Here is a 72,089-nt window from a genome sequence, read left to right on the forward strand (position 1 = left end):
GGGTGGGGGTCGGAGGGCAGAAGGGGGGGATTTCTGTGGGCTCACTCCTTAGAATCTGCCCTTCTGCTTTTCTCTGGGAAAAGTGGTGGATGTCCTGCCCTAAGCCTGCCAAAGTGGGCATGATGCTCATCCTGCCTCAAAGCGGAAGCGAGTGGGTGTTTCTCCTCGCAGGAAGAAATCATCAAAAAATGAAGTTTTCCTGTCATTAATAACGCTTAGAAATGGCGCCGACCACTCAGTGTCGTGCGAATTTGGCTGCAGAGTTGGTTGCTTTGGGCCCTCCAATCAACTACAAGTCTTGGCAGTTTTGTCTCCCAGAAGCCTCTGCTTTCTGGGAGACAGCAACCCACTTAGTACCGATCTTTCTTTCCACCTTCTTACACTTAGTCACCTACTAGATTTTTCTACCTGGATGGTCATTTCATCTCCCATCTTCCCCACTTAAAAATAAATAAGTACATTTTTGAACCATTAAATTCCACAAATTTCAAATATATAAGGACAAACCCCCTCCTTCCCATGCTCCCTTTTCATATCTTATTATTTTTATAATTTAAAAAATGTCAGCATTATCTTCACAAGAAATAAAATCACCCTATTTGTGTCCTTTTCTAAATTTTCATATAATTATGTGTACAATTTATATGTATGTATATTTATATTTACATTAATATATGTAAGTATATATATATATATACATAAGTATATGTATGTATATATATTTATATACATTCAGACATGTGTATAACTATTTTTACTTGGTAGGCATTCCTGAACCAGTGTTTTATAATCTTGAAATAATTAAGCACTAGTCTTTGTTTTTAACTCATTTTATGGCAATTATATACACAAATGTTTTAATATATTTATACAAGAAATTAGAAATTTAATCCAATCTCATTATTACTAATGTCCATTCAAAAGATGAGGTTTTGAAATTAGGACATTTGAAAAATGGGGAAACTCTGGATTTCCCCAAATCATTGGTTATTAATAATCATTTCCCTCAATAATATATATTTTTGATAACATACATGTATAATGTAACATAGTATATGTTTTTTTTATTTAGTGTCACATAGTTTTGATAATTCCTGCTATAATTTCTGATATTACAGCCAGTGATCAATGATTCAGTCCATAAGCACCTACTGTGTGCTGAGTCCTGGAGATAGAAATAGAAGATGAAACAATGCTCTCAAAGTTGTTCAGTGTGCATGGGGTGGGTTTGATGCCAGCTTCTTAAAACTGGGATGTTACCCCGTCTTATAATGTAATGTGGGAGTTGTGATTATGATTTATTATTTAAAAATGTTTGATTTGTACACCTATTTTATATACCTATACACCAGGGGTCACCTAAAAATTTCTTGGGCAAAGAGGAGTCACTGGTGAAAAAAGTTTAAGAAGCTCTGGGCTGGATAGGACATGATGCTGGCTCCTGGACTTGACTTTGGAGGTCGTTGATTGTAATAAGCAGGTAGATCTGGGCAGGATTGTGCCGGAGCCAGTACCCTTATAAGTAGATTCACAATAAATATAAAGAGCATAAATGCAAATACAAAATCACTGTGTCCAATGGTCATGGATGAAAGTGAAACATTGACAGTAGGAATCAAGAAAGCCTTGTGGTGGTGTTTGTGCTGTACAACCAGGGTGGAGAGGATGGAGAAGGGATCTGTTGAGGAGCTGAGAGGTGATCAGTTTGATCAGAGTGAGGGAAGAGAGTATTGTATATGAGGCTAGAAAGGCTAGAAATTGTGTGGAGCTCTAAAATCTAAACAGAGGGTTTATAAATTTTCCTAGAGGCATTTGGGAGCCTGGAGTTGATTGAGTAGGGAAGTGACATGGACAGATTTGTTCCTAAGGAGTAATTGCTTTGGAAACTACATGGAGCATGGAATGGAGTGGTGAGAGATTTATTGAATAGGGGAGAGACCAATTAGAAGGCTATTGGAATAATTTAAGTGGGGGTAATGAGGGCCTAAACAAACAGGATAGCTGTGAATGGAGAAAAGGGATTGGATTTGAGAGATTTGGGGAAGGCAGAAGGAGCAGATTTGGTGACTGATGTGGGATGAGGGAGACTAAGTCCTGAGGTCAGAACTTGGACATTGCAAGGATGATGGTGTCCTCTGCTGTAATAGGGAGATCTGGGGCAGAGATGTGCTGTTCTTATATCTTGGAAAAGTCAGAATTAGTTTATGGCTTTGCTTTATTGATTTTCTAGTCTTAAAAAAGAAATGGAGAATGTTAAAATTGCACATTAAATTTAAAAGTTTGTCATACACAGCTTCCTCCCTCCTCCCAAGAACCAGTAACTAAGCATATTTACCAGCACGCTGATGTATTTTTTGTTTGGAGGAGGGGATGAGAAGGAGTTGTAGCTTAGACATGTTGAGTTTGAGGTGTCCTCAGTAGTTTAAATGTGAAATGTAATTCAGACAATTGGTGGTGAATTACTGGAGCTCAGGAAATATCCTAGGGCTGGCTATTATTATTATTGGAGTTGATAGTTAAACCCATGGATATTGATGAAGTCACCAAGAGAAAGATTTTAGAGAGGGAAGGGCCAGGATTGAGCATTAGGAGAACACCTATAGTTAGGGAACAGGACAGTGATAAGCCATTAAGAGAGAGGGGGAATGGAATAGTGAAGTGTCAGGAGAACCCAGGGTGGAGGCAGGAACAGGAAGAGAGTTTGATCCATTGTGTCAAATAGAGCAGTGAGGCTGAGAAACATGAACACTGAGAAAAGACCATCACATGGGGCAATTGAGAGATCACTGATAACTTGTTTCCTTCGCTCTATTTTTATCATCTCTCCAGCTAGGTTCTGTAGTACATAGAGCTCTGTATTTAAAGACAGAAAGAGCTAAATTCAAATCCAGCCTGAAGTATTTGCTAGCTATGTGAACCTGGGCAAATCACTTAACCTCTGTTTACCTCAGTTCCCTCATCTGTAAAGTGGGATAGTAATAATATTTTCAAGGGTTATTATGAGGATCAAATCAGATACTAATTTTAAAGCATTTAGCATAGTGCCTGTCATGTAGTAAGCACTAATAAATATTATCATTATTAGCATCAGTTTCCTCAATTATAAAATTAAAGAGATAGTAGCATCTACCTCTCAGGGTTGTTGTGATGATCAAATGAGATAATATTTGTAAAGCACTTGGCACATAGTAGGTCCTTATTACATGTTTATTAAACTTTTTGGTCTTTTTTTTTAATTAAACATCAACATAACTAATTTAAATTGCTTAGTAATATACATTTTAACTTAGGAAGTAACATCACTTTTCAGTCATTTCCTCTAAGTCTTCATCAGAATTTATTACTTATTCCTTCTCATTTACTTCCTGTCTTAAATGGCCACAGTTAGGATGTGCACTCTTTCTGGTTCAAGGGATGTTCTTGGATTTCTGAGAAGGGATATAGTTAAAACTGAAGGTGGTATAAAAACAAATGAAAGAAAGAGTTATAGAAATAAAAATATGAGTGGTTACAACAATAATAATAATATTACTATTATTTCATTTCCCAAATGTGGCTGACATTGGGAGAGCCTGAGTGGACCCCAGGAGCTCTGTGTTAGTGATTGGAGCCAGGACCAGAAGTTCAGAAGAATGAATAGACACTGGAATTGCTGGTGCTGGCTTGATTTGTAATTTTACCTCAACAAGATGATCAGGACCTGAGAAGAGGAGGCCAGGGGTGAGCTCCTCTTTCCTGAGGTGAGTTTTATAGCAAACTGGAGACTATAAGAAGGTGATGAAGGTAATATCCCAAAAGATCTGGCTTCAAATTCTACCTCTTACTACTTCTGTGACTTTGGGAGAGACTCCATTTGTTTTGGACCGGCCTCCACATCCTCTCAGAATTTCAATTTCTTCTTCTACAAGACAGAGGACTTAGGTTAGATTTACATTAATGCCCTTCAGCCCTTCATCTCATGACTTTGCTAAAGTGGCTGGTAGGGTAAAGCCCAGCTTCTTAAGGTATGGGTTGGGACCTCATCTAGGGTCTGTTACTGAATTGAGGGATCATGAAATTAGGATCTATTATCAGAAAACGTTTGATTAGCGTGCCTCTTTTGGATATCCACTATATGCCTGGGGTTACATATAAAATTTTTGGGTAGAAAAAGTTTAAAAAGCCCTGGGGCAAAGAATAGGAAGCAAAAGGAGGTAATTTCACAGCTTCTGGCTGTGATTCTAGAAGAAACATAGAATTTTTATTTAGGGATAGAGAATTGGCTACAGAGACAGGTTCAGGACTGGCCAAACACATACATACTGGTTGGGTAACCCGGGGCAAATGATGTAACCTTTCAATACTAAAGGCAACTGTCTATAAGATTGTTAGAGAGAAAGTGATACATGGAGTTTCCTCAGTGGGGAGAGCTCTACAAAATCCACTCATTATCACTCTTCCTATCTGGCTTCCTCTCTAGCATAGAAATGGGATTGTTTTACCTAGAGCTGACAAGACTTAGAGGGGACATGATCATTAGGTGATAAAGTACAAAGAATAATGGTTCTGGAGTCAGAGGACCTGGATTTAAATTCTGTGTTTTATCTAAAATTTGACACTATTTCAGTGGGTCTCAGTTTAGTCATCAGTAAAATGAGAGAGAGGAACCAGGTGATCTCTAAAGGGCCTGTCAGCCTTAAACCTACAATTCTGTGTATTAGGCAGAAATGTGAAAGAGAGAGAGACTGATGACACTTATTCTTCTTGGCCCCCAGCAGAGCCAGTCCCTGAAAGTTCCAGGGCCCCTTTCTAGCTCTGCGTGAGAATTTAGCAATCAGATCTCTCTAATAGACTATGAGAAATAGGAGATGCTGAGATCCCATCCCAGGAAGTTGCGGGATGCCTACTGATGGATTCTTGGATTCTGTGACTGGAGCTGAGTAGACAGGGAGAAGCCCTCAGGTGGGACCAAGTGATATCCGGGCCTTTTCCAGCTCTGAGATTTAATGAAGTTTAAGGTAGGAAAAAAGACAAAATCCTGGTAATTACTGATTGGACAGTACGCCACCTGGTGTCAGCTTCTTGTCATTGCAGCTGAAGCTCGGCTCCCAGATCCCTTGACTTTATTTAGAACATGTTAATTCCACTGGACAGCATTAGCTTCCATCTTTGCTTTTGTCTTTGTACCAGCTTGTTTAGCCAAATGCTTGGCAGATAGTAAGTATTTAATATGAGACTTCATTCAACTGACTTAAGTCCCTCCCTTCTAGGGCAGGAGTTCTGAATTTGGACTGCAAGGACTATACATATACATATAAATATATCATATAGATGTATATATATATATGTATATACACATATATATTTGGGGATGCATGCTACATACACAACAAACACAATTCACATATTGTTTTGTATTTACATATATTTTTAAACTATATAAATACATATATTGATAACTATTTCATTATAATTGGTTTCCTTTGCAGTCATATATATTTTATATAATTTATGCACTTAAAAACATTCTTCTAAGGCGTAGTCTACAGGTTTCAGCAGTCTGATTTTCCAAGGGGTCGAGGTCATCTAAAAAAAGTGAAGAACTCAGGTTCTTTAATGATGGGGGGGCATCATGGATGCTTGGAGTCTTTCTCCAAACTTTGGGGATCTGGGGATACAGGTAGCAGGAAGATGAAGGTCAGCCTATCAGAGATGGCAAACACACTTCCTACTTGGATGCCAGGGTTTATCAATCACCAGCCAAAATTAAGTGCCTCATCTCTGTCAAGAGCTGTACTGAATTTCCAGTCTTTCTGTTACTGTTTGCTTGCATTTTTGTTTTCCCTCTCAGGTTTCTTTTTACTTTCTTTCTAGATCTAATTTTTCTTGTGCATCAAGATAACTGTATAAATATGTATACATATATTGTATTTAACATATGCTTTAACATATTTAACATGTATTGGACTACCTGCCATCTGGGGGAGGGGGAGGAGGGAAGGAGGGAAAAAGTTGGAACAGAAGGCTTTGCAAGGGTCAATGTTGAAAAATTACCCATGCATATGTTTTGTAAATAAAAACCTATTTAAAAAGAGCTGTGCTGAGTTTTTCAGTCATGTCTAACTTTTTATGACTCCATTTAGGGTTTTCTTGGCAGACATACTGGAGTATTCCATTGCCATTTCCTTCTCTAGCTCATTTTACAGATAAGGAAACTGAGGCAAATAGGGTTAAGTGACTTGTCCAGGGTCCCACAGCTAATAAATGTTTGGGCTTCACTCTAGGTCTAGTGCTCCATCCATAGCACCTCCTAGCTGCCCTATATACCCATGTTCAAAGTAGTTAAGGTTATGGTCATTTGGGAGGGAGGATATTAGCAGTTGGAGGACATCAGGAAAGACTTCATGCTAGAAGACAGAATTTGAGTGCTTCTTAAAGGAAGAGAGGGATCATAGAAGGGGAAAGTTAGTAAGTATAAATGTAAAGTTCTCGATCCGAACTCAAAAAATCAATCATACAAGCACCAGATGGAGAACTTAGCTAGATGAATGATATAAGAAGATTCTGTGCTTTTTCGTGGACTATTCCCTTAAAATGAGTCAAAAATATGATGTGACAATCAGAAATGGTTACAAGGTATTTTTAAAACCAAGCCAACAAGCAAACTCATGACCAGTTATTTGAATGAAGGTTAATTTGGAGTAGGAAGCTCCTTTGGGAATCATTTAAAATGACCTCATTACCTCTGATTCCTCCATTCACTCATCTTGTTCTCCGTCTTCAAACTCTGTTGCATTAATTTTGAATTTATTTTGCTCACCCTTATTTATGCTCATGTTGTCTCCTGTATTAGAATGTAAGCTCTTTGAGGGCAGGAACTGGTTCACTTTTGTCTTTTCATCTTCTTTACTTTTCATTTCTTGTACTTTTTTTTTTTTTTAGTTCTTGGGGGGGAAGGAAATTAGGTCTAAGTGAGTTGTATGGGGTCACAAACTAGTAAATATCTGAGCCTGTATTTGAAATCATGTCCTTCTGACTCCAGGGCCCATCATTGATCTATCCATTCTACCTCCCCCCTCCATTGCTTTTATAGTGCCAGGAACATGACATACCTACTTCAGAAATTAGATAATTAGCATGTTGCTTATAAACTAGAAATCACTTTTTAAACAGTAGTGGGAGGTATAACTTGTTGGAAAAGATGGGAGCCAGGATTCTTATTGGTTTTTTTTTTTTTTTTTTGGCTTTTGGATCCTTTTGTCAGTCTGGTCAAACCTAAACCTTTTTCTCAGAAGAATGTTTTCAGGTGCATAAAATAAAGAACATAATATTATAAAGGAAACTAATTATTTTGACTTATTGTAATCAAAATATTTTTAAATGACAATATTACACATGCTTCTTTATTGATGCATTAAATAACAAGTGAGTAAATTTAAAATCTAAATAGGGTAAAATGAAATTTAATTTCTCAAAGACATCGGTTTGCTGGACATGGCTCTTTTCAACAATGAGATGATTTAGGCCATTTCCAATGACAAAATTATAGAAATCTTTCTGAGTGAGTGGCTGAATATGAACAGTAATTATTTACTTGAAGAATATCTTCTAGGTCCCTAAGAGAAAGCCTGAGGATAGGTTTTCCTTTAAATCTTTTTATTTTGATTTTTTCAAGTTGACCTTGTTGTAGTAGCTTCATTCTACAAGGATAAACTAGACTGAAGTTAAGGCAATCTTTTCAGACAGCCTCTGGCTTAGTTTGAGGATAAAGTAAATCCTGACTAATCAACAGACTAAATCTAAACCTAAGAGTAAATTGAAATTTATGGTGGAGCATTTTTATTGCCAATTTGCATGGTTGATCCAGGATCAACTATAAGATTCTTAATATTGTGTCTGTCATATATGGCTTGGGAATACTCTATGGCTAATTTCATTTCATAGCAATAAAAAGAAGTAGTGTTATTTGAATTGGATCAATTGACCTATTTATAGAAATTTTTAAATGAGGATATCCAACCACAATGATGGATTTTTAAATGAATTTCCACACTATTTAGTTCTTTCACTAGATCACCCAATTTATTGTTTGTTAAGTTTGTTAAGTTTGTTAAGTTATCTATTGAATCACTGTGAGAATTTTCTCTGAGGTGTTTGAACATCCTCAATATAAATAGGTCTTCAATTGTTGGGTTTGTGAACTGGCACAGAAAGGAGGAAATAACCATATACCAACTTTTTTTTTGTTAATTAAGCACCTTGAATTGAAGAAAAGTTTTTTGATTTAAACAGAGTTTTCAGGTCAGCTCTCTTCACTTTGGTTCTCATTCACTAATTTCTGTCTATAGAGGATTTATTAAGCTGTTTGTGACATTGTTTTGATGTTGTTTTTTTCTCCACATCTCATACCAATAAGCATTAACTACTTTTTCCTGACAATCAGGAATACATACCACAAAGTACAAATCATCTTTTACCGTTACCCTCAGAAAAAAATGTAGTAACTAGAAGATTTCTGTATTTTATGTATATAACTGCTCTTCTTAATCTCTTAAATTTTGAATAGAGGAAAGGGAGAGAAACCACTGGCGTTGATTGGGCTTATATTAAATATTCTTCCTCAGACTCATTAACTTCACTTACACTCAATTACTGCCTCTATAAATTCATATGTTTGGCCACTCAGTGCTTTCAGGGTGAAATGCCAATTCATGAGAATACATAAAATTACACCAAGTAGAAAATTATAGGGGGAGTATGTGGCTATGATTTATTTTATTTATTTCATTTAAAAATTTTATTTTACTTCTTTTCATTTTGTTTTTGAAACCCCAGCAGCTAGAACTTTACCCTTGTAAGCTGTTAGTAGACATGCATTGAATTAAATTAAATAGAAACAAATTGCCCATACAATGATCAGAAGTTATAATGTATGTCAGAATGATTATTGAAATACTGAAACATCAGAGAAGTAGTTGAATTGAATTATTCCTCCTGCTATACAGTATCTGAGGAGTCAAGACTCTTCAATGACAATGAATAGCTATTACTGATATTGATAAGATTCTTTTAGATATTTGATTTCTGCAATATTTGATAGCTTGATTTGTTCACTTCTTGAAGAAATGATCCAAATCATCTTTTTGGCTTAAAAAGGGGAACTACTTCATTATTTGAGGTTCAGAAAGTAAAATTTTCCATATGGAAATTCACAAATGAGACTTTCCAGATGTTTTTGTTTTTTTTCTGTCATGAACTAAATAAAAGGAAGAATCTACAAGGAATAAATAATATGTATTTGTCAATCAGATGCCTATCATGAAAAATAATCTGTACATTCTCATAGGGTAGAAGTGAGACAAGTAGAGCCGAGAGATGGGAATAAAATTTGAAATATAGGGCCACTTAGTAAGTACTGATTGATTGAGGAATAAATACATTAGAGAAATTTTAGTCTACATAAAAGAAATCTTTCCTAACAATTCTAGATAAAGAACAATGGACTATCTGAAAAGTTAACCTCTTCCTTTTGACTGGAGATCAAATAAAGTTAACCAAAAATTATTATACCAGGTATATTGTAGAGGATATTATTTTTCAGATTTGGAATGGGTTAGATGGTTTCTTGAGTTTCCTTCCAATTTTGAGTGATCGAAAGGAATCCCAATAGACTTTGGACAGAAAATGCCATCTGCAAACAGAGAAAAAACTAAGGAAACTGAATGTAAGTCAACATATACTATGTTCACTTTTTTTCTGTTTTTTTTCTCTCTCCCATGGGTTTTCCCATTTGCTCTGATTTTTCTCTCCCAACATAATTCATAAAACAATGTGTATTAAAATGGATAAACTAAAAAAATTAAAAGATAGATTTGCACGTCTCATAGAAATGAGAAAACTTAGCAAACTTAGACAATTGTGAAATGTAATCCCAAAATAATACAAGGTGATCAACAACATTAACTTACAGTCTTCTTGAATCCCAGTAATTCATTCCTAAGGTCCATGTAATCAGCACATTTCATCTTTGATTTTAGATGTTCCACTTTATTGACTGGTTGTCTGTTAGTAATTCTCTTGTATATTCTGGAATTTGTCTCATCCTCAGGATAACTCCAAAGGGTGCACTTGTTCCTCAGGATTGTTTTTCTTGTTTCACTTCTTTTATAGATGACTAGAAGTTCTTGCTACAGTCTTTCATAAAACACATCTCAGTACCATTTAATAACCCTCTTACAATTTTCTTTTGCAATAGTTAAAAATCAGTAAAATATTATATTTCTGATAGTATCTATAACAGAGCTATAAGGATATCATTAATTTAGAAACTAATAGTTTATTTGAACTTTCAAAGAATTTAAGTTCTTAAATACTCCCTTGCAGTTTCTTTTTCCAAATAATGTAGTTTATTAAAAATAATTCTAAAAAAGAAAAAAAATTTAAAAACCTTAAAAATCTGAAGTGTAACATGTCCTTCTTGTTCAAAATTTAATATTTACCAAAGTTTTCCCAGTTATATGTAAGACAACATTTCTTTTTGGTTATACATATACATCCATTTTTTAAACATTTTCATATCAAACTGGTGTTCTCTTCTTTAAAATATAATGGTTCTCTTTGGGAGCAGGTTTCTTGGGGAGGTTTTCTGGAGGCAGCCTTAGTTTCTGTTCCAAGTAATAATCACTTCAAATACAGCCAGTTGATAAAATCCAAATGTTTATTTCTCCAAGAGCTCTTGCAGCTTTGTCCTTTGCTTCTGCCTCTGCTTTCTTCAGCCTCCAGCCAGCACAAAGATGGAAGATGGAATGAATCTGACTTCACCTCCGAGAGTGGGCTTGTGGGCTTCCTCCCAGAGTCCTCTGCCAGCTTCAGCTTCTCTTCTTCCAAATATCTCCAGCCAGCACCAAGGTGAAAGTTGGAATGAATATGTCTTGCCTCTGAGACAGGGCTTCTGGCTCTCCCAGAGTGCCTCTGTGTCTGTCCCAGAGTGCCCTTTGGCCCTGAGAGCTTCTTGCTTATATGAGCTCTCTGAAGGTATGAACACAAGCATTGTGTCTATCAGTTCCACTTAGCACCTTGTTCCAAGTTCTGGCCCATAACATCTCTTTGTAAGATCAGATCAATCATACTGAACCATGCTAAATTAGATAATTATTGTCTCTATCAATTCTAATGACTTAACAGCTTGTAAGGATTCTAACATGAAACGTGGGAAAGAAAGATTGGAACAAAAAGGAAAAACCTAGAGAGAAGAAAAAGAAGAAAACTGTGAATATAGCATATGTTGATTTACATTCATTCTCTGGATGTGGATGGTGTAGATGCTATATACTGCTGAAAAAAGACATATTTCTTTCAATCTGCACTCAATTTTCTCCAAAGGTCTAAAATTTCTTTTTTAAAATTCCATTCACTTCCTTAAAGCCTTTCTTGTTTATTTTGTTGTCAGAATTATCTAGATCTGAAAGAGGGAGGTTGAAATCTCCTACTAGTATAGTTTTGCTTTTTATTTTTCTTACAACTCCTCTAAGAATTTGAATGCTGTACCACTGGGTGTGTAAATGTGTATTTATTTATTTTTAATGCTTAATTGATATTCAGACAGTCTTTTCCTTCTATATGCATGTCTAGGATTTTTTTTTTTATCATAAGTCCTTTGCAAAAGTTGTGGATCATTGTGTTGCTAAAAATAGCGAAGTCATTCATAGCTGATGATCTAACAACATTGTTATTACTTTGTGTTAAGGACCATGCCTAGGTGAAGGGGCAGGTCAATTCTTTGAGAGCCTCCACAGCTGTGAATCATAGCATCTGAAGGAGTTGCAAAGCAGCCTTTACTGACACAGGTGTTGCTTGTGGACTGGGAATGAGATAAATTGGAGGCAGAGGAAAGAGGAGAGATGTCAGACAACGCAACTGTCTCCCAGTCTCCTTGAATCATCATCATCCTCTCACATGAAGACTCCATTCTACTGCTCTGAGTTAGATCTCCAGTAGCCACTGGCAGGGGACTCCTGTATCACAACATCTGTACATTTCACTTTCCCTCCATTGTAAAAGTGTTTTTCTAGTCTCTCACCCCTTAATTTCATTTTTTTGAGATAGTCCTTTCATATTCAACTCACACCTGTGCTCTGTGTATATATATATATATATATATATATATATATATATATATAATCTTGATATATCTATATGTATATATATATACAGTTAAAGCACAGGTGTGAGTATATATACATATACATATATATATGTATATATATGCTCCTGCTAACTGTCATAATAATGAGAAAGTTCTAATGATATAAATACCATCCTCCCATCTAGAAATGTAAACATATAAACCTTATTAAATCCCTTATGATTTCACTTTCCTGCCTCTTCAGGCTTCTCCTGAGTTCTGTATTTGAAAATCAAATTTTCTATTCAGCTCTATTCTCTTTTTTATTTTTTTATTAATTTACTTAACATTTCCCCAGTTGCATTTAAAATAACTTTTTACATTTTTTTTTAACTTTTGAGTTCCAGATTCTCTCCCTTAACATTACCAATACTCTCATTAAGAAAGCACATGTGAAGTTTTGCAAAACATTTTCACAAAAGTCATATTGTAAAAGAATTTTTTCCCCCGTTAAAAATACTCGAGAGAGAGAGGAAATAGACACACACAGAGACAGTATGCTTCAATGTGTATTCAGACACAATCTGTTCCTTTTCTGTAAATGATATCTGTATCTGTATGGATAGGATTTTTCATCATAAGTCCTTCAGAGTAGATGGAGATGCTGCTGCTGAGAATAGCAAAGTCATTCATAGCTGACCATCCCAGAATATTGCTATTACTTTATACACAATGTATTTCACTTTGAGTTCATGGAGGATTTTATACATTTTTCTCAGAACATTTTACTCATCCTTTCCCATTGTACAATAATATTTCTTCATAATGACATGCCACAGTTTATTCAGCCATTCCCTAATATCATTTTCCTCATTATTTCCTTATGTTTCTCCTGAGTTCTGCATTTGAAAATCAAATTTTACATTCATTTCTGGTCTTTTCGTCATGGATTCTTGAAAATCCTCTATTTCACTGAATGGCTACCTTTTCCCCAAAAAGGGAATAATACTCTGTTTTGTTGGGTAGGTGATTCTTGGTTGTAATCCTAGCTCTACTGCTATCTGAAACTGCTATCTGAAATCTGCTATCTATTTTAAAGCCTCTGGTCTTTTAATGTAGAAGTTGTTAAATCTTATGTTATCTTGAATGTGGATCCACTCTACTTGAATTGTTTCTTTCTGCATATTTTCAATATTTTTCTCCGTGATTTGAGAGCTCTGGAATTTGGCTCTAAACATTTCTGGGAGATTTTATTTTGGAATCTCTATCCAGAGATAATTGCTGGATTTTTCAGTTTATGTTTTCTCCTCTTGATCTAGAATATCAAGATAGTTTTCCTTGATGATTTCTTGAGAGATGCTATCCAGGCTCTTTTTTTGATCATGACTTTCAGGTAGACAAATAATTTTAAATTTATCTCTTAGATTTATTTCCAAGGTCAGATATTTTTCCAATGAGAAATTTCACAATTTTTTTATATTTTTTTCATGTTTTTGGTTTTGCTTTATTGTGTCTTGTGTCATAAAGTTATTAACTTCCATTAGCTCAATTCTAACTTTTAAGTAATCATTTTCCTCAGGGAGCCTTTGTACCTCCTTTCCCATTTGGCCAATTTTGCTTTTAAAGCATTCTTCTCTTCATTAGTTTTTTTTTTAATTTCCTTTTACATCACTCTCAATTCTCTTCCTAATTTTTCCTCTGTTCTCTTACTTGATTTTCAAAATTTGTTTTGAGCTCTTTCATAATCTGAGACGAATTTTGATTTTTTTTGGAGGCTTTAGATGTAGGAGCTTTAATTTTGTTATCTTCTGAGTGTGTATTTTGATCTTTCTTGCCACTATAGTAACTTTTTGTGGCCAAAGTCTCTTTCTGTGTTTGTTCATTTTGGTAAACTTTCAAATCCCTCTCTCCTTGGGAATCTGAAAAAGTTTCTCTCTCAAGCTGCACCCAGCTGTACTTTTTAATTTATTTTTTGACCTTATTTATTATTAATGACTTAACTGTTGGTAGTTGTGTGATTATTAATAAAATAGTTGATAATTATTTACACCTGAGAAAAAGTCCAAATTTTCAGTGACACTTCTGAAATCCCATGAAGTCAATGCTCCTTTATCTCAACAGCTGACAAGATAATCACGTCTCTGGAGGCAGCAGTTACTTTGAGTCTATAAGTAACTTTTGTCTGCCTCTTTGCATATTCTTGCTTTGAGTGATAGAACCAGCCTGGTGACTGGGTTCCTACATATGATACTTACTTAGTGACCTAGAGGAAGAGCAATACATTTTCTCTTGTAGACAAATGGGAAGGCAGAATGGGATCCAAGACCTGTATTTGCTGCCAATAGAGAAAGCACTCCGAAGAAGGCTCTGGTATTTTCCTTCAGAATCCTAGTAAGACATTTTCTTTGTGGAGGTCTTCTCTCCTAGTCCAAGTCTCTATTGCAGCCATTTAGACTGCTGCAGTGTGCTCCTGATTAATCTTCTTGATTTGAATTCTGTTTGTAGCCCCTTGTACTCATTCTGTCAAGTGTATTTTTAATCCTCAACCCATTTTCTTCATATCTATGCCCTTTTATTTCATAGATTCATGGATCATTGGCTCAGCAAGGAATGTTTCATTCTATTTCTACTTCTTGTTTATTGATAGATATACAGTGGGAAGTGAACTATTGGGTCATCCAATTCATTCCCCAGAAGGAGAATTAAAAATATGTGCCATCTATTCCTGCAGTAAAATGGAATGGAAAATCCTTTCTATGTTGTCATTTTTGAATTAACTGCATATGTAACAGTCATAAAACTTTCTAAAAGTTCATCTTCCTTTTTTGTTTCTTGAGCAAAAATCATATTAGTTCCCAGTGTTATTTATTTTGCTTTCTGAATACCAAATATCTGTCTAAAGTTTCTCTTTTCCTCCTTTTTCTTTCCTCCTCCTTTGAAAAGTATTATTATTTAACTACAACCTTGGCAGATTAGTGCTTATTGACTCAGTCCTTTCCAGAAAGGAGTGAGTATGAGGACCCAAAGTTTACTTAAAGAAAGACAAATCACTTTCCTGTGAATAATATCCTTGGGTGAGTTCAAATAAATTTGTCTCCTTTTCAGTTTGTCTTTGAAATGATTCACTTCCAGTTAACTGATCAGTTTATCAGATGAGATTCCCTTATGTTTCTCCTGGAACCAAAGTTAAAATTTCCTCAACTGCTTAGAAATGGGATGACTGCAACTTCTTTGAGGCCACAGAGTGATGGAAATGAAACCAGCTCATCAGAGGTGGACTACTTAGGTAAGGTTTCTAATTCCTTCTAAACTTCCTGTTAAGTTCAACCTTTTTTGTCCTCTGGAGTAATAAACAACATTTTATTTAAAAAAAACTTTTTTGCTTGAATGATACTATTTTAAAATTTTGAAGCCAAAATTATATCCAAACCGATTAAGACAACTTATAAAAATCTGTCTGAAGTGAAGGGCTGAGTATGCACAGTGATGTACTGGAAGAATGTCTTCCAGGCTCGTGGGTGAAATTCTGGAGAGAAAGTTTTCTTTTGGAATTTATTATTTTGATCCTTTCAAGGTAGCCTTGTTATAGCAGCTTCAGTCTACATCCAGAGTAGACTAGACTAAAGTGAAGATGGCCTCAGAGATTCTGGTTTAATCTGAGCTTATAAGAAACCATGAACAAACAACAGAATAAGGCAAGTCTTAAGTACATTAAAATTCAGGGTGAAACATTTTATGTCTAGCCTCCATGGGTAATCAGAATTACCTATAAAATTCTTAATCTTTTGTTATAAGAATAATTTGAATAATTTAATTTAGCAAAAAGAAAGTTACAGAGCCTTTGAACTGGATAAATTTACCTATTAACAGGATTTTCAAATGAAAAGGCCATAGAAAAAGATGGATTGTTCATTTGGAGAGGTCACTTAATTTAAACTGTCTCTCTATTTACTGTTAGCTTCTTTGTTCTGTTTTTCTTTTGGTTTTGTCTAAATTCTTATGATACTGCTGGATGTGGGAATTCAGGACCACAAGAAAAATTTTTCTACCTTGAACTTTTAAAGAGAATAAAAATATCAAAGCTACATTTCTTTTTCATTTCTGTGTGAGAAAATATATGTTATTAGTTCTGGTTTTTTTTTTTTTTTTTTGTACTGTGGATTGCCAATTTTGGCAGACATCCTTTTATATGCACTCTGATCATCCAAAGTCAAAGGATAGAAAAAAAATGAGAACATTTCAGATGAAATGTTGAACAGTTCAAAAGATATAACTGTATCTTTATTCCTGATTCTGTCTAGAGGTGAAGGCTGAAAAACAGAGATGGTGAGACAGAAACAAGATAGACAGACACAGAAAGACAGAGACAGAGACTGGTAGAAACAGAGACAGAGCTTCATTACCTTTCTGTAGAAATCTATGACATTATAAACTAAAGTGGCTCTATTATGACTTCAGTAATATATATTCAATCTCCAAAGACAATTCAGAGTGTCTTCTGTTTTTCATAAACTGAAATTTCTTAGTTTATTTTTTTAATTCAGAAGTTTTTTCCTAGGAGTGCTAAAAAAAAAAAAACAAGACAATGGTATCTGCATACAAATATTTTTCTGGTATTGCTACTTTCAGGGCAGGATTGTGTCAAACCAGACCGCTGATAGAAGGTCAAATATTAAGCACCTAATCTGTACAGAATATCTAAGACTAATTTCATGTGTGTTTTGCCTTCCATAAAAAGTAATCTCTAAATTTTCCCTATTTTTCCAAGAAATACATCCAGATATCTTTCTCTCCATCTTTTCCTTACCTTCTCTTTCTTGTTACCTCTATCTTCTACTTTGATAGTTCACATATATTATTTTATATAAGTATGAGCATATTTAGACACATAACTTTATAAAATTAAATCTTTTGTATTCTGTATCCAAAGTTAAAATATTTGATTAGTAAAAAAATTTCCCCCTCTGAAATTGAGGGATATTTTATATTAATTATTTAATATAAATATGAATATTTTTGAGCAAGTAGAGCATGTTTTAGGTATGATGGACAGATTAAAATCTGTTATGTTTTAAGCTCTAAGATATCCCATTTTCTCCACCACATATAATTTAATAGCAGTTTTAAGAATTATAGTCACTTTCCAACAATGAGATTATTGATGCCAGTACCGATGATCTTGTGATGAAGACAGTCATCTATACCTAGAGAAAAGATTGTAGGAACTGAATGTGGATCTACAATATAGCATTCTCATTCTTTTTGTTATTGTTCACTTGCATTTTGTTTTCTTACTCATTTACTTTCTTCTTTTTGATCTGATTTCTCTTGTGCAGTAAGAGAATTGTATAAATATGTTTATACATGTTTTAGCATACATATTGAACTGCTTGTCATCTGGGGAGTGGGTGGAGGGAAGGAGGAGAAAATCTGAAACACAAGGCTATGGAAGGGTCAATGTTGTCAAATTATCCATGCATATGTTTTGAAAATATAAAGCTTTTAAAAAAAAAAAAAAAGAATTATAGTCACATGGTTAACTAATGAAACTAACTAAACTAACCAAAAACATGGTTACTTCTTTCCTTGATGGGTTATAAAGAATCCACTGAAATCTCCTGGTTTCACTCATTCTTGTAAGTGGAGCTTGGCAAGCTTATTTCTAGACATTATGTAGCTCTGAGGGCTGTGCAAGTAGTTTAAAAAAGTATGCTATTTGATTAAGGAATAAACAGGTTTAATAATTATAAGTCAAAACAGTGTTTACATAAAACAGTGATATCCTTTCTTAGAAGTGAGTGAAGTAGCTTGGTTGGGAATTAGTGAATGAGAATATTGAGCAACTACCCTTTTCCCACTGAGTCAGCAGATGCTCTATAAGTACATATTACTTTTATTTCTCTTCTGTTTACTCTTTACTGAACTTCAGTGAATACAGGTCCAAGAAAGCAATAATCAGCTGACTGGAAAAGCTATCAGAGAAAAGCTATCAGGATTCCACCTCCAACTACAGTCAATGGCAGAGTTATTGGGAGAAATGGTATCTCTAGAAAATCACTAGTATTATAAAGATTCTTTTTTTGTTGCATCTTCTTAGAAAATATCTTTTCCAAATGATTATTGTGTTATGTCAACAGGCCTTTATAGAAGACATAGCAGAGACTCATGAATAACTCCAGTCCTTTAGAGTTATCCTTAGGTAACTGAAGAGACAATATTCTCTGGGGAGCTAATCTTAAGTGTCAATGGGAGATGGGACAATGATTGACCATGATAAAAAGTCAGAACCATTGTCTACTTTAAGTAAATTAAAACAACTTTCAGTGAGGAGCTTGCTTTCCAAATACAGAACCATACCTTTTCTGCTTTTGAGTCTGAGAGGTATATGACATGATGAAAGCGTGTATTCTTGCCACGGGTCACAAAACCACTCTGTCAGAGATTACTCTTAAATGAATGTGTTTCTGTTACTTAGGGGAAAAAAAAATCTTTATCTGTATAATACTACAGGGCTCCATGGATTGTTTAAATATATTCTGGCATAATATACTTTTGCAAGCTTGATAAAGCAAATGCTGCCTCTCAACTTTTGTTTCCCCTGTGTTTTCCAGGTTCTTTTGTCAACTATGTTTGTAGGACTTTTGATATGACTTTTTTTATTCTGTCAAGTAGCCTTATACTTTTTGAATCTTGTGGCTTTTAATTTAGAAATTAGTCTGGGGAATTCTACTAGAATAGACTAGCTCTATGATCAGCCTAGTTATGCCATCTACTTTTTTGCTAAGTATATTTTGGTGTTTTAAATATCTCAAATTAGCAGACTTATTTAACTATCAGTTTTCACAGAATATTTTTTGAATAGCTTTCATTTAGCCATATTTTAACATCTTTTTTCTCCCTTTAAACCTTGGTCGAGTTTCCCCTATTTTAAAAAGTAAACTATTTCAGAATTACTTCTCATTTCAATTTCTCTTCTAAATACTTATTTTAATTTAAAATTTTTTTATTATATTTGTCTATCTTTTATGTTGCCTTGGCTACTGTTGTCCTATCTTCAGTCAGTACACATTTTTTAATATTTAACCACATACTCATAATTAAATTTCTTATTCTCACAGATTTTTCAGTATCATAAATTTTGATCAATTTTTCATATTAACAGCATCCTAGAGATTTTTATATGTTATATGTGTTGCTGGTGTCTGATGTAATGTTATTATTTTTAATTAATCTTTTATTGTGATAGTATAGTATATTAAAAGATTTCAATATGAATTGTTTTGTTATCTTTATAATGATTATTTATTAGACAACAATATTATCTTAAGTATAACAGCGGATTCTTCCATTTCCAAATATATTTACATACTTTTGTCCCATCACATGAATAATGCATAGTTTTCTTCCATATTTACTTACATTATGCATTTTCCTTCAATTGATCTTCATATAGGTATTAGATCTGTTTTTTTTTTAATAGTCTATTGAGCTCTATCATTATACATTAATGTTGAATTTTTGCCTATTTCAGTAGTGGATTGTTCTAACTTTCTTTCATTCTGGACATTTGGATTTAAATTGAGCATTTTCATAGCTTTTTTGATTACTCAGTGACTGAAAAAGAAAATTCTTCTGATGGCCTGGTGAAATGATGGTGCTTCCCCAATATTACCTTCTACATTTCAGAATCTGCACTCTGTTTACTTTCAGATATTCAGTAAATACAAATCAGGTTGAGTGTCACAAATCTGATTCATTCTCAATAATAGTCTTTAAGAATGTTGGAAAATTCCTTCTTGCCCTTTCTCCCTTCATCTCCACTCTTCTCCCCCATTTCTCCTCCTTTATTTGTTCCTTCATTCTCTCCCTTCCTTCCTTCCTTCCTTCCTTCCTTGCTTCCTTCCTTGCTTCTTTCCTTCCTTTTTTTCTTCTGTATTGGAAAACAGTCCTACTTCAGTCAGTGATAGAAGTATTCTTTTTACTTAGTTCTAGGTATCATCTTCCTCATCCAGACAGGAGCTGGTATACTGGGAAATTTCTTTATCTTTTGCCACTGTGCCTTTGCTTTCCTCACTGGAAGAAAACTGAGGCCCATAGACTCCATTTTGTTCCACTTGGTCTTGGCCAACTCCATAGGACTTGTTTCCAAGGGAATCCCTCAGACAATGGTTGGTTTAGGGCTGAAAAATTTCCTGGATCTTGTCAGCTGTCGATTTATTGTTTTCCTCCACCGAGTGGCCCGTGGTCTTTCTGTCACTATCACTTGCCTTCTGAGTGGTTTTCAGATTATTACCATCAGTCCCTTTACCTGTTCCATACTGTCAGAAGTTAAAACCCATACTTCAAAGTGTATTTTCCCTTCCTGTCTTTTCTGCTGGATCCTACATATACTGGCAAATATATTCATGCTTGGGAATGTGCAGAACTTTAGAGGAAACAGTAACATCACAAGGATATGGAATTTGGGATTCTGTTCAGATTCTACTCTAAATTCATTTGATGCCTCATTATTATTAATTATATACTCTATTCCTGATTTTCTGTGTGTGAGTTTTATGATCATTACTAGTGGGTACTTAGTGCTTCTCTTGCAAAGACATCATCAACAAGTCCAGCATATTCGCAGCCCTAACCTGTTGTCAAGAAGGTCCCCTGAGACTAGAGCTACCTACACCATCTTAGTGTTGATGAGCACCTATGTCTCCTTCTACTCAATCAATTCAATTTTTTCATTTTATCATGTTCATTTTGATAAATATTCTCAATGGTTGCTTTCCATATCAGCACTCTTGGATTCATGTTTTCCAGCAATAAGTCCATTTGTGCTTATCAGTTGTGATTCCAAAATTCTCCTTTTCTTTTGCTCATTCTGGAAAAAGAAAAGATTCCAAGATTCTTTTTTCCCCTAGGTGTACCACTGTTAAGTATCTGATTTCAACTCGTAAGTAGGTATCTTTAAGTACAAATGGAAGCAGGTCAGCACATAAAATGATAAAACAATTCTTGGTTTTAGAAATTAAAAAGGATGTTTATAATAACTATAATCTTCATTATTTCAACATATATAGAGAGCTTCAAAGATTGAAAACACTTTTTATACACTTCACATGTAGACTATTCAGATGTCCTTTTATTATGAATCTTTTTGTTTCTTTTCCTTAATGTATTTTGAGTTCTCATTTCTGAAATTAAATGTTTTCATTCTACTTTAGAAATTGTGTTTTTCATAGATTCTAATGGGTTATTAAGCAAAGCAGTTTGTACCGATAATGGAGGGACTGTTGAGAAATATCTATCAATTGCTTCTACCTATGAAGTAAGGGGGAAATTTTATATTTTACCAGTGATCTACAAAAAGAGAGAAGCGAGATTTGGAGAAACATAGAAGTTTTGTAAAATTGGCCCCTCACTGAGACTGGTATAAGGAGTATATTATATCAGAAGTTAAATTAAACAAAAGGAGAAACTGAGGCAATTCTTTGCAAAAGATAACTTTTATTCAAAGAAGCTTACTGTCTTCCAATAAATGGTTCAATAAATTGCCTCCATTTATGGCAAGGACCAAAAGCAAAAGGATAGTTTACCTTTTGTAGTTTTGAGGGGTGTAGAACAAAGAACAGAATAAGGGAAGTGATATCATATAGTTGAGGGCAACTGAAATGGTATAGTGCTAAAGCACAAAAACTAACAAGTTTGAGGCTAGCAACAAACTCTTCTTTCTGTCCACAGAGTCCAAAGGCAAGATAATCGACCAAATATCCATGAACGATAACTTGAAGGCATAAAGTTATAAGGCCTTCCTCCCTTGAGTTTACATGCATCTCCCAAGATCGTCTAAATTCCTTGAGGCAAGGAGAAATCAGAAATTAGCAGGAGGGCTGGGTTTATGCAATTTCATATTTACAGGCCAGTTGAATTCTGAATTAAATTTCAACCTTAACTTATGGTTCTTTAACTTAACTTTATTCTTTAACTTAAACTTATTAAACCTTAACTAAGGTGTAATAAATCAAAAGCAGTTGGAGGAAAAAATTAATTACTTGCAAATAAGATCAAAAGGAAAATGACACAGAACTTATACTGATCATTTCATTTTCCTCTTTTATCCATGAGAGATACCTATGTCTTATAGATCACTTATCTATAATATAATTCTGTGAGATATTTAATATCATCGTTATCAACAGTTTGGTGTATAAAATAAATTTTTTTTTTGGCAAAAGTTAAAATTAGGCTTTAACACAATAAATAATGAAAAGTTGAAAAAGAATAAGATAGCTAATTACCCGTAGCATAAGCCATAATAAAAATACCTAAAACCATTAGACTCAATTCAAAAGGGAGATCTGCATGTTTCAAGGCACCAGAGAAAACTTGGTCGGCATAAATGCTTGAAAAGCAAAAGCCCATGAAGTAAAATAATCACCAAGAACACCAATTTTTTTTTTTATTTAATAGCCTTTTATTTACAGGATATATACATGGGTAACTTTACAGCATTAACAATTGCCAAACCTCTTGTTCCAATTTTTCACCTCTTACCCCCCCACCCCCTCCCCTAAATGGCAGGATGACCAGTAGATGTTAAATATATTAAAATATAACTTAGATACACAATAAGTATACATGACCAAAGTATTATTTTGCTGTACAAAAAGAATCAGACTCTGAATTATTGTACAATTAGCTTGTGAAGGAAATCAAAAATGCAGGTGTGCATAAATATAGGGATTGGGAATTCAATGTAATGGTTTTTAGTCATCTCCCAGAGTTCTTTTTCTGGGTATAGCTAGTTCAGTTCATTACTGCTCCATTAGAAATGATTTGGTTGATCTCGTTGCTGAGGATGGCCTGATCCATCAGAACTGGTCATCATCGTATTGTTGTTGAAGTATATAATGATCTCCTGGTCCTGCTCATTTCACTCAGCATCAGTTCGTGTAAGTCTCTCCAGGCCTTTCTGAAATCATCCTGTTGGTCATTTCTTACAGAACAGTAATATTCCATAATATTCATATACCACAATTTATTCAGCCATTCTCCAACTGATGGACATCCATTCAGTTTCCAGTTTCTAGCCACTACAAAAAGGGCTGCCACAAACATTCGTGCACATACAGGTCCCTTTCCCTTCTTTATAATCTCTTTGGGATATAATCCCAGTAGTAACACTGCTGGATCAAAGGGTATGCACAGTTTGATAACTTTTTGAGCATAGAAGAACACCAATTTATATCAAGTCTTCTTGTTTCCCTGTATTACTTTCTCAATATTCATTTATTCAGTACTTTTTGTCTTGGATCCCAATTGTCCCATGCAGTCAATTGGTCTTTTGGTAGCAATTTCTTAGATATTTTAAAGCAGGATAAGTCTATAGGAGATTCCTCTTCAATAATATATTTTTACTGATTTCATATTTCTTGTAGATTCTTAGAATTCTTGGTACAGTTTTTTTTATTAAAGCTTTTTTATTTTTAAAACATATGCATAGATCATTTTCAACATGTACCCTTTGAAAACCTTGTGTTTCAAATATTTTTCCTTGCTTTTTTCCCTAGAAGCAATTAATCCAATATATGTTAAATGTGTGCAATGTACAGGTTTTTTTTTTTTTTAACAGATCTCAGTAAAATTTGGTACATATCTTCAATTTTTTTCAATAATCAGTTAAAATCAGCTCAAATCTTATTATTGTGATGTTTTCAAAAACAGAGATATAAGAAAATTATTGCCTTAGGAACATAGTTCACTTGAAACTTCAGGGAATTCAAGTTCTTGAATATGCCTTGCTTTTTCTATTTTTATCTATATTTAATTTACATTTGATTTAAACTTGCTGACATCAAGCTAAAGGAAGAATGTTTCCAAAAGTCTAGGGAAAATATTTGACTTGTAAAATGAAAACCTTTATTTCAAAATTTAATATTTATCAAAGGAAAGCCACATGCCCATCTAGATTATCATTGACTCCATTGTAAATACTTTTTAGTGGTGTAAGTTAGCAAATTGTTACCCTGATATATTTTTAGATTTCAAATACTAACTAAACCATCAAAAGCTAAATAAGTAGAGAGAACTCTGAAAATATTGTAAATTATATATAATTTTTTTAAAAATATATTTTTACTGCAACTTTTCAGCACTCAAATTTTTTCAATTAATTCCAATTTTTTCCTTTAAGAATTCCAATTCAATTCCTTCCTTAGCAGAAGTAAAAACTAATAAGGGTCTAAGTCTTACATAAAAATGGTACATTTTAATAAAAAGACCTCTAGTACACAATGAACTTGTTTAAATATTATAAATTATACTCCAATCTAGCAAAAATGGGATAACATGAGCAAACATGTTAAATGGCTAATTCCAAATTGTATACAGTTTATCAGTGAAAATCAAATGAATTGTCTTACATTTAGATATATTTGTGTTTCACCTGCTCTAAAAACAAGTGTTAATCCCACATTAAATAATTAACCTAAGCAAAATTTGCAGTTCCTTTGAGGCAATACAAGTTATTCCGCAAGTTATTATCCTCTAAGTAAACTGACACTGAAATTCTTTTCTTCAAGACAGTTTTAAAAAAATGTTTCTGATTTTAATTTGAACAAATCAATAGATTAATATTTTGCTCTCACAAATGTTGCATCACTGAGTAATTATTCCCTTAAGCTTTTAAAATATTCAAGTATTTTATCTTGTTCTGAAATATATAACAACAGGCAGATGATCGTAATCTTCATATTTTTATGGTATAGAAATGAATATAATTTCAGACAGAAAGTCATAAAGTCTCCTATACCCGTGTATTAAAGCAATGCAGAAGCATTAAATATAGCTGCAACAAGGTATCTTATATTACAACTCAACTTGCATGGTTAGAGAGATTTTCTACAAAAGGAAGAAGCAGAAAAACGATTATAATATTAATACTGTACTGGTTCATCAGGCCTGATTCCCAGGGGTCACAGGACAGCACACGTATAATAGCATAAAAATTCTTAAATCCATTTGATTTCAAGTAAGAGTAATATAAGCAACCATGTGTATGATAGGATCACACAGTTATACACAAAATTAATTCTGGTTGGGGAAATTTAGCTAAGATAGTCTTATTTAAAACTTGCCAAAGTCATCCTTTCTTTCCTTTTCCTGTAAACAGTGATCCATTAGACTCACTTCCATTGAGCTGCTAAGCATTTTTCTTGAAGAAATGAAACATTGTCTCAAAGATAGCAGTGAACCTGAAATCAAAATTTGGAATAATTTTAGATTGGGGTTCCTGGAGATTTTTCTTCATGTAGCAAGTTGCACTAATCAAGCATAGGCTTGGATAAAGTTATGATTAATACTCACTACTCACTGCAGTGTATGAGCTAGCAAATAACAAGCTTTCAGACCTTCCAAAAAAATCACAGAAATGACGTGATTTAATATTTGTTTTCTTCTATTATTTTCTTTTCTCAAATAGAGTTTAAAATTCATATGATATAAAAGGCATTTAAAATAATTTAACAAAGCAATTAAATTCCCACAGATAATAAATTCATGATTGTTTTCTAACCCTTTTAAAATAAAAATAAATTTCTAAATCTGGTCTCCATTATGATTAAATAGACAATATGTAAATTCAGGATAGATTTTTTTCAAGTATAATCTCATAATTGTCATAACTACATATCATCACATAAATCAATCACATCAGTACTATAAAGCCACATATAAATTTTTTCCCAAAATTTTTTGTTTACATTGTTCAAGAGGTATAATTGGGGGATCCTATTCAAAATAAACCAATCCCAGCATTCTTTCACAGGACTGAAAAAGGTTTATGGCATTTCTGAAGTTTGGTAAGTTTACAAATAAGGAGATTTAAATAAAATCTCTCTTCTATTCTTTTTAAAAGGTAACCTTTTATTTTTTTCCCATTTAAAATATACCCGACAATAGTTTCACATCACCTAATAATTTCACTGTGTCTAAATTAAAAAAGAATCAAAATCTGCAAAGATATAAAAATACCATTTCCTCAACAATATATCTCATATCGTACTTTCCCAATATTTGCAACCTAATAAAACATAGAAAGATTATAAGAATATACACTGCCATCTGGGGGAGGGGGTGGGGGGGTAAGAGGTGAAAAATTGGAACAAGAGGTTTGGGAATTGTTAATGCTGTAAAGTTACCCATACATATAACCTGTAAATAAAAGGCTATTAAAAAAAATAAATAAATAAAAATAAAACCTATACTGACAATAAAAGTTTTGGTTGATAGGAAACAGGTTTAGACAGCTTTATTTGACTATTTAATGATTTTGTAATACTAATAAATGTTATCATGTTTTAAATAAAGCATTTTTGGTAAAAACTAAAAAAAATATACACTACATTCTGAGCTTAATAAGTTAAATAAAACTATGCACAGATGATATTAATTTAGTCTAATTACAGTTATGTAGAAAGTCACCCACCCTACCCCTTATTGGCTTTTGAAACAATAATCAATCTCCTTAGTTTGTTAAAGACATTAAAATGAGACAAATTCCATATTTCATTAAGGACCCAATTAATTAAAAAATAGCATACATGTTGGCCAAATAAAATCAAATAAGAAATATATAGCTTTACTGGGTGCAATTCAGTGTGAGGCTTACTCTACATATACTGAGCTTATGAAACATTTTTGTTGCACCTCCCTTTAATTGCAGAGATGGCAAGATCTCAGAATTCTTCAGTGAACAAATGAAGACATCTTAGAGATTTCTGCTATAACAAATTCATAATAAAAGTTTAAAATTATTTTTATTATTATCCATTGCATTTCCAAATGAAGAGTCTTGGGCAATTACCAGTTTTTCCTAAATAACTGGTTCCAGAGCAGTTTAATGTATAACCCCAAATAATCTCAATTTACAAAGAATTTTCAGGTGGAGGCTATAGGGTAGAATAAAGGCAGGTACTTACCTGAGCTTTCCCCAAACACTTAAATAATAAGTTTATACACATTCTAGAGCAGTAGGACCCACAAAAAAGTGAATAAAATAATTGTCCAGTCCTAGAAAACTTAGAAGTTTGTCAGGAAAAGTCTTTCATATCAGGCTCAGAATAGAGCAGATTCTATCAGCACTTCTCTGGCTCCAGAAAATGTGGAATAGGCCTTAGGAACCACTGAATTAGCAGCAACACCTTCCAGAATTTTCAGCCTCACATACAATAAGAACATAAAAGAATTGGTAAGAAGTAGTTTACAGGAATCTCTTTGCTAGCACTGAAGCAGGACTCTATTATGTTGCTTTACTTGGATCCGAGTCACAATTCAGGATAGTAGTCCCAGGGTAAGGAAAGGTACTAATACACCAGAGTTGGAATCACAATGGAAGAGTGCCTCTCCTCACAGTTCCAGGGTGGAACCTCCAGTGATTCAGATTGCTCACAGACACAGAAACAGGAGAGTACAAAACAGACGAGTAGTAAATAATTCTTGTTAGGTCATATCACTCTGGAAGAACTGAAAACTTATAGGTCCATAGCTGGAAACAACTGTACAAAATTTCTGAAGCTTGTTCTATAACCTGGAAGCAAAGTCCTACTTTAACAAATAGTTTAAAATCAAGAAATAGTCTGAGGGAAAAGAAAACAATGGGAAAAGGTGACACGGATGACACGGAAGATCAAAACACACTCAGAAGAAGATAAAGTTAAAGCTCTTATATTCAAAGCCTCCAAGGAAAATGTGAATTGGTCTTAGGCCATGGAAAAGCTCAAAAAGCACTTTGAATATTAAAAGAGATAACTTGGTAAAACACACACATGCCCACGCGCGCACACACGCACACGCGCACACACACACACACACCCCTACCAAAAGTAAATTATATCTTTAAAAAAATAGACTGGGCAAAATGGTTTAAAAAAAATTACAAGAATTGAGCAAATAAAAACTAATGCCTACCGATGAACAATTGATATTTTTCCTGTTGTCTAGTCCTAACTTTATTTGTGTAAAAAGTATGTTGTAAATATAGTGCATGGCTTTGTCTTTTCAATTGGATTCCCAAATATTTTATAATTTCATAATATTTTATAATTTATAACTTTAAATGGGATTTCTCTTTTTATCTCTTGTTGCTGGGCTGTTATCATCTTCATCCACAAAGAAATTATGGAGAGTGAATGCAAATCAACATGTACTATTTTCACATTTTTTTTCCTCATGATTTTCCCATTTTATTCTGATTTTTTCTCTCCCAATAAGATTTATAGCAAATATGTAAAAATGAATGTGAATATATATGACAAAAATATGCTTTTATGTGTGTCTGCAGAAAATAAAAATAATAAAAATGAAATGCTTCCTACTTTATACTTATAATATAATATAATATAATATAGCATATATAATAAAAGATATAAAGGAAAAAGTAGAGATATCTCTTCCTTTAGATATATCTGATATAGTCCTATGGTTGTAGTCTGTTCTTCTTCAGCTCAAGTCACTTGTAGGAATTTCCTTCAAGACTTATCTGAAAACAAACTTCCAATTTTCTTTGCCAATAAACAGATAAAATAATGAAAGTTATCTCAAATCTTATGGTATTTTTTTTTTCTGAAGCAATTGGGATTAAGTGATTTGCCCAGGATCATACAGGAAGTGTTAAGTATCTTGAGGCCAGATTTGAACTCAAGTCCTCCTGACTTCAGAGCTGGTGCTCTATTCACTGTGCCACCTAGCTGCCTCTCTTATAGTATTTTTTATTATGCCAGGGAAGTCATAATTTAACCTATCACCAATATTCATGATCTATATGACCTATCTATATCTACAAAAAGAAATCAGAAGCCAATATTATAAGATGTATTCCAGTACAAAAATAAATTTATCTGAAGTTGCCAGATTTATCTAATATTAACAAAAGGTTCTGGGATAGATACATAAATACACTGAGTAACAATTTAAAATAATCCCAGTTTAACATTTAAAGTAATGCATATATTGGTTACAATAAAGATATTTAACTTCTAGCTCTGTTCAAATGAATAGACTCCTTTAAAAAAATGTGTTATATCTCCTACAAGATAGATATCTACTCCTTTCCTTAACACAGAATATTCAGATAATTATCCCCAAAGCTTTGAAAAATTAAAGGATCTTTCACTTAATAGCAATATATAGCTAGTATACCTTATCTTACTCTGTCTGTCTATCTATCTATCTATCTATCTATCTATAGTTAACTGGCACACTAAGTATTGAATAAAGTTCTATCAGTTGCCTATAACTTCCTCTTGTCTGGAGACCATGTCTAGGGCATGTGTATATGGGGAGATGAGTACAAACAGTTGGATTCAAAGTGACATAATTTGTTACTGAGGTTACCCATAGGAGACTCTGAATTACCTCACCTTGGCTCTTAGACTTCTTTTTTTAACCTTACCCCAATCATTCCAAGCACAATCTTCTATGCATTTTTTTCTGAATGTAATGTCTCATATGCTAGATAGCAATGATTTTGTGCCAACAAAGGAAAAGGCAAGATTCCCCCATTACCAAGATTGAAAGTTGCTGTTAGGCAGTTTCTTAATCTCAGATGCATTGATCTCTGGTCATGAAATATAAAAACAGGGGATGTCTGTGCTTCAGGAAAAAACATTTTTTTTGATGGCCCTATGCTGTATAGCATTTTGATACTAATAAAAAATGAAACTAACATTGTTATTAAAATATCAGCTAATATTTCTAATAATAACTTGAGTAAACAAGGAGAAGATGAGATTTTATTCAATTAGTTAACAGGGATTCAGTGGGTTGTACTTGAAAATCTAGAATTTGGATTCAACAATCAATTGGAATTACAGCTCTGTGATGTGACTTTTTGATTTTACAAAATTTATTTAACATTTTATTCCTAATCTGCAAAAATGAAAATGGACTAGATAACCTAATGATATGCTATTCAGCCCAAATATTTGGACATGTTTGGAGGTTTTTCTCTTGACTCTGGCGCTGGTGTGAGTGATGACATCTTTCCTTACAACAAAGGGATTAGGGGGAATAAATATTAAAAAACAAACAAACAAACAAACAAACAAAAACCCAAGCTCAAGTGTAGAGGACTGAAACTCTGAATAGATGTACCTAAATCTGAGAATGCAGAACACTTAGGCTAATTACCTATTCCATGTAAGACAATGGCTCTCCTCATGATTGGCGCTTGCTGAATGTTTGGTAGTGAGATAATCATTGGAGGGCAGGGGGAGAGAAGTAAGTTCCTTCACTTGGCAGCAGGATGAGGAGGACAGAGTCTGGAGTCTCCGGACTCCATAATCCAGGACACATCTTTGGCTTCACTTCTCCCCCTAAAGACCAAGAACTTTGATTTATTCTGTCTCTGGCTGACCCCGAGGCCTTGGAGCTAGCCTGTACTTTATACTCAAAGACCATCTAACCTTTCGGGAACAAGGGATATGCCTGCCACTGTGTAACCTAAAGTTTAGTATAGGAGCTGCACTGATTTGAGATTTTCCCACCAATTAACATGAAAGGTACTTAGGACTAATCATAACTTATTACAATTCCCTGTTTGCTAGCAGACTGTTATACTTTGAGATATATACATACATATAGATGTGTGTATGTATATATTTTACACAGGTATATGTACACACATATGTGTATATATGTGTACCTATACAGATTTATGTGTGAATAAGAAATTTGAAGAAATTGAACCTTTATATAGCCATATTAACATTTCTCTAAATCATTATTCATTGGAGAAATGCAAATTAAAATAATTTTGAGATATCATCTCCTATCTATTAAACTAGCTCAATAAAATACAACAGGAAAATGATAACCATTTGAGGGAATTTATGAGTGAAATGGGGAATTGACCCAACAATTTTAGAATGCAATCTGGAGTTATGCCCAAAGAGTTGTAAAACTACATGTTCTCTTTGACCTGATAATACGCTTATTAGGTCTGTTTCCCATGTGATCAGGGAGTAAGGAGGGAAATTATGTGTTTTTAAATTGTTATAATAGCTCTCTGTGGTGGCAAAAATTACAAATTGAAAAGATACCTATTAATTGGGGGAATACTTAAATTGTGCTATGTGATTGTGATGGAACATTACTGTGCTGAAAGGAATGATGAGCTGGTTGGTTTTAAGAGGGAATATAGAGAGTCAGTATTGAATAAATTCATGTACAGGAAGAGTCTGGTCCAGGTATTACTTGAGACCTGTTCTCTGTAAGGGCAGTTCAAAGCATTGTCTCTCTGCCTTCCCTGACAGTGATAAAGACATGCTTCAGGTAAAATTAAGGTTTCTTGATGGACAATGTATGTAATTGGAACAAGGCATCACAAATGATTTATAACTTTGTTAGATAAGTAGTTTGTTACTACTAATTGCTACAACTTATGACTGTTAGTTAGCTAAGTAGATTATTATTACTAATTGCTACAATTTATGATTGTTAGATAAGTAGTATGTTACTACTAATTGATATTGTTACTAATTACCATAACTTATGGTTTTTAAGTAGTTTGTTACTACTAATTGATATTGTTACTACTAATTGCCACAATTTATGACTATTAGATAAGTAGTTTGTTACTACTAATTGATAGTGTTACTGATTGCTCTAATTTGTGACTGATAGTTTGTTACTACTAATTGATGTTGTTACTACTAATTGTGCAATTTATGACTATTAGATAAGTAGATTGTTACCACTAATTGCTACAATTTGTGGTAACTTGATAATTAGATTGGTACTACTAGTTACTGTTTAATGTTAATGTCAAGCTGGGATGTTGGAAATGATGTATACCTGTAACCTTGTATGAAAAAGCTTAATGTTATTGCATAGAAGAATGACCTGGTGAGCTCAAGGATTAAAAAGGTAAGAGGTGAAAATAGTTTATCACCAGGCTAACATGAGGATTAAGATAAAAAATGTTAAGATTGATTCTTGTCCAGCTGATATCAATATGTGCATATATTGAATCAGAATGGGGAAAAATCAATCAGGTGGCAGGGACAGAGGGACATCCTATGTAGAGGGCCACAGACAGTGGGGGAACTCTGGGTGAGGTATAAGACCCTTCAGCCCACAGGGAACCTGCTGACAAGTCTGATTTGGCTCCCCATCTCCCCTAAGGGTTCTCAGCTTTCCTGAGAAGTCAGGGGGCAGTGATAACCTGTATGGAGATAGAGGCAGAGTGATACTAGGTGGCAGAGTGATTCCAGGTGGCAAACTATATACAATAGCAAATTGTTTATGTGGTCCCACATGCCCAGTATATACTTAATGCAAGTACAGTGTTGCTTTGATTATATAAGGATATGAGGGTATATGAGAGTAAAAGAACTTGGAATAAACGGACTCCATATTTTAACCATCCTTGAGAGTCTCACCTCATCATTCCTCCACTAAGAGGGTATGTTTTAATCACCCCAACTTGGGGGGCTCTAGAAAGCAGGACACAATAATCTTATACAAAAATCATGCAAAGATTCAATGAGACTTTTGTTGACTTTGTCAGCTGCTTAATGATGGTAATTCAGCATTCTATCAGCGATGGGGAGGCAGTTCAAATTTTATTGAGACAATTTTACCCTTGAAAATGCTAATAAACCTTTAACTTTAAGTCTAAATTGCAGAAAGGGCATACATTGGGCTTCTGAATGTCTCTCTCAGAATGATAATCTGATATGGGGAAATTGTGGCCCAGTCAAACAATGGGAGCTGTACTTTCCCTTATCCTCCCTCAAGCTGTGCTGCAATCAATACTTTAAATCCAATGTATAGACAGTACAAGATTTAATGCATGCAGCCCTGGGAAGTTCTGGCCTTGATCTATCCCCCTCAGTGTCACACCAAATTACTGATAATATGGGAATATGGTCTCTCCCCACTGGAGTCTTGGGTCCTCTTCCATCTGGTACACTAGGTCTCATTTTGGGATGCAGTTCACAGTTATTGATAGGGCATAATTATGTTTGTGCATGAAGTAGTAGATTTGGATTCTTTAGTGCTATGCTGCTCCTCACCAGGATATTTTAATAAAAAGGGGGAAGAGGATAGCACAGTTACTAATAAAACTTGTCAAAAGAGTAGGAAAAGAATATAAAAAATTCAGAATAGTGAAGGTTTGGGGAGTGCAGGAAAACAGGCATCTGGAGACAACCTATAACTGATCCTAGGCCAATTTTGAAATAGAAAGAAGGGATAATTTGGTTACTCTAATGATTATCAAAATTTATTGGGGGATATTAATTGGATAAGACTGTATTTGAATTTGGAAACACATGAATTGACAAAATTATTCAAAATTTTATGAGGAGATTCTAACCCCAATTCAAAAAGGTCTGACTAAGGACTACTGCAGGCAGTAGATGGTATTTACAAAAGATACTAATAAACAATTATCCTATTTATATATTTTACTTGCTACTATATATGTTTTTAACACCCTATTTGAATCAACACAGCAGAATGAGTTATTCGCAATTATTATTGCACTGAGTACTGTTCAAGAACCTCTTAACATTTGTTTAAGAGAGCAAATATGCTGTTTATATAGTTAATAATATAGAAATAGCCCCTATCCTGGACTCCCTGCTGGTTAAATGAGATTCCTTTAACATTAATTTTTTTCTATTGTTTAAAAGAATAGTTTATGTTTGCACGGATATAGACAAAAATGACATGGAAGAGGACTGTCCCATCTTTGCCTAAAGCCATAAACTTAAAAAATAAATAAAAACTATTTAGTAACTAAACTAAACTATGTAGCTCAGTAACATTTGGCAAAGATGGGGCAGTCCTCTTCCATGTCATTTTTGCCTGCCCATATCTGTATCTCTGTGCACAATTTCTGTATCATGTTTATTATGTGAGCTAGATTTTTTTTAAACATCTTTGACTCCCACCTTAAAAGGGGGATATGCCTGACTTTTTCCTGTGAACCCCAGTTCTGCACAGACTGGGAGCTACAGAAATAAAGTTAGCTAATTAAAATTACAGAACTGCTAAAATAACATTTTAGTAGATTCTCAAGGTTTTGAAAGAAAAGATGGCAGTTTGGCAATTAGTCCTTCTAAGATTAAAAAAAAATCCTAGGTAAATAGCAACTTTTTGGTAACCCTTCTTTGACTTCTGTCTTGTCTGGATTCTTCTTCTATTCCTTTGGGAAAGAACCCAAGAAGGTATTAAGGGACCTTCTCCACAACCCTGATTACTCAGCATGCTCCATTTCCTAGAGTACTGAATGCATCTCAATTGTGGGGATTGCTAACAAGACCTATATAGCTCAGATTCCTCTGTTTGCTAACTCTTGTCATCCCAGATAAGATTAAGAATAGAGAACACTAAAAAATTGTAGAGAAATTAAAATTCTGTCTCATCTGTAGAAATGGGGGAAATGGCAACAGCCATGAGGGCCTCACACATAACTTTGCCCAAACGCCTCCCCAACTCAGCTTCAGGGAGTAGAGATGGATTGGGGTCAACCTCATGGTCAGCATTCCCAGAGTGCTGCCACCTGAAACTATTATCAGAGGCAGATCCCAGTACCGGTTACCTCAGCCTTCAGTAGGTTCTGTCTTGCAACTCTCTGGGAAGAATCTGGGTACTCCTGGAAGCACCCAGCATGGCAGTGTGAGGTGAGAAAGTCAGTCAGCCTCTGCATTTGGTAAGCCTATCATTGTCTGTCTGAGTTACAGAAATGTATTAACTTTGCAATTTATGGGCAATTATTTTATCACTGCCCACTTTTCTGATTTGTAACAAGAAATAATAATAAAAAAAGGAAATAAAAATGTGGTGAAGATCATATGATTGCAAAAGTGCTTAGCATAAAACAAATCATATATGTATGTTAACTTCTTTACTGGATATAATTGTTTCATATTTGTAAAACTTATATGGGTTTTTAGATGTGACTAATATACAATGTCAATGTTGAGATAAAAGATTTTTGTGTTTGTAAACTAATTTGGAAGCAAATTCAACTAAATTAAGGCCTCCCCAGGACTAGGAAGATAGTACATAGAGAAAAGGGAGTCTCATTCTCTTTCTTCCCCCTTCTTTCTTTCCCTGACTATCACAGGGACACTTGGATGAAGGGCTGAGAAGAGAAAAAAATATACATAGTTCAGTGAAATTTGTGATTTGAAATATGTTGGCAAAATCAGTTTTAAAGGAGCTCTAATCTTTTTCTTAATTAAAGCTTTTTTTTATTTACAAAGCATATGCATGGGCAATTTTACCAACACTTACCTTTTGTTCCAAATTTTCCCCTCCTTCCTCCCACCCTCTCCTTTAGCTGGCAGGTAGTCCAATACATGTTAAATATGTTGAAATATGTGTTAGATCCAATATAGTCATATATGTTTATACAATTAACTTATTGCATAAGAAAAATCAGATCAAGAAGGAAGAAAAAGAAAAACTAAGAAAGAAAATAAAATGCAAGCAAATAACAACAGAAAGAGTGAAAATGCTATGTTGTGTCCTGCACTCTGTTCCCTTGGTTCCCTCTCTGGGTGTAGATGGCTCTTTTCATCACTGCATAAGTGGAAGGGGTTTGAAGCATCTCAATGTTGAAGAGAGCAATGTCCATCAGAATTCATCACCATATAGTCTTGTTGCCGTGTATAATGATCTGGTTCTGCTCATTTTACTTAGCATCAGGTCATGTAGGTCTCTCCAAGCCTGTCTGAAAGCATCCTGCTGGTCATTTCTTACAGAGCAGTAGTATTCCATAGCATTTATATACCATAATTTATTCATCAATTCTCCAATGGTTGGGCATCCATTTGGTTTCCAGTTTCTTGCCACTGCAAAGAGGGCTGCTGCAAACATTTCTGCATATGTGGGTCCCTTTCCCTAAAGGAGCTCTAATCAAAGGCCACTAAGGGATAGGTAAATTGTAATCTATTTGCATTGACTTTTTTTTATTATAGTAAGTTTATTTATCTTTAACACAAATTGCTTTATCAATCATGTTGGAAGAGAAAAATTGGAGCAAAAGGGAAAAACCATGTAAGAGATTTAAAAAAATCAGAAAAAAGAAGTGAACATAGCATGTGTTGGTTTTATATTCATTCTCCTTAGTCCATTTACCAACCAATTTCAGTTCCTTCCCAAACCAATGGGGCCCAAAATTCTCTGGGGATGGAGATGATGATCTCATCTACTTCCTATTGACAATGGATATAGAGCTGAATCATCTATAGGGTCCCATTTTTTGTCTTTTTGGAGGAGGTGGTAAACTTGAACTGATTGAAACATCTTATGGTTGATTCAGTTCTTTGAAGCTGGTCAATGCAGCTGTAATTGAGCAAAATCTAGAATAAAAACAAATCCAACTAATACAGGTTAGGATAATCTGAGATAGAAAGATAAGTCCACAAGACTGCTACAAGATGTAGAGAGGCCAATATAGATTGGCCATCAATTTTTCATGTAGAAAAATCTATTTGTGTCATGGGATACACAGTACTCACAAACGTTAAAGATATATTAGCCTTAGTGTTAATAAACAATCAAATAACAGTTAGATCTTATATACAAGCATGTTAATTGTTCTTACATTATTTTGGAAACCTTTAAGGACCTTACTTCATGCAAACATAAACATTTAGTAACAGATAGATGACTAGGCCAAATACTCATTCATCTAACTATTTAGGATATAATGACTACATATTTTCAGATTGAAAACAACAAATAGAAATTTGTTATAGGAGGAAAATATAGTATGAATGTCACCAAAACTGGATCTTTGGGCCTCAGTCTGGGAGCATACACATGACAGAATAAAGCATCCTTAGCTCAGCTTGATAACCAATTATACTAGTTCTACCTGATAGCCAGATTTAGGAATAATCAGGTAGGTTCTTATTCAAGGAGGCACAACTGGGAAACTGGGTCAGGAGGATCCCACCTTCAACAGAGGCCAAGTTTGTTCTCCCAACTCTTGTCCAGACATAGACCTCCATCTGTAACAGTTCAGGATCACATTTCTTTGAATATCTCATGCTATTTCTCTCAAATGGTGAGTTACTGACTTAATAATTCATCAGAAAATCATTCACAAATTTAAAACTCAAAACAATATTATTTACAGTCCCAAAAGATTCTACTAATCACAGTGAGAGAAATTATTTCTTTTAAAAGTTTGCCAGGACATTCACACATAGGAGATTGTGTTTAGCATTTTACATGTTTAAACTAATTCTGGAGCAAAGGATCTATTATTAAACAAACTTATAGATTCTTAATTGGTGATTTTTTTTGTGTGTGTTAGCTTGGAAACAGACATTTGAATGATTGTTTGCATGGTACAAGATGACAAACAGCCTCTTTAATAATATTAGTCTTTTGCAGGAAGTCATAATCAGTGATTGAAGTCACAAGACAGACTGAAATGAATGGGAAGGAGGATTCTCAACAGAAGAAGCTCAGGCAGATTTGTAAGTCTAGGCAAGCTTAAATTTATCCCTAGAAGGGCCCTCACCTGGGCTTCCATGTTCTTCTTAAACTCCCAATCCATCTCTCCCCAGAAACCTGCAAATGTTTTTCTCTCAAGTTATTCCCAGCTGTATTTTTTCAATTATTATTGACAATCTTCATTAATAATGAATAATTGTTGATGAGTGTATTATCATTAGTCAATAAAAATGGCTGATGTTGATTTAGATCTGGTACAAATCTTCAGTGACACTTCTGAGATCCCATGAAGTCAGTGTTCCTTATGATAAGATAATCACATCTCTTGGGAAAGACAAAATCTTGAGTCTATAACTAATATCTGTCTGCCCCCTCTTACATCCATGCTCTGAATCATATAGCCTAGTTTTTATCTCAACAGCAGAGCACAGCCTGGTGAGTATCTTCCTCAATCTGATTCTTAGAATCAGAGACTCAGAAATTGAGCATCACTTCACTTTTAGAGGTAAGAGGGGAGACAGAGTGGGATCCAGATGTTCTTTTTGCTATCAATAGGGAAGGCACTCTGAAGAAGGCTCTAGCATTTTCTCTTAGAATCTTAGTGAAACACCTTCTTTGTGGAGATGTTCTTTTCTAGTCCTAGGCCACACTGTAGCTCATGTGGGTTACTGCAGTGTTTTCTCCTGATCATTCTTCTCAATCTGAAGCCTTCTTCTAGCCTCTTGTTCATGTTCTACCAAGTATATTTTTAATCCTAAATCACACTTTCATTCTATTTCTGCCCTTTTGTTTTTTGCAAATTCATAGATTTAAAGATGGGAAAGGAATGTTTCTTTTGTTTCATTTGTCATTTTTCTTGACTGACACATACAGAATGGGAAATGACCTGAGATGTCATCTAGCTGAGAGGAAAAACCCCAATACAGATGGCTTCAATCACTTTAGCCAAATAAAAGGCAAAATCCTTTCTACTTTGCTATTCTTTATTGGATTGCATCTGTAGCAGTTTTAAAACTTTCTGAAAATTCCACCTTTTTTCTTTTTTTCCTTGAAGCAAGATTTTAGTATTTCTAGGTAATATTTATTTTGCTTTTCAAATGCTAAATAACTGGCAAAAATACTCTTCACTATCTTGGTTCCCCTCCTTTGAAAAGCATGAGTATTGGATAATCTCTATATAATATTGCTCATTGTGTATCAAATGTGTATCATTTACTGAAAGGGCTGAATATTGTGGCCCAATTTCTTTTTTAAATGAGAGAGATTCATGGATTAGAGCCCTTTCTAGCAAGTAGCACTCCAAAGAGTTTCAAATAAACTTGTTTTCACTTCGTTCTCTGAAATATTTTACTTTTAGTTAGGAAATCAAGCTAGTGGGTGAGGTTCCCCTCATTATTTCTCCTGGAACCATGATTAAAATTCTCATCACTTTAGAAATGAGATGTCTAGAAATCTTCTGAGGACACCGACTGGTGGAAATGAAACCAGCTCATTGGTGAACCAGCTAGGTAAGTGTTTTTTTTTTTTTTTTTTTTAATCCTTGCCAGACTTCTCTGCTTCAGTTCAAGCCTTTAGTCCTCTGTTACTGTTTTACTTTAAAAATTTTTTAGTTTGTTACATAATTTTAAGTCAAAATTGTGTCAAAATTAATAAAGACAAAATTATAAAAATTTATCTCACTAGTTGAATATGAACAGTGATTATTTACTGGAAGAATGTCTTTCAGGTTCCTGAGAGTAGATTCTCTTTTGGAATTTATTTTTTAAATCATTTAAGCCAGTACTGTTGTATTGGCTCCAACCTATATAAAGTATAGATCAGACTATGAAAAGTTGAACTTTTCAGACAGACTCTGATTTAGTCTGAAGATAAATTGAACTATGGCAAAGCAACAGAGTAAAACTTTCTATGAAAGTGGAAGGAAATTTATAGTGTAACATTTTATAGACAACCTGAATGAGTCTATCAGGATTATCTACTATTAGTCTTTCATCCTTTACCAGTGGTAAAAGTTCTCAAACTTTTGTTTTCAGTATCTTTATCCTATTAAAAATTATTGAGGATCTCTCCAAAGCATTTTTGTTTATCTGGATTATATTTATAGACATTTACCATACTGGAAATAAAAACAATTTTTGAATTTGTAGACCTTCTAAAAGGATCTCAGAGATCAAGGATCTCAGAGATCCCTTGATCTCTGAGATCCTTTTAGAAGGTGGTCCTCAAACTTTTTAAATAGGGGGCCAGTTCAGGACCAGGGGTCCTCAAACTTTTTAAATAGGGGGCCAGTTCACTGTCCCTCAGACTGTTGGAGGGCCGGACTATGGTAAAAACAAAAACTTTGTTTTGTGGGCCTTTAAATAAAGAAACTTCAAAGCCCTGGGTGAGGGGGATAAATGTCCTCAGCTGCTACATCTGGCCTGAGGGCCATAGTTTGAGGACCCCTGAATCTAGACCATACTTTGAGAACCACTGCTTTAAACATAGCTTAAGAATACCATAGGTGATTTCACTACATAGCACTAGGAAGGTATGGAGTCATTTGAATTAACTAAACTGGTTCATTTACAGATTTTTTTTAGAGGAAGATGGTTAGCCAAAGACATGGATAGCTCATTTAGAGACATAATTTATTTGAAGAAACTTGTATCTTTGTTCTTATCTTTTAGGCTTTAAAATATTTCCTCTTTTTATTTTTATATCTAAATTCCTATGATATTGCTGGACTTGCAGATTTTGGATCCCAATAAAAAGGTTTTCTGACATCACCTCTAGAAAAAGTGAAATAGAAAATAATTGTTTTTCTTTTTTATTACTTTTTTATTTGGAATAGAGTATAATCTGTCAGCTTTCTGGATTTTTGTTGTTGATAGGCTTTCTTTTACCTGTATTTTGATTATCCAAAGACAGAAGGTGGAGAGAATAAGAACTCAGCAGATGAAATTTCAAATAAGATTGCATTTCTTTGTATCTCTATTTCCAATTTCATCCAGGAAGTGGAAGGCAGAAAGATGAGAGAAAGAGAGAAAATGGAGAGAGATAGAGACAGACAGACACTGAGACAGACAGGGAGACTCTGAGACAGACAGATAGAGACAGGCAGAGAGAGAGACAGATATCAAGTTAGACTAAGACAGAGATACAGAGACAGAGACAGAGAGGCACCAAGATTGACACAGAGGCAGACAAAAATGGAGCCAGAAATAAAGACAGAAAGACAAAGAACAGAAATCAAGAAAGACAGAGATAGAAATAGACAAATAGAGAAAGAAACTTAAACAGGAAGAGAGACAACAAACAGAAACACACACATAACCTCTTTCTTTCTGTAGAGATTCATGACCTTGTAAACCATAGTGATTCTATTTGTGTCAGAAGTATAGCTGTTAATGTGAATCTTGAAATTATAATTCATTTCTTTCATATGTTTATCAATTCAAACATCCTAATGCATTTTTAAATTAATCAATTATTCCTTTATACAAATATACACCCAGATTTTTCCTCTCTGTCATTTTGTCACTTCCTCTTTTTTGTTTCTTCTATTTACTAATTTAATACTTCACATATATTAATATTAATAAAAATATAAGTAGATTTACATACATATTTAACTTTGTAAAATTAAATATGTTGCTTTTTATCTCCAAAATTATGATAATTAATAGGTAGAAAATTTCCTATTCAGGGCAGCTAGGTGGTCAAGTGGATAGAGCACTTTCTGAAGTCAAGAAAACCTAAGTTCAAATCTAGTCTCAGGCTCTTAACACTTCTGGGCTGTGTGACTCTGGACAAGTCACTGAACCCCAATTGCCTTGAGAAAAAAGGTTCTTATTCTTAAATTGAGGAATATATTATTCTAATTATTTAATAAAAATATGAAGGCCATTGATCAAATGAACAGATGAAAACAACGTTTTTTTTAAAGGTCAAAGCTATCCTATTTTCCCCATCATATATGTTTTATTAAGAATTTTTAAAAAGATAGTGATAGGGCTAACCAAATCTTGAGAGAAAATTCACATCTTTCCTTTCTGGAGGGTAATGAAGAAAATGCATGGAAATCCCTTACCTGTTTCCATTCCAATAAGTGAGATTTGGGGGAATTTATTTCTACACAGTATGTAACTGAAGTTATTGTGCCAGTAGTAAAAAGTATGCTAATTGATTAAGGAATCATCAGGACCAATGACTCACAGGTCCTTGAGTTACAGGGTTACATACAATAGGGTATCCTTTCCTAGAAGTGAGTAGCTCCAATTAGAGTTACTGAATGGAAATATAGAGAAGAAGCATTTTTCCCACTGAGTAAACGTGTTCTGTGAGTATATAATATTTCAATTTCTATTATGTTTACTCTATGATGAACTTAGGTGTACTTGGGTCTTAAAAGGCAGTAGTCATATTACTGAGAATTCCATAAGAGCCTTCAGAATTTCCACCTACAACTAAGATCATTAACAGGTCGGTAGTAACTTTAAAAAAGGTAAAAATATGATATCCATTCATTTTTTTTTTGCTGATTCTTGCTAAAGATTTTAAGGAAATCCTTTTTCTAGATGATCATTGAATTATCTTGACTGATTTAGCAGAAGGAAACTTATGGATATACTAGGAACATCCAACCCCTCAGAGTTATTCTGCGACAGCTGAGAAGGGAAATCCTGTAGGGCTGCAATCTGCCAGAGTAAATGGAAGATGGAAGAGGGGTTTTTCTATTGATAGGGATGAAAGATAAAACCACAACTATACCTACTTGTAAAATCTTATACTGTAAGTAGTTAATAACACTTTATTAGAAAACAATGGGGAAAATAATTTCTGATTGTTTTTTTAATTCATAAATTTTATGGGATCATTAGATTTGGATCCAGAATGAGTGGTAGTTTTGATATAATCTTCCTCCAATTTTTAAAAAATAAATAAGTGATTAATTGGAGGGGAGAAAATGCATTGATATAGCACTTACTATATGAGTTTTATTTGAAGAAATTCTATTTAAAATGATTGTTTAAATGTTACATCAGTAATAGTAAGTTGCAAAACAAGAATTTGAATCCAATTTGCTTTGACCTCAAATATAGCACTATTTTTACATGTACCCCTCAACAACAACAACAACAACAACAACAACAACAACAACAACAATAACAACAACAACAACAACTCTCTTCATGGATTCCCTACATAACATTATAATTCAATGTATCTGATTTCTCCCTCTTTCTGTTTCTCCTAATCTTAAAAAAAAAAAAAAACTTAAAAATCTACACAAAATCTTTATATTTTCTTCTTCTTCTGTTAACACAAAAACATATTAATAACAACAAAAAATAAACCACAACTAATAATAACAACAAAACAAACATAATTCTGATAATCAGAGTAAAAGCAGTAATATCAACAGCAACAGTAGTTATAGTAGTCATTGACCTAGATGTAGTTGTAATATTGGTCTCTGAGATTTTTGTGGTATATGGAACTCTCAATGGGAAACTTGCTTCTTCGCCTTTACAAATCAATACTTTTTCTAAACCTTTTAGTCTAAGAGAGAAATCTAATGGGATGAGATTCTCAGTGACTTGCCAATTTCACAAAGTCACTATGTCGGAGGGTCACCTTTGAATGTATTTGTTCCTAAAGCAGTCACTAATGCATGGCACCAAACCATTCTCCAGATCATTTTAATATATATTGGCATATAATGCTTGGCAGACTTGGTAAAGCAAATGATACTTCAAGTTGCAATTCTCCTATATTTTCTTATTATTGCTGTCCATAGTTTTCATAGAAATTTGGATATGACTTTATTTCTTCAATCAAGTGGATTAATAATTTTTAATGTAATTCCTTTCAATCTATAAATTAATCTAGAAACTTAATTAAGACCTGATGGCTTATGTCAACTGCTTCTTGTCCTGGTAATTTTGGTATTTTGAATCTTATGAAATCTATGTAAATTTTCCAATTTCAAGGAATAATTACTGGATGTTTTTATTTTAATCTTGTTTAAATTTCCTATTTCTCCTTTCAAAATTTGGATATTTGAGTTTCCTTTTTTTAAACAGAAAGATATTTTAGATTTAATTTTCATGCTATTCTTTTCTTAATCAAGTCATGCTGTTCTTTAAATTGTTTTACTATCTTATTTGCTTAATTTCTATGGTTGTCTTGGGTTTCTTCCACTTTTTTTAATTACATAATTCTTTTTGTTCAATATTTAACTGACCTGTAAAATTCTTGTTAACATGGGTTGTCACTGTGTCAAATTTATGTTAACATTCTAGAGATTTTTATATATGGTGATTGACTTGATGAAGTCTGATATAAGTTAATATTTTTTTAATAATTTATTTTTTGCTGGAGTGCTTGTGTAGTACATTTTAAATTTTTCAACATGAATTTTTTGTGTTATACTTATATCCTTTATCTGTTGTAACAATATTAAATATAGCATAGTCTTCATTTCTAAATATATCTACACATGTTTGTACTAGGACATCGATAATACATAATTTTCTTCAATGTTTCTTTCCATCAAACTTTCTTCATATAAATGTTAAATTTGATTTATTTAATAATCTATTCAGCTTTTATTTTTTCCTTTTTATTGAATTTTAGCTTATTTCAATAATAAATTCTCTTAAATCTCTTTCTATTTTGGATTTTTAGATTAAAATTGAGTAAGCATTTTCCCAATCATCAATCATCAATCTCTCTCAGTGATTTCAGTCTCCTGATAACCTAATGAAACTATGATATGTTACCTATATTACTTTCTATTGTTTGAGTAGCTGCCCATTGAACATCACAGATCTTACTTATCTCATTAGCAAATGTTCTCCAAGAAAGTTTGAAAGCAATCCTACTTTTTCTTAGTTTCTTCTTTCTGTATTTTTCTTTCTTTCTTTTTGTCTCTAGCTCTGAGAACAGTTTTATTTCAGTCAGTGAGAGAGTTTTATCTTGACTTAGTTCCAGGTATTATTGTCTTCATGCAGACAGGAGCTGGTTTACTGGGAAACTTCTTACTTCTTTGCTATGGTACCTTCACATTCATAACTGCCAGCAGGATGAGGCCCATAGACTCCATTCTTTTCCACTTGGCCTTGTCCAACTTCATAGGAATTATTTCCAAGGGAATCCCTCAGACAATGGTTGGTTTGGGATTTAAAAATTTCCTAGATCGTGTCAGCTGTAGATTTATGGTTTTCCTCCATCGAGTGGCCCACAGTTTTTCTGTCACTAATACTTGCCTTCTGAGTGGTTTTCAAATTATTACCATCAGTCCCTTTACCTGTTCCATGTGGTCAAAACTCAAAACCTATGCCTCTATTTACATTTCTCCATTTTGTATTTTCTGTTGGATTGTCCACATGATGATACACATTTATATGTTTGTGAATATGCAATACATTATAAAAAGAAATAACAACACAAGGATATGGAATCTAGGATTCTGTTCAGATTCTGCTTCAGTCTCATTCAACAACTCATTATTTATTATTGCGTATTCTATTCCTGATTTCCTGTGTGTGGGATTTATGATCACGACCAGTAGCTACTTGGTGTTTTTTCTGCAAAGACATCATCAGCAAGTCCAACATATTCACAGCTCCAGCCAATTGTCAGAAAGGTCTCCTGAGATTAGAGCTACCTACACCATCTTGGTGCTGGTGAGCACTTATGTTTTTTTCTACTTAGTCAGTTCCTTATTTGCATTTTATTTGTTTCATTGTGATAAATGTTACCAGTGGTTGACGGTCACCACAGCTTTCTTAGATGCCTGTTATCCAACTATCAGCCCATTTGTGCTTATCAGATCTGATTCCCAAATTCTCCATTTCTTTTACTTACTCTGGCAAAATAAAAGATTCCAAAACTCTTTCCCCTAGATGTTCCACCACCCACCCAATACTCTTATTTCCACTTTTACAAAAAGAAATTTTTCAGTAGTTGAGAGCATTTTAACAAACAATAAAGAATTTCAGATGGCATCTAAAAGGGATATTAATGATAGCAATAATTATCATAATTATCAAAATTTGAAAAAGACTTTTTATAGCCTAAATAGTTGTCCATTTTTCTGAACCTTCATGTCTCCTTTTTTAAAGAGCTCTTATTTGTAAAGTGTATTCAGTTTTTCTCATTCTACTTTAGAAATCGATTTTGTTGGAGAACTGAGTGGGATGCACCTTCTTTATTGGCATTTGGGGATAGCTGTGAAATGTCTATCAATTGCTTCTATAAATAAAGGGAGAGCAACCATGACTGATTACAGCATGGAGGCTCAAAAGCTAATATGACTGATTGAAATTTTGGTAATAAGGACCAGCAACAACTCCTTCCTTCTCTTCTGATAGTCCAGGTGCATAAAATTAACTAGAAATCCTAGAGAACTCACTACCTGGTGTAAAAATTTTAGAACTGACTCCCTTGTAATCCATATTTTTTTTCTCTAAGATAAGTTAAATATTTTTCTAGGAATGTTCAAAAGTTGGTTGAAAAAATATGTTGTTAAAAATAAGAAAGATGATTACGCATAATACAAATTATAATAAAAATCTTAAAATATAGAGTAAATTTGAAGAGAAATTTGCATGGCTCACTTGAGAAAATAGTATACACAGATAAGTATAAAATAAAAAGCCAAAATAATACAACATTGATCAACAACATTAACTAATATTAAATTTTAATGCATCCCAGCAGGGTACTCCCAATGTCCACTTAATCATCACATTTTATTTCAGATTCTAGAAGATCCACATAATTGACTAGTTCTCTGTTGGCAATTTTCTTGCACCGTCTGGAATTTTTCTCATCCTCAGGGGGATCTCCTTCAATAAAGTTATTTTTCTGGATCCATATCTTTTATAGACTATAAGAATTTCTTGCTACAAATTTTTATAAAACAAATATCAATGCAATTTGGTACATACTCTAAATTTAAATTCTCCAATACACAGTTGCATTAAGTTCAAAATTTATGGTGCTGATATCAGTAAGAAGGATTATAAGAAAATCATTAAATAAATGATGTATAGTTCACTTGCAACTTTAGAAAATTTAATTTCTTAAATACTCCTCAGTATTACTTTTCCCTCAAACTCTAATTAATATAAAGGTGTTTAAAAGTCAAAAGAAAAACAACAACAAAAAAGGAAGCTATAAGAAGAATCTTTGGGGGAAAAACTATGAGAATCTGAAATTTAGAATGCGTCCTTCTTGTTCAAAATTTACTGTTTATCAAAGTAAAACTTACAGCCTTGTTAAATTATCATTGACTGCATTATATGTAACTTTCAGTAAAATAATTTGAAAAATTCTTTCATTGTTACACTTTAATAAATTCAAATACCACCAGCAAAATCAAAAGCAAATGTTTTTTTAGTTCATCCTGGGTTTTTTTTTTTTTTTTTGGTGGGGAGGGATTAAAGCTTTTTCTTTTGAAAACATATGCATAGATCATTTTCAATATTCACCTTTGCAAAACCTCGTGTTGCAATTTTTTTTCCTCTTTCCCCTCATTTCCTAATGTGGAAGGCAAGTAATCCAATATATAAACACGTGCAATTCTTCATTACATATTTCCACAATTATTATGCTGCACAAGAAAAATTATATAAAAATGAGAAAGAAAACAAAATGCAAGCAAACAACAATACAAAAGGTGAAAATATGTTGTGATCCACATTCAGTCCCCATAGTCCTCTCCCTGGGTACAGATAATTCTCTTCATCATAAGACCATTGGAATAGGCAAAAACAAATAATTTAAAATTCCACAGAAAGCAAAATTATGAAAATGTTGTAAATTATCACATGATAATTTTTTTGTTGTTTTCTAAAAAATTCATATTCAATTTTCTACTACAGCCATTTAGAACTCTAATTTTTTCAATAAATTAATTTTTTTCCTTATGGAATTTTGATTCATTCCAATACAATTTCCTTCTTAGGAAGAATAGAGGGTATTATGGAACTAAACCTTACATAAAAACAACAAGCTTTTTATATGAATATGACATTGAATAGCTATGGAATTTATTAAAAATTTATAAATTATATTCATATATAGCATAAAGTCCTGAGATTGAATAAGCAAGCAAATTAGGTATTTAGTTCCAATCACATAAAATTTATCAGTGTATATCAAATGAATTGTGTTATAGTAAGTAAGACACACCTGTATTTCAGGACATGCTTTCAAAAGCAATGTAAATCTCATATTAGATGTCAAACCTGTGGAAAATTGACTTTTCCTTTGAGATAACACAACATAAGTTGTTCTCCAAGTAGCCTAACTACAATTAAATTCTTTTCTTCAAGAACAAGATGAAAAAGTTTCTGTTTTCAATATGAATTAATTCATAGATTTATACTTTGTCCCACTAACTTTTACTTCATTGTTTAATTATTTCCATACCAATCTAAAAACTTTTAAGAACCACATCTTATGCAGGAATACATAACAATGAACAAGTAATTGACAAGGCCTAGTAGTAATCCATAGAATTGTTTAGGATACAGATATGAGTATATATTGAAAACCATAAAGTCTTACAGCAATGCAGGGGTACCAAAGTATAGCAGTGACAAGCTACTGTACGTGACAACTCAACTTTCACTAATTTGAGAAGTTTGATTAAAAAAAAAGAAAAAGAGACCAATAAAAGTTCACTAGTCCAAAACCCAATGACCCAAAATGATTTAGCATATGTATAACAAGATAAAACACTTCAGAGCTAATTGATCTCAGATAAGAATAGAAAAAGCAGCTCAATGTATGACAGGATACCTCACTCACACTCAGAAGTAATCAGGTGAAAAGATTTCTTACATGGTAAAGTAAGTCAAAAGTATCTTGACTTAGCTTTCCCCAGGTCACCCTCCCAACTTTTTCACATGGGCAGAGGTCCACTGTCCTCATTCCCATCAAGCTGTTGACATTTATATTGAATTGGTAAAACATTTGGCTCAAAGACACATAAAATCTGAAAACAAAAACTGACGATTAGATTGCAGTTCACTGAGATTTTTTTCTCACATAACAAATTTCACTTTTCATGAATAGGCTTGGATATAGTTATTGTTAATACTCCATGTCATTGCAGTAAGTTAACTAGAATATAGAGGGCCGCAGATAGTGGGGGGATTCTGGATAAGGTATAAGACCCTTCAGGCCACAGGGAAGCTGCTGACAATGTCTGGTTTGGCTCCCCATCTCCTTTAAGGGCTCTCAGTCTTCCTGAGAAGTCAGGGAGGGCATGATCATTTCCTTTTGGTGCTCTCACCCTTACTGAGAAGCAGGGAGGGTGAGATCACCTGTGTTCTACTTGAAACAAGGGACACTTACAGTAAGAGGAATTTACATATCAGTAGCAGGGTGCATATAGTTAACACATGCACAGTGTGCTGTGGTGATGTAATGCTACCATAGTTAGCACTTGTGCAGTGTGCTGTGGTGATGTGGTGATGTACTGGTTCTACAGTTGGCACATGCTCAGTGTGCTGCAGTGATGTAATCCTACTAAAATATTTAAGGGCTGAGAGGACTTGAAATGAAAGGACTCCATCTTTGACCATCCTCCTGAGTCTCCTGCCTTCATCGCTCCTCCACTAAGACCAAGGACTCGGGTTGGTCCCAAGGTCCTCCAGAGAGCTAGTCCAGATACTATATTTTAATCACCCCAGTGTGGGGGCTCTAAAAAGCAATGGTACATTTTGTCACCCGAACTTGGGGGCTCTAGAAAGCACACTACACTAGAACATAAAAGTTTTCTGAGCTTCTAACATTTCACAAAATTCTTAACATGGGTGAACATGGGTGATTTAATTCTGAGCACAACTCTCTATTCTACCATGGCTTTACTATGAGATACTTCAGATGATTATCATTGGCTAGTCTTATAGAGGAGAAAAATGAGTTGTCCCAATCATGATTATGAAAGTCTTAAGTTTTAGAGCTAGAATTTAGATTTAACTTTTAAGATAATACCAAACTGCTTCTGACTTCAAGAATCTTTGCTTGGCAGATGTCTGCAAGGAGAGGAGAAGTAAAAAATATGGTTACTACTGGAGTAGATTTTTCTCCCCATTATTTGTTACAGTGCAAGCTTAATTTTTTTTTTTCTGGTCCTTTTGAGTTGGATGGAGAGGTTTTGAAAACAGAGATTTGAAAGATATTTGTGAGTAGATGAGAACAGTGTCTTTAATGATATGGTGACCCCATTCAAGAAATCATAATCAGGGAAAGAGACTGAAATGATTTGAAGGTAATATTCTCAGGATAGGAAAGTTAATAAAACTTTCAAAATCCAAGTTAGTGCAAAGAAATCCCTGAATATACCCTCACCTGGTCTTCAGTGTATCTCTCCTCTCCAACCATAAGTAAAATTTCACATCCCTTTCTCCTTGGGAACCTACAGAAGTTTTCCTCTCAAGTTCCTCCCAGTTGTATTTTTAAGAAAAAATTTTGGCCTTACTCATTGTTAGTGATAATTGTTGGTAAATGTATTATCATTAATTAACAAAATAGTTAATGTTTATTTACACCTGGGACAAAGCTGAAACTTTCAGTGACACTTCTGAGATCCCATGAAGTCAATATCCCTTATCATATAGCTGAGAAGATAATCACATCTCTGGAGGCATCCAGTAGCTTGAGTCTATAACTAACTTCTGTCTGTCTCCTTCCATATCCATCCTCTGAGTGACAGAGCCCAGCCTGGTGAGTAGGTTCCTACATATGATTCTTAATCAGAGATTTAGAGGCAGAGCAACATACCCTCTCCTGTAAATAAATGGGGAAGCAGAATGGGTGACAAGTATTCTATTTGCTGCCAATAAAAAAGGCACTCTAAAAAGGGCTCTGACATTTTCTTTCAGAATTCAGAAATTGAGAAAAACACTGACTTTATGGAAATTACCCCTAGTTCAACTCCCCATCGCAGCCCATTTGAGTCACAGTAGTATGCCCCTGATTAACCTTCTTGATTCAAATGACCCTTGTACCCATTCATCCAAATGTAATTTTAATCCTCAATCCCACTTTCTTCATATCTATACCCTTTTATTTCATAAATTCATAGGTCATTGGTTCAGGAAGGAATGTTTCTTTCATTCTATTTATAATTCTTGTTGATTGATAGATAAAGAGTGGGAAGTGAACTGTGGAGTCATCCAATCCACCACCCAGAAGAGAATTTAAAAAATTATATATGTGGCATCTATCACTACAGCAAAATGGAATGTAAAATCCTTTCTACTTTGTTCTTCTTAAATTAACCACATATGCAACAATCATAAAACTTTTTAAAAGTTCACCTTCCCTTTTCTTTCCTTGAACAAAGATTTTGCTAGTTCCCAGTGATATCTGAATGCCAAATGTCTATCTAAAGCTTCTCTTTTCCTGTCCTCTTTTCTTTTATCTCTTTTGAAAAGTATTAAGATTGACCTCCAATCTCATCAGATTACTGCTTGTTGGTTATATAAGCTTTGCTAAAAGGGCTGAATATGGAAACACAAATGTTACTTAAAGAAAGACAAATTCTTGAATTGGAGAGTCACTTTCCAGGGAAGGAAACTCTTAGGTAATTTCAAATGAACTTGTCTTCTTTTCAGTTCGTCTCTAAAATGATTCATTTCTAGTTAATTGATCAATCTGTCAGATGAGATTTCCTTATGTTTCTTCTGGAACCAAGACTGAAATTTCCCCAACATTTTAGAAATGGGATGACTACAACTTTTCTGAGGCCACAGAGTCATGGAAATGAAACCATCTCATCACAGGCAAATTTAGGTAAGATTTCTAATAGCTGTTAAATGTCCTGTCTAGTTCAACTCTTTTTGTCCTCTGGATTAATAAGTAGCATTTTCCCCCCTTCAAAAAGTTTCTAGTTAAATAATGCTATTTAAATATTTTTGAAGCCAATATCATATTTCAAGTGATTAAGACAAAATTATAAAAATCTGTCTGAAGTGAAAAAGTGAATATGGACAGTGATTATATTGGAAGAATGTATTCCAGATTCCTGGGAGAAAGACTGTAGAAAATGTTTTCTTTTGGAAATTATTATTGTAATCCTTTCAAAGTGGCCCTATCATGGCAATTTTGGAATAATCTGGACTAGGGTTAAAGCAGCCTCTTCAGACAGAGACTCTGGTTTAGTCTGAGGTAACACTTGATCATGAGCAATCAACAGAGTAAGGCTAGACCTGAGAGTGCATTAAGAAATTTATGGCAAACATTTTATAGAAAGCCTGGATGGGTCAATCAGGATTATCTATAAAATTCATAATCTTTTGTTTGTTTTAGGAATAACCTGGATAATTTCAATTAGATAAATGAATTTTTAAGTGAAGAAAGCCAGATAAAGAGATGTATTATAAATTTGGAGAGAGCTGTCTCTTTGTTGATTGTTATCTCTTTGTTCTGTTTTTTTTTCCTTTTGTCTAAATTATCATTGTACAGCTGGGTATAGGAATAAAGGATCATAACAAAAAAATTTTCTAAATTGAGATTCTGTAATGGGCTGAGGCTTGAGTTGATGCACTGAGGTCCCAAGCACATGAGGCTAAATAGTAATTGGGCTATACTCTATTAATATACATGATTGGATAAAGAATGGTCCCTGCCCACTCTCTGTGCAAGTCCTGATGTGTTGTATAGGAAATGACGATTTTGGTGGGTGGAGGCAGAGAGAGAGACAGGAAGAGAAGCTGGGAGAGATTGGCCTGGGTTCCATGCTTGTAGCTGCTGGTCTTGTGGCTGTTGGTCTAGCTAGCTTCTTGACTCAGCTGCACACATTGCTATAGCTGATTCTCTTCCACCTTCGATCTTTCTTCACTGAGAATAAAGACTGACGATTTTCCCCTAACCTGAATTCCTGACTCCGGCTGATTTTAAAATACGCGGTCTTCACAAGATTCTAAGAAGAGTAAAAGAAATCAAGGCTACATTTATTTTTAAAAAATGTATTTCTGTTTGTCAGAGAATATAAATTGTTTGAATTATTTGTTTGTATTGTGGAATGGCAGTTTTGGCAGAAAATCATTCACCTCTACTCTGATCATCTAAAGGTAAAAGATAGAAAAATGATAATATTTCATATGAAACATTAAATGATTCAAATAAATACAATTGTATTTTTCCTGATTCTTTCTGGAAATGGAGGAAATTGAAGAGAAAAGAAAAAGGCAGAGACAGAAAGATAAAGGTGGAGAGACAGAGATAGAAACAGAGAAGCACAGACAGAGAGACAAATGGGAAGTCAGGAAGAAAAAGAAATCAGAGATAGAAAGAGAAAGTGACTGATATAGAAAAATAGAGATGGAGAGAGCTTTTTTCCCCTTCTGTAGAAATTTATGACATTGTAAATTATAATGATTCTGTTGTGACTCTAGTGTCATATGTTCATTGTAAAATTGTAAATTATAATTTAGAGTATATTTTGTATATTTTACATAAATTGTTTTGTGTATTTTATTTTTTAATTCAGCATTTCTCTCTAGGAGTGTTTAAAAACAACAACAAAACAAACAATTAACCACGACAATAATATCTGCATGCAGATAATGCATCCAGATCTTTTTCTTCTTGTCTTGCTTTTAATTTAATGCTACCTTGATCTTCTATTTTGATAGTTTGCAGGTATCAAATTTTATATAAGTATATTTACAAACAACTTTATAAAACAAGATCTTATATTCTGTCTCCAAAGTTATGATATTTGATAAGTAAAAAAAAAGTTTGCTTCTGAAAATTATAAAGTTAAGGGGTTAGAGAGAAATCCACTGGGAAAAAAGGAAAGGGAGAAATGAATGGTATAAATTATCTGTCATAAAAAAGGCAAAATTCCAATAAAAGTGTGATGGAGAGAGCCATTTGCATCTACAGAGAGGACTATGGGGACTGATTGTGATTCATTCACAACATAATATTTTCACATTTTGTGGTTGTTGTTGTTGTTTGCTTGTTTGTTTTTTCCCACCCCTCCCTTTTGATCTGATTTATCTAGTGCAGCATGATAAATTTGGAAGAATTGCACATGTTTAAGTTTTATTGGATTACTTGCTCTCTAGGGAAGCAGGAGGAAGGAAGGAGGAAAATTTGTAGCACAAGATTTTGCAAGGGTGAATATTACAAATTATTTTTGCATTTTGAAAAATAAAAAGCTGTTATTATAAAAAAAAAGAGGCAAAAAAAGCTTTTACAGTGGAGAGTGAGTGAAATCAGAACTGATTTAAAGAGGAAATAACATACACACTCATTATGGATATATAAATCTATCTTACTCTGAAGGAAAATAGAAGGGGAATAGGATTTGGGAAGGGGGAAGAGTGATAAAAGAGAGGGCATATTGGGGGAAGGAGTGGTTGGTAGTAAAACATTTTTGAGGATGGACAGGGTAAAAGGAGAGAAAGAATAGAATAAATGGTGAGAAATAGTTAGCAATTGTAATTGTAAAAAAGAATTTTGAAACAAATTTCTCTAATAAGGCCTAATTTCTCAAGCATAGAGGAAACTGATTCAGATTTATATCAAAAAGAACCATGTCTCAGTTGACAAATGATCAAAAAATATGATCTATATCCAAAGGGCTATAAATTCATGCATATCATTTGACCTAATAATGACACTACTAGTCATGAAAACTAAAGAGGTTTTTTTTTTTTAAGGAAAATATTTGTAACAGCTCTTTTCTCAGAGCAAAAAATCAATTTTTATATATGTATGAATATATTTACAAACAACTTTACAAAAGAAGAATTCTTGTATTCTGTCTCCAAAGTTATGATATTTGATAAGTAAGTAATGTTTCTTTTCTTCTGAAAATTATGAAGTTAAGGGGTAAGAGAGGAATGTACTAGGAGAAAAGAAAAGGAAGAAATGAATGTTGTAAATTATCTGTCATGAAAAAGAGGCAAAATTCCAATAAACTTGTGATGGAGAGAGCCATCTGCATTTACAGAGGGGACTATGAGGACTGAATGTGAATTGAGGGCATGCCCATCAGTTGGGGGATGTTTGAATATATTGCAGTATATGATTATCATGTTAATATTATTGTTCTATGGAAATGATGAGCAGGATGCTCTCAGGAAAAAAAAAAAACACTTGGAAAGTCCTCCATGAACTCAAACAAAATGACTATATGCAAACTAATAGCAATGTCCTGGAATGACCAGTTTTAAATAACTTTCTATTCTCAGCAGTAAGTGATCTGTAATTAGTCTGAAGGATTTATGATGAAAACCCAGAGAAAAAAATGATTGTGTCTGAATACAAATTAAATAATACTCTCACTCTCTCTCTCTCTCTCTTTCTCTCTCTCTCTCTCTCTCTCTTTCTCTCTCCCTCTCTCTCACTTTATCTTTCTTGATTTTTATTAGGATAGGAAATCTATATTTTCTTTCACAACAAGACTTTTTTGGAAGTGTTTTGCACAACTTCACAGTAGTTTCTTAATAGGAACTGGGGGTGGGTTTAAAAGAGAGAATCTGGAGCTCAAAAGTTTTAAAAAATGTAAAAAATGTTTTAAATTATTTTACTGGAGAAATTTGGGAAAATATTGAATAAATAAATTTAAATTTTTAAAAAAGAAAAAATATTTCCCCCTCTGAAACTGGCAAATATTTTATTTTAATTATTTAATAAAATATGAATATTGTTGTGCAAGTAGAACATGTTGTAAATATGAATATAGAATAAATTTGTTTTAAGTTCTCAGAGATCTATTTTCTCCATTAAAAGACTACCTAATGCCACCTTTCCCTTTTTTGTAGAATACTAACATCTTCCCTTTTTGGTGGGCTATAGAAAATTCACTGAAAACCCCTCCCTGCATTCATTCTAGTAAGTGTAGCTTTGGCAAGTTTATTTCTAGACAATATGTAGTTTTGCATACTGTGCAAATTGAAAAAAGAAAAAAAGCATGCTAATTGGTTAAAGATTCAGCAGGATTAATAACTCAAGACATTTTGAATCAAAACAGGGTTTACATACAACAGGTGCATCTTATGCTAGAAGTGAGTTACTGAATAGGAAGATTGAACAACTGTACCTTTCCCACCAAGCATATGCGCTATGAGCACATATTACTTTTATTTCTGTTCTGTTTATTCTTTATTGAATTTTAGTTAATACAAGTCCAAGATGCAATGGTCAGGTGACTGGAAGAGCTATCAGAGAATTAAGTTTCCACCTCCAACCACAGTGAACAGCAGAATAACTGGGAAGAATGGTATGTCTAGAAAAGTACCAATATTGTACAGAGTTTTTTGTTGCATCTTCTTAGGAAATATCTTTTTGAAATGATTATTGAAGTGTTTTAACAGATTTATTATAGAGCCCATAGCAGATAGAGGCTCATAAATAACCTGATAAACTCCGATCCTTCAGAATTATTCTTTAATAACTGAAGAAAAATATCATCCCCTGGGGACCCAATATTTGGTGTCAATGAGAGATAGAAGAATGACTTGTTTTGTTGGTAGGGATAAAAATCAGAACTACAATATTGTCTGTTTTATTTCTTAATTTCTACATTTTGTAGTAAATTTTTAAAAATAGAAAATTTAAAATTAAAAAAAAATTAAAAATAGAAAAAAATTAGAAAATAACGGGGAGATGCCTTATTGTTTGTTTTCATTTTTCTTTTACCATAAATTTTACAGAATCATTATATTTGGACATAGAAAATAGTTTTGGTATAATTTACCCAAACCTCTTTTTTAATGATGATGATGAAGGGAAAAAACCACTTATATAGAACCTACTTTGTAAATTTATATAAGGAAATTAAGTCTAGATTGGCTCAATGTCATATCAGCAGGAGTAGATTGTACAAGGGGATTTTAACTCAATTTATTTTGTCTCCAAATATAACACTCTCTCTAAATGTGATCCTCAACAAGAAAACAAACTTTTCCCACTGATTTCTCACATGCTTTTGTAATTTTGTGCTTAGGATTTCTCTCTTTTTGTGTTCTTATCTTAAAATAACCAGACAATGTTTCCACATAAAATCTTTGTTGTCCTATCTTTAAATTATTTATTTTTGTTTATCTATTAGCATTAACCTCAGCATCAACAACAGCAACAACAAAAATAACAATACCACCAATAACAAAGCAACAACAAAAATAAATTTACTTAAATTATCTGTTTTCATGGAATATTTTGGATAATTTCATTTAGCCTTATTCTAATGTCCTTTTTCTTCTTTTAAAACTTGATAATTTCCTTTTTTTAAGAAAAATATTTTTTATTTTCATTACATTCATTTCTTTTTCAAATAAGTTCTTGCTTTGACTCAGATTATTTTATCATTTTATATTTGTTTACATTGTTGTCTTGGCTACTTTTGTCCTTTTTTCAGTGGGAACATACTTTTTGCTTAACATTTAACAAAGTACTCATCATTAAATTTCTTATTCTCAGAGATTTTCAGTGTAATAAATTTTGCTCAATTTTTCATGCTAACAACATTCGAAAGATTTTTATATATGTTATTTATGTCGCTGATATCTAAAAATTCAGTATGAATTGTTTTATTATCTTTATAATGATCACTTGGTGCAATATGATCTTAAGTATAACAGAGGGTTCCTCCATTTCTAAATATACCTACATATTTTTTTCCCCTATCTCATGAACAATACATATTGTCTAGTCACACTTAACACATTTTCAGCAGTCCCTTGCTGATGCCATTTTGGTTGACACTAAGTATGTTCTTTCTCATGAGAAAGCAATTCCTTTTTGCCTCTTCTAAAAAAAGTAACCCATTTTTCTCCAATTAACCTTTCTTCATATATATATATTGGATCTAGATTTTTATAATAACCAATTGAGCTCCATCACTTGGCATTTTTATTGAATTTTAGCCTATATATGTAGTGGATTGTCTTAACTTTCTTTCTATTCTGGACATTTGGGTTAAAATTGAGCATTTTCATAACCTCCTTGATTACTTTTAGTGACTGAAAAAAGTCTCCTGATGGTCTGGTGAAATGGCAAGTTTTTTCAGTGTCTGCACTCTATTCGTTATCAAAGGAATATTAAATAAATATAAATCAGAATGAGAGTCACAAATCTGATTCATTCTTAATAGTAAGTGGTCTCCAGAAATGTTGGAAAGCATTGCTTTTTCTTTCTTTTCTCTCTTCTCTCACCGTTTTTCCCTCCATTTCCCTCTGGTTCCCTCCCTTTCTCCCTCCCTTCCTTCCTTCCTTCCTTCCTTCCTTCCTTCCTTCCTTCCTTCCTTCCTTCCTTCCTTTCTTCTTTCTTCTTTTCCTTTCTTCCTCCCCTTCTCCCTCCTCTCTTTCTCCTGTCGTCGCTCCCTTGTTTCTTTTCTTCCTTCATTATTCCCTCCTCCCTCTCTTCATTCCTTTTTTTCTCACTCCTTCCTTCCTTTCCTCCTTCTTTTCTTTTTTTCCTCCTTCCCTCCTTCCCTCTTTACCTGTCTTCCTCCTTCCTTCCTTCCCTCCCTCTCACCTTCTCTCTTGCCTTCCCTTTTTTTCCTTTCTTCTTTCCTTCTTTCATTCCTTCCTTCCTTCTTTCTTTCCTTTCTTTTTTTCCTCTGGCTCTGAAAACAGTTCTACTTCAGTCAGTAATATAATTAATTTTCTTGACTTAGTTCTAGGTATTGTCTTCTTCATCCAGACAGGAGCTGGTGTACTGGGAAATTTCTTCATCCTTTGCCACTGTGCTTTTGTTTTACTAACTGGAAGAAGACTGAGGACCACAGACTCCATTTTGTTCCACTTGGTTTTGGCCAATGCCATAGGGCTTGTTTCGAAGGGAGTCCCTCAGACAATGGTTAGTTTGGGGCTGAAAATTTTCTTGGACCGTATTGGGTGTAGACTTATTGGTTTCTTCCACCGAGTGGCCCATAGTCTTTCTGTCACCATCACTTGCCTTCTGAGTAGTTTTCAGATTATTACCATCAGTCCTTTTACCTCTTCCATATGGTCAGAACTCAAAACCCATACTTCAGAGTGCATTTTTCCCTTCTGTCTTTTCTTCTGGATCCTACACATACTAGCAAATACATTTATGTTTAAGAATATGCAGAACTTGAAAGGAAGCAGTAACATTACAATGATATGGAATATGGGATTCTGTTCAGACTTTACTTTAGTTTCATTCAATGCCTCATTATTATTAATTGTATATTCTGTTCCTGATTTTCTGTGTGTGGTTTTTATGATTATTACCAGTGGGTACCTGATGTTTTTCCTGCAAAGGCATCATTGACAAGTCCGGCATATTCATAGCTCCAACCTTCTGTCAAAAAGGTCCCCTGAGACTAGAGCCACTTACACCATCTTGGTGTTGATGAGCACCTATGTGTCTTTCTATTCAATCAATTCACTTTTTTTACTTTATCATGTTCACTTTGATAAATATTCTCAGTGGTTGCATCCCACATCAACTCTCTTGGATTCATGTTTCCCAGCAATAAGTCCATTTGTGCTTATCAGTTGTGATTCCAAAATTCTCCTTTTCTTTTGCTCATTCTGGAAAAAGAAAAGATTCCAAGACCCTTTTTATCCTGGATGTGCCACTGTTCAGCATTCGATTTCTACTCTTATAAGCAGATATCTTTAAGGACACATCACCACACAAAATGATCAAACAATCCTAAGTTTTAGGAACTCTAAAGGATATTAATCATAACTATGATCCTATCATATCAACATATAGAAAGAGCTTTAAGTATTGAAATACTTTTTTATATACTTCACATGTAATATATCCAGATGTCCTTTGACTATGAATCTTCTTGTCTTCCTTAACATTACTGAAATATTAATTAAGTATTCTAATTCTACTTTAGAGATTGTGTTTGTCATACATTATGATGGATTGTTGAGAGTAACAATTTGCACTGACAATGGACAAGTCGTTGAGGAATGTCTATCCTTGTTTGTACCTGTGAAATAAGGCAAAAATTTTATATTTTTCTACAAAGATAGATAAGCAGTATATGGAGAAAAAGAGAAAGACAAGGTCTTGTGAATTTGGTCCTTTATTAAGACTAATATCAGGAATATATTATGTTATAAGTGAAATATAACAAATGGATAAAGTGAAGCAAGTCTTTGCAAAAGTTAACTTTTATTTAAAGAAGGTTACTGTCTTCCAAAAAATTAGTCATTGAATTGCCTCCATTTATGCCAAAGAACCCAAGCAAAAGAATAGTTTCCCTTTCATAATGTTGGGAAATGCAGAACAAAGAACCAGAACGGGAGGTGATATCAGATAGTTGAGAGCAATGGGAATAGTTATAGTGCTGAGGCATAAGAAGTAATATGATGGGTTAGAAGTTTGAGACTAGCAACATTTTTTTCCTCCTCTGAGTCTGGGTACAAAATAATCAATCAAATATCCTCGAGGGATACCTTGAAAGCATAAAAATACAAGATCTGATCCCTTTGTGTTTATTATGCATCTCCCAAGGTCAGCTAAATTCTTTCAAGTAAGGAGAGATCAGACATTAGCAGATTAGAACTAACACTGCTTGATTAATTAATTCTAATTAGAGGTTAAAATTCTGGATTTCTGCAAGTATACATTCATAGGCCAGTTGAATTCTGAACTAAGTTCAGAGACAAATAACCTTAACTTAATGAGTTATAGGACAATAGCAATTAGAAGACAAAATCAATCACTTATAAATAGTATCAAAAGGAAGATGACACAGAATTTAAAATGATCATTTCATTTTCCCCTTTCATCAATGAAAGACACCTATATCTCATAGATCACTTATCTATAATATAATTCTATAAGATATTTAACATCATTTTTATCAAGAGTATGGCACATTAGAACAGGTTTGTTTGTTTGTTTTTTCCCTCTGGGAAAAGTTCAAATCAGGCTTTAAAACAAAAAGTAATGCAAAGTTGAAAAAGAATAAGAAAGAAGGAGATCATTATATGCCTCAACAACGATACTGTATGAGGATGTATTCTGATGGAAGTGGATTTCTTCGACAAAGAAAAGCTCAAACTTAGTTTCAATTGATCAAGCATGGACAGAAACAGCTACACCCAAAGAAAGAATACTAGGAAATGAATGTAAACTGCTTGCATTTTTGTTCTTCTTCCTGGGTTATTTATACCTTCTAAATCCAATTCTCCCTGAGCAACAAGAGAACTGTTCGGTTCTGTCTACATATATTGTATCCAAGATCTACTGTAACCTTAAAAAAAAAAAAAAAAAAAAAAAAAGGAAATTTTTTTCCCTTTTCAAGGAACCCGGGAAACTTGACAAGCATAATAGCTTGAGGCCCACAAAGTAAAATAATCATCAGTTTATATCCAGTCTTCTTCTTTCCCTGTATTGTATTTCCAATATTCATTTAATCAATATTTTTTATCTTGGATCCCAGTTGTCCCATGTAGTCAATTGGTCTTTAGGTGGCAATTCTCTTGGATATTTTGGAGCACGATAGATCTCTTCAATAGTATTGTTTTTCATTCTTAGAAATTCTTGGTATATTTTTAAAACAAATTTCAATAAAATTTAGAACATTTTCTTAAATTTTATTTCAAAAAGCAGTTAAAATAAACTCAAATCTTATGATTCTGATATTATCAAGAATAGAAGTATAAGAAGATTATGGCATTAGGAACCCATAATTCACTTGAAACTTCAGGAAATTTAAAGCCCTTGACTATACCTTGCTTTTTCTATTTTTAACTAAATTCTATACTTGATGTGAACACTGCTAACAACAAGCAAAAGGAAGAACCCTTCAAACGTATAGAAGAATCTGACTTGTAAAATGAGTCCTTTTATTTCAAAATTTAATATTTACCAAAGGAGAGCCATATACCCTTCTAAATTATCATTGATTCCATGGTAAATAACTTGCAGTGGTACAAATTAGGGAATTGCAACACTGATTTATTTAAGAAATTCAAACACCAACTGAAAAATTAAAAGCTAAATAGGAAAACAGAACTCAGGGCAGGTAGATGGCACAGTGGATAGAACACTAACCTTGAAGTCAGGAGGATCTGAATTCAAAGCCGGCCTCAGATCCTTGAGTATTTCCTAGTTGTGTGACCCTGGGCAAGTCACTTAATAACTACAACTGGCTTAGCCAAAAAAAAAAAAAAAAAAGAATTCTTAAAATCTTGTAAATTATATGTAATTTCTTTTTTTTGTTGTTGTTTTTTTATTCAAAAAAATTTTAACTGCAATTATTTAGGACTCAAAAATTTTTAATTAATTCAATTTTTTTCTTTTAGAATTCCAATTGCATTACTTCCTTAGGAACAATAGGGATTGATAAAGATCTAAGTCTTATATGAAAAAAAATACACTTTTAATATTGAAAGTAAAAAAACTATTGAACTAATTAATAAAACTAAGAGTTGGTTCTATGAAAAAGCCAATAAAATAGATAAGCCTTTGGTAAATCTGATTAGAAAAAGGAGGGAGGAAAATGAAATTAGTAGTCTTAAAAATGAAAAGGAGAACTTTCCACCAATGAAGAGAAATTAGAGAAATAATAAGAATTATTTTGATCAACTTTATGTAATAAATTTGATAACCTAAGTGAAATGGATGACTACCTCCAAAAATACAGACTTCCAGACTAACAGGAAAAATAAATTGCTTGAATAGTCCATATCAGAAAAAGAAATAGAACAGGCAATTAAACAACTCCCTAAGAAAAAATCCCCAGGACCAGATGGATTTACATGTGAATTTTACCAAACATTTAAAGAACAATTGGCCCCAATGCTATATAAATTATTTGATAAAATAGGGAATGAAGGAGTCTACCAAATTCCTTCTATGACTAGACATGGTACTGATACCTAAACCAGGTAGGCTGAAAACAGAGAAAATTATAGACCAATCTCCCTAATGAATATTGATGCTAAAATCTTAAATAAGATATTAGCAAAAGACTACAGAAAATCATCTCAAGATAATACACTATGATCAAGTAGGATTTATACCAGAATGCAGGGCTGGTTCAATATTAGGAAACTATCAATATAATTGCCATGTTAAATTAACAAAAACCATATGATCATCTCAATAGATGCAGAAAAGCATTTGATAAAATCAACATCATTCCTATAAAAACACTTGAGAGTATAGGAATAAATGGACTTTTCCTTAAAATAATCAGCAGCATCTATTTAAAACCATCAGTAACATCATATAATGGAGACAAACTGCAACCATTCCCAATAAGATCTAGAGTGAAACAAGGTTGCCCACTATCACCATTACTATTTAATATTGTATTAGAAACACTAGCTTACAATAAGAGCTGAAAGAGATTAAAGGAATAAGAATAGGCAATAGAACCAAATTATCACTCTTTGCCAATGACATGATAGTATACTTAGAAACCCAGAGATTCTGCTAAAAAGTTATTAGAAATAATCCACAACTTTAGCAAAGTTGCTGGTTATAAAATAAACCCATAAGTCATCAAGCATTCTTATATATCACTAACAAAATCCAACAGTCAGAGTTACAAAGAAATTCCATTTAAGTAACTACTGATAATATAAAATATTTAGGAATCTATCTGCCAAGGAAAATCAGAAACTTTATAGAGCAAAATTACAGACCACTTTTCACACAAATTAAGTCTGATCTAACCAATTGGAAAAATATTAAATGCTCTTGGATAGGGCGAGCAAATATAATAAAGATGACAATATTACCTAAACTAATCTATTTATTTAGCCTATACCAATCAGACTCCCAAAAACTATTTTAATGACCTAGAAAAATAACAACAAAGTTCATATGGAAAAACAAAAGGTCAAAATTTCAAGGAATTAATGAAAAAAAAATCAAATGATGGTGGCTTAGCTGTACCAGATCTAAAACTATACTATAGAGCAGCAGTTACCAAAACTATTTGGTATTAGCTAGAAATAGATTAGTTGATCAGTGGAATAGATTAGGTTCAAGGGATAAAACAGTCAACAAATATAGCAACCTAGTCTTTGACAAACCCAAAGATCAGCTTTTAGGATAAGAACTACTATTTGATAAAAATGCTGGGAAAATTGGAAACTAATATGGCAGAAACTAGGCATTGATCCATACTTAACGCCATACACAAAGATAAGGTCAAAATGGGTTCATGACCTAGGCATAAAGAATAAATTATTAATAAATTAGAGAACATAGGATAGTTTACCTCTCAGACCTGTGGAAGGAAGGTTTTTGACCAAAAGCAGAACTAGAGATCATTACAGTCACAAAATAGAAAATTTCGATTATACCAAACTGAAAGTTTTGTACAAACAAAACTAATGCAGACAAGATTAGAGGAAGCAATAAACTGGAAAATATTTTTACAGTCAAAGAGTTCTGATAAAGGCCTCATTTCAAAATATATGAAATTAACTCTAATTTATAAAAAATCAAGCCATTCTCAATTGAAAAATGGTCAAAGGATATGAACAGACAATTCTCAGATGAAGAAATTGAAACTATTTCTAGTCATATGAAAAGATGCTCCAAGTCATTATTAATCAGAGAAATGCAAATTAAGACAACTCTAAGATACACTACACACCTGTCAGATTGGCTAAGATGACAGGAAAAAATAATGATGATTGTTGGAGGATGTGGGAAAACTGGGACATTGATTCATTGTTGGTAGGTTGTGAACAGAATCAACCATTTGGAAGTAGTTTGGAACTATGCTCAAAAGTTATCAAACTGTACATACCCTTTGATCCAACAGTGTTACTACTGGCTTATATCCCAAAAGATTATAAAAAGAAAGGGACCTGTATTGCACGAATGTTTGTGCAGCCCTTTTGTAGTGGCTAGAAACTGGAAACTGAATGGATGTCCATCAGTTGGAGAATGGCTAAAATTGTGGTATATAAAAGTATGGAATCTTACTGTTCTGTAGAAATGACCAACAGGATGATTTCAGAAAGGCCTGGAGAGACTTACACGAACTGATGCTAAGTGAAATGAGCAGGACCAGGAGATCATTATATACTTCAACAACAATACTAGATGATGACCAGTCCTGATGGATCAGGCCATCCTCACCAACGAGATCAACCAAATCATTTCTAATGGAGCAGTAATGAACTGAACTAACTATACCAGAAAAAGAACTCTAGGAGATGACTAAAACCATTACATTAATTCCCAGTCCCTATATTATACACCTCATCTTTGATTTCCTTACAACTAATTGTACAATAATTTAGAGTCTGATTCTTTTTGTAAGCAAAATAATGTTTGTCATTATACTTATGTGTATCTAAGTTATATTTTAATATATTTAACATCTACTAGTCATCCTGCCATTTAGGGAGGGTAGGGGAATGAGGTGAAAAATTGGAACAAGAGTTTGGCAATTGTTAATGCTGTAAAGTTACCCATATATATCCTGTAAATTAAAGGCTATTAAATAAAAAAATTAAAAAAAAAAAAAAAGAAAAAAAATACACTTTTAATAAAAAGATGATTCCTGTTACAGGATGAGTTTACTTAAAAGTTGTAAATTATATTCCAATCGACCAAAAATGGGATGAAACGAACAATTTAAGTTACTAATTCTAAATTGTATACAATTTATCAGTGGAAATCAAGTGAGTTGTTTTATATTAAGAAATATCCACACTTCAGCACTTGTTCTAAAAACAGGTGTTTTTCCCACAATAAATGATAAGCCATAGCAAAACTGATTTTTCCTTTGAGATAACACATGCTGTCTTTACCAGAAAGTTTGTCTTATTCTCAGTGCTTTCAAATTGGTCATCAGAATGTAGTAGAAACATCAGAAATGTAGTGTGGGTCCCTCTGAAAATAGAAAACAGTTGTTAAGAGTATTGTGTACTCTAGAGCCATATCTTTACTTTGATTTGAAGGGATCTTGTCAGGAAGCATACTCCAAAAGATTTGTTTTATGATGAAGAGAACTTTGACTAGTCTGTTCCTTATGAGCACTAGACTCTGTTCTTGACTCATATGTTCAAAATCTTCATGTAGAGCTTTCAAGACCACAGGGTACCGACTGCTTGCTGGATTTATGAGCAGTAACAGTCCTGTATTGAACACTCAAAACTCCAATTCAAAAAATCTGTAAGAAAATGGAATATTAATCATAACATTGAATATGTTCTTATTTTCATGATTAGCAATTTTTAGACAATTCAGATCCCACACAAATGACTGTCATGGATTTGATTACCTTCTCCATACTGATGATTCTCCAATCCATTTATCCCCTCTTAATCAATCTCCTGACTTTCACTCTAGATTCTCCAACTGCTTGTCTGGCATCACTAACATATGAATTCAACAGGTAAAAAATAGAACTAATTATTTTTGTTCCAATGCCCCTCTTCCTAACCTCCCTGTTTAAACTGCTACCATCTTTTTAGTTACCCAGGTTCACAACATAGATGCCATCCTCTGCTACTCACATATTCTCAATCCTCATTTGCAATATGACACTAAAGATTGTCTATTTTACATTCATGCTCTTTCACATATGCCATCCTCTTTAAATAAAAAAAAAAGCCATTGTCATCCTCTCTGGCAGGTCTGATTACACATACATGAATTATTTTAATGATCTATTGGCCAATCTTCTTGGCACAAATTTCTTCTCATTCTAGTTCTTACTGTAAACTTTATTTTTCAAAAGTACAAATCTGACTGTCACTCCACTTTATATAACTTAATAAAACAATTTTTTGTGTGTTTTCCTATCCTATCCTACCCAGGATCAAATGTAAAATTATTTTTGACCTTTTTCAAAGAATCCTTTTCTGATTTTCTTACTACCTAAGCTTTTTTTTCCTATTTATTATTTATAATTATCCTGTTATTGTATCTAATCATTTTTTGTAAATATTTGCTGTCATATTGTCTTCCTCAATCAATAGATTGTGAGTTCCTTGAGAAAAGGCATTATGTTTTGCCTTTCTTTAATTCCCCAGAACTGAGCATAACATACAGCACATAGTACACACTTAATAATAACATGCCTTTCTATGAACAGACAATTTTCACCTGAAAAAATTGAAACTATTTCTAGTCATATGAAAAGGTATTCCAAAGCATTACTGATCAGAGAAATACAAATTAAGACAACTCTGAGATAACCACTACACACTTGTCAGATCGGCTAAGATGACAGGAAAAGATAATAATGAATGTTGGAGGGGATGTGGGAAAACTGGGACATTGATACACTGTTCGTGGAGTTGTGAACAGATCCAACCATTCTGGAGAGCAATTTAGAATTATGCTCAAAAAGTTATCAAACTGAGCATACCCTTTGATCCAGAAGTGTTTCTATTGGGATTATATCCCAAAGAAATCTTGAAGGAGGGAAAGGGACCCACATGTACAAAAATGTTTGTGGCAGCCCTTTTTGTAGTGGCCAGAAACTGGAAACTGAGTGGATGCTCATCAGTTGGAGAATGGCTGAATAAATTATGGTATATGAAAGTTATGGAATATTATTGCTATGTAAGAAACAACCAACAGGATGATTTAAGAGAGGCTTGGAAAGACTTACATGAACTGATGCTAAATGAAATGAGCAGAACCAGGAGATCATTATACATGACAACAACAAGACTATACAATGATCAATTCTGATGGACGTGGCTCTCTTCAACATTGAAATGATTCAAACCAGTTCCACTTGTGCAGTGACAAAGAGCCATCAACACCCAGAGAAAGGACTGTGGGAACTGAGGGTGGACCACAATATAGCATTTTCACGCTTTCTGTTGATGTTTGCTTGCATTTTGTTTTCCTTCTCAGATTTTTTTCTTTCTAGATCCGATTTTTTTTGTGCAATAAGATAACCATATAAATATGTGGACATACATTGGATTTAACATATTTAACATGTATTGAACTACCTGCCATCTAAGGGAGGAGGTGGGGAAGAAGGGAAAAATTTGGAACAAAAAGTTATACAAGGGTCAATATTGGAAAAATTGCCCATGCATATGCTTTGTAAATAAAAAGTTTTAATAATAAAAAAAATACATGCCTTTAGATTATTAGTACATTACATAAAAAAATTAAATAAAAAAAATCTCCTGTAGTATTATCATATGGTCCTTGTAACTGAAAAACCACAAAATTTAAAAGAATCTTAGAATAAGAAACAATTATTTACTACATTCCTTCTCTTAGATTTCTACTTATAGTTTAGATATTTTTGATGTCTTAATTTCACTGAAATTCTTCCCTTGGAAGTGTGCTTATGAAATGGTTCAGGTGCAAGTGCCAACTTTAAAGAAAAAAATAAAGTCAATTGAATGGATGGATGAACTTCCTGTCCTGAACTAAAAAAAGGTCATTGTATCCTATTTCTGTTCCAGACTTCTCCTTCACCTTCATGCAGCAAACAGAGGGACAACAAGTGCGAGGACTGTCCTATTGCTAGGCTTTAGCAGATAGAAATTGCTCTACATTTGACTTGACCTGCCTACATATGAGGAAATTTCGGTATACCAAGCTTCAATTAGATAATGAATGAAATTGCCTCCAAATCAAGAAAAGTTTGAAAAGCTTGTTCTTATTCATGTGTGCAAGAATTTTCGAAAGACTGTCATGATCCCAATCTCTTTGTTATCCATAAATGGGGAATTGCCATTTGGTTCACGTACTGATTGACTCTTATTAAAATTCTCCTTTTTTACCTTTGTGTATCTACTGGGAATTGTCAGATATCAGAGCAGAGACTGAGTTCTCAATCTAGGCTTGCAGACCACTCTGGGCAAAACTGATGGTTGTAGGAGAAAAAGTCTGAGGAGTTAAGATAGATGATGAAGAAACTGAGTCTCATGAAGCATAAATGAATCTCCCACTATTACAGAGATCAGAAAATTTAGCTTGAAATTTTGAACCCAGTTGCTCTCACTCCACACAATACTCCTCTCACTCTGTCACTATGCTTTTACAATTATCTTAGATAATCACCCCTGTCCACTTTATCAGGAAACTTCAGTTAGTTGCCTCAGTCAGGATCCTGAAGTTATTAAGTTTCAGAACTGGGATTCAGAGCTAAAATTTCAGGACACTAATGTAAAGAGCTGGAACTCTGGAGAAGTATACTTGAAACAAGGTGTTAACTCAGTGGTATTGATGAGATAATTATTTTCTAGTTCCCATATATACTTAGTATGTTTTGATGTAATGGTTCTCTAGTTCACACATACTCAGTATACTGTAATGATAGAAATAGGGTATTTAAACTGGGGGGAAAGTCAGACTCCGGGGGAGACTGGTTGAGACTGGCAGACTGGCAGACTGTTGGAAGAGACTGGGTTAGACAGACTGTGAATTAGACTGCTGGTAGAAACTGTGAGTGGTAAAAACACTGCCTGAGACTGTGGGGCATGTTGGTTCAGACTGGGATACTGAAGAAGACTAAAGACTTTGGACTTTATTCCTGACTATTCCCTTGATGATTATTCTGCTGAAACCAAGGCTGGTCCTAAGGCCATCCAGAAAGCTAGCCCAGACATTACACACTAGTACTTCCAACTTAAAAATCTTTTCATTGAAGTTGTTTCAAAGAAAAGAAAATATTCTTAAAATTAGAGTGGATGTCTGCTTCTCTTCAGTTCCTAAAATGCAAGCTTTCATTTTCTTGGAGATTTTTGTTTTGTATCAGTGCATGGAATAAGAGGCTTTGAAATCTTGACAAATCTGAGTGATCATTTGCAGGGGCACAAGATGATAGACAGCATGTTTAATGATATCAGCCTTATACAGGAAGTCATAACTAGTGACTGAAGTGGTAAGACAGGGACTGAAATAAAGGAGAGGGAAGATTCTCAGCAGGGGAAGCTCAGGAAAGGTTTGAAAATCCAGGGAAGCCCAAAATAATACCTGAAGATGCTCTCATCTGAGTGTCCGTAGTGCCCTCATCTCCATCCTTCTCAATCCATGTCTTCCTGGGAACCTGCAAGGCTTTCTAACTCAAGTTGCTCCCAATTGTATTTTTGTTTGATTATTTTTGGCCATTCTCACTAATGATGAGTAATTATCACTGGGCATATTATCACTAATCAAAAAACTACCTGATGATGATTTTAACTTGGGACCAGCCTTCAGTGACAAATCTGAAATCCCATGAAGTCAATCATACTCACACCTCTGGGGAAAGACGGATTTTGAGTCTATAACTACCTTCTGTCTGCCCTCTCTTGCATCTGGGCAGAGCCCAGTTTTCATCTTGGCAGCAGAGCATAGCCTGGGAGTGTCTTCCATCTGATTCTTAGAATCAGAGACTCAGAAGCTGAATCACTTCTGTTTTGGAGGGAAAAAAGGGGAATTAGAATGGGATCCAAATGCTGTATTTGCTGCCAATAGGAAAAACACTCTGAAAAAGGTTCTGGCATTTCCCCCCATAATCTTAGTAAAAGTGTCTTTGTAAAGGTTTCATTTTCTGATCTACACTGCACTGTTCCCCTGCTCAGTTTTCTTAATTGTAATGCAGTGTATAACTCCTACAAACTCCTTCTGTCAAATATATTTTTAATCCTAAATTACCATTTCATCATATCTATGCCCCTTTGTTTCATAGATTTATAGATCAGACTCAGGAAGATATTTTCTTTCATCCTATTTGTAATTTTCGTTGATTGATAGATATAGAATGAGAAGTGATCTGAGAAGTCATCTAGCTGAAAACACAAAAAAAGAATAAAAACACAATCCAGATGACCTCTATCATGCCAGCAAAATGGAATGTAAAATGTTTCTACTTTGCTACATTTAAGAGCACTGCATTTGTGATGGTTGTAAAACTTTCCAAAAATTCACCTTTCCTTTTCTTTCTTTGAACAGAAATTGCAGTACTTCCAAGTGATTTTACTTTTTGAATGTTAAATAGCTGACTAAAACCCTTTCCATTACCTTGGTTTCCCCTCAACTGAAAAGTAAGAGTACTGGGCTATAATCTTTGTTTAATACTGCCCATTGGCTGTGAATCATTTCCTGAAATGCTTGAATATTGGGTCCAATTTCTACTTAGAGAAAGATAAATTCTTGGATTGCAAAGTCACTTTCTAGAGAGATTCATATTAAATTATTTTAAATAAACTTGTTGCTCTCTCTTAAATTCATCTCTGATGTTAATCACTTCTAGTTAGGAGATTGAGATAGTGGGTAAGTTCTCTTTTTTTCTCCTGGAACTATGGTTAATATTTCCTCATCATTTTAGAAATGAGATGTCTACAACTCCTCTGAGGCCACAGACTGATGATGGAAAGGAAAGAAGCACATTGGAGGTGAACCACTTAGGTAAGTTTTCTTACCCCTGGCAGACTTCTCTGCTTCATTTTTGTCCTCTGGAATAGTATAATTTTCCTTTAAAATCTCCTTCTTGGCACAATATTACATCAAATTTTTAAGTCAAAATTATATCAAAATAGATTAAGACAAAATTATAGAAATCAGTGAGTGAGTATTAACAGTGATTATTCATTGGAAAAATGTCTTTCAGGTTGCTGGGAGATAGTCTGAAAATTGAATTTCTTTTGGAATTTCTTTTTTGATCCTAAGAGTTAGTCCTATTGTTCTGGCTCCAGTCTATATCAAATATAGACCACATGGTGAAAAATGACTTTTTCAGATAGACTCTGGTTTAGTCTAAGGATAAACTAAATCATGAGCAAGTAGCAGAGTAAACCTATCCCTAAAAGTAGAATGAAATTTATGATGCAAAATTTATGGACAGCCTGAATGGGTGGATCAGATTAACCTTTCTTTCATTATATATGGTTTAGGAATACTGTGGATGATTTCATTTAGCACTGGCAAGGTTTAGGGCCATTGGAACTGGCTAAATTGATATGCGTATATGTATGTATATATATATATACATATATATATATTTAGATAGATGATATGTGTGTGTGATTATAATTTTTTAAAAGGACATGGCCAGCCAGAGGGATTAATGGCTTATTTAGAGACATTGTTTATTTGAAGAAATTGTCGCTCTGTGTTATCTTTTCTTCATTTTTTGAAAAAAAAATTATATTTTGTTTTGTTTGTATCTAAATTCCTATAATATTTTTGAACTTGGGGATTTTGAATCATAATAAGTTTTTTTTCTTCTATCAGGCTCTATGAAAAGTGAAAGAAATTATAGTTGTCTTTCTATTTTATTTCTCTTTTTCTACAATAGAATAATAATCTGTCTGCTTTGTGGATTATTATTGTTGATAATTGATAACCATGAAAACTATAGTGACAGTGTCACAGATATTATCTGTTCAGTGTGAATCTTGAAATTATAATTCAGCATATATTTTGTATGCTTATCAATTGAAATATCTTAGTGTATTTTTAATTCAGCAGTTCTTCCTAGATGTTTGAAAAGCCAAGACAGTATAATCTGTAGACAAATATATACCCAGATTTTTTCTCTCTATCATTTTATGATGTATTACTTTTAATCTATAAATTGATAAAGGGATTTAATTAATCTAGATGAGCTGTGTGGTAAGCT

The 72,089-nt window shown here is 33.6% G+C and overlaps 4 protein-coding genes across 4 annotated transcripts in view; all 4 read left to right on the forward strand.

Annotated features, from left to right (window-relative positions):
• The first annotated feature begins 221 nt into the window (after positions 1-221).
• LOC100916371 (vomeronasal type-1 receptor 4-like) lies at positions 222-21,488 on the forward strand. Its single transcript, XM_031961697.1, has 3 exons — positions 222-353; positions 20,071-20,965; positions 21,334-21,488. The coding sequence occupies exons 1-3, from the start codon at positions 222-224 to the stop codon at positions 21,486-21,488; spliced, it is 1,182 nt and encodes a 393-aa protein (XP_031817557.1).
• Positions 21,489-34,630: 13,142 nt separating this feature from the next.
• On the forward strand, positions 34,631-45,462 carry LOC100916632 (vomeronasal type-1 receptor 4-like). Its single transcript, XM_012545783.2, has 3 exons — positions 34,631-34,779; positions 39,005-39,078; positions 44,492-45,462. Exons 1-3 carry the CDS (start codon positions 34,631-34,633, stop codon positions 45,460-45,462), a joined length of 1,194 nt encoding a protein of 397 aa, XP_012401237.2.
• A 10,269-nt stretch (positions 45,463-55,731) lies between these two features.
• LOC100916896 (vomeronasal type-1 receptor 4-like) lies at positions 55,732-60,512 on the forward strand. The gene is given in 2 exon segments (XM_012545780.2): positions 55,732-55,739; positions 58,171-60,512. Coding segments are annotated over 2 exon segments (1,023 nt in total). The 3' UTR covers positions 59,186-60,512.
• Positions 60,513-70,803: 10,291 nt separating this feature from the next.
• LOC100917160 (vomeronasal type-1 receptor 3-like) overlaps positions 70,804-72,089 on the forward strand; it is a 3,511-nt gene continuing 2,225 nt past the window's right edge. The window contains exon 1 of the mRNA XM_031961698.1: positions 70,804-70,863. Coding sequence (XP_031817558.1) covers positions 70,804-70,863 — 60 coding nt within the window. The remainder of the gene's footprint in view (positions 70,864-72,089) is intronic.

This window comes from Sarcophilus harrisii, chromosome 3 (assembly GCF_902635505.1).
Source record: "Sarcophilus harrisii chromosome 3, mSarHar1.11, whole genome shotgun sequence".
NCBI classification, from domain to species: domain Eukaryota; kingdom Metazoa; phylum Chordata; class Mammalia; order Dasyuromorphia; family Dasyuridae; genus Sarcophilus; species Sarcophilus harrisii.

Excerpts from the sequence above, each read along its gene's own strand:
- LOC100916632 (XM_012545783.2), top strand. The coding sequence starts at position 34,631 with ATGGTCAGCATTCCCAGAGTGCTGCCACCTGAAACTATTATCAGAGGC. Across the intron at positions 34,780-39,004 it reads ACCCAGCATGGCAGTGTGAG|AAATGAGATGTCTAGAAATC; the intron begins GTGAGAAAGTCA and ends TCATCACTTTAG. Across the intron at positions 39,079-44,491 it reads CTCATTGGTGAACCAGCTAG|CTCTGAGAACAGTTTTATTT; the intron begins GTAAGTGTTTTT and ends TTTTGTCTCTAG.
- LOC100916371 (XM_031961697.1), top strand. The coding sequence starts at position 222 with ATGGCGCCGACCACTCAGTGTCGTGCGAATTTGGCTGCAGAGTTGGTT. Across the intron at positions 354-20,070 it reads GGGAGACAGCAACCCACTTA|AAGTATTCTTTTTACTTAGT; the intron begins GTACCGATCTTT and ends AGTCAGTGATAG. Across the intron at positions 20,966-21,333 it reads CAAAATTCTCCTTTTCTTTT|ATTCTAATGGGTTATTAAGC; the intron begins GCTCATTCTGGA and ends TGTTTTTCATAG.